Raw genomic sequence first — 72089 nt, forward strand, 5'->3', positions numbered from 1 at the left:
TAAAATTTGATATATGTGGTTCCTGGGTTTACTGGCGTTACTTAGTCCTCGTTTCAATTCCTGAGTGGACGATCCCAGTGTCCCCCACGTAGCATATTCCTGGGCCAATGCCAGACACTTCAGTAGAAGATGCCTTACAAATGAGAGGGCTGCGATCCCAATACTGTGCAGTCAAGAACTTTGAAATATAGAGGTTAAGTCAACTACTGTATAAGAAAGCATATGATCAGTAATAAACTTGAGGTTAGAAATAAAGAACTGTGTGCTCGAGTTCTGTTTCTCGCCATTGTGAGGTCATGCTTTGATATTCATATTCATTTCCCAATAATTTTCAACCCTGACTGAGCATTAGAGTCCCTTGGAGTGCTTTCAATCTAGGCCAAAGGCAGAACCCTATCCCCAATAGGCTCAACTTTAATTGGCATATTTTAAAAGCTCACCAATCTATTGAGAGATGCAGCCAGAGTCAAAACTCACTGCCTTCTATTACCAAGCATCAGTACTGCCTGCCATATGTATTCTGATAATTGAGCCTGGTGAAAACCAAGAAACCACAGCAGCCTCTCCATTGGTTTTCCAGTTTTCCCTTCTTATTATGGCTTCAAAATAAATCTTAAATATTTACTGTGAGAAACCATAAACCAATGGGCTCTCTACAGATAGCAGAGAGCATAGGAATTTAAGTAACAGAACTAACTTATAAAGCTCTTCACTCAAGTGTCAATTCTTTATAAAGCAAGTATGTCGTTATGCTATCATTTTAAGATGTCAAAACCATTTTCATAGTCAGGAAAGCAAGGAAATTACAAAGCCACACTTTTAGAATACAAACAGCATGCAATTTATTTTGATTCTTTTTTTATGCAATTACTTATCCCAGCTTCAATATGTTCTCTAGGTATTTTAATGACTGCATGACAGCAGCAGAGCCAGAACCATCTTTATATCTCAAAGCCTAGAAGGAAAAAATTGCTCTCTACTCTGGGTTGTCAAGGGCCAAGTGTAGATTAGGAGCAAATCTGGTTTTCAAGGTGCTTATAATCTAGCAGACTCATTGTAGTTCAATTTTCAGGATCAGGACACCAGGATGGACGTCCCTGAAGACCCCTGAGAGCTGGTTTACAACCTCAGACAGCTTTATTAACCCATCTGTTCACGCCTATGAATGTATTCATTCCTCTCAAAGCTACAAATGACTATCACCTCAAGTGACAGCTCTGCAAATGAGATGTTCAACTTGAAAGAATATTTGCTTGCCCCTTGGGAAGTTACTGCGAGGATAAACAGAACCAAGAGCAAACTGAAAAAAGAATACTGCCCTCTGTTTTCCAAATAAAAGCTGCAGTGGATTTATGACAGGAAAGAGAAGCAAGTGATCTCAAGTTGATTGAAAAATGCCTATAGAAGCCAAAATTTATTACTTTCTCCACCTGACCAAAAGAACCCAAATATCCATGCTTAGCACCATAGCCCTTCGGTTTAAATAGTGGCATCTCCCTATAGAATGCAGATACATCCGTTTACCTTCTAGTTCCTATGTCACGGTTAAAAAAAAAAACATTGTCACTAACAAGTACATCTAATAGAATTGTTGTGATCACTCAGAAGCACTTGATTCAGAGCAAGATAATGCAGGCAGCATGAAAAATGCCACTGGGAAAAAAATTATGACTTTGTAATATGATCTAGGACTTACCCACTATGCTCTTACCACAGTCTTCTGCTAACTTTACTTCATTCTCCTCCAGCCAGCCTCCAGTTTGCTCTCTGGTGGAAATCCCTATTTGAACACCATCTTGGAGAAGCAAGTAGTGAAAATAATTTGGAAACCCAATCAAAAAGTTCTTACTCTTGAGATCATGGAAAGGGAACCACCAATAGAATTCAAAAAATGATCTAAGCCTCCTAAGTAGCTAGGACTACAGACGTGAGCCACTGGTGCCCACCTGGGTTATACATTTTTGTACTGTAAAGTACATGATTTTTCTCAAAAAACTTACAGATTTTTCAATTCCTACCAGCAAGATAGAGAAGCAATAAAATATTCTGTACTTTAAGTGGCCCTCTGTGCTTCATGGTCAAGTTTAAAAATAAAATCGAAGCTGGGTGCTTGTGGTTCATGCTTATTATCCTAGCTACTCAGGAGGCTGAGATGTGAGGATTGTGATTTGAAGCTAGCACAGGCAAGAAAGTCCTTGAGACTCTTATTTCCACTAAAGTACCCAAAGTAAGCCAGAAAAAGAGCTGTGGCACAAGTTCTAGCCACACAAAATAAAGATTGCTAGCCTTGCACAAAATAAGTTCAGTGACAGTGCCTAGGCCCTGAAGTGCCCAGGCCCTGAGTTCAAGCCTCAAGATCAGCACAAAAGACAAAGCAAATAAGATATCCCATATACCTGATTCCAAATAACTCATTAAAAATTGTTTTCTGCAGATGATAAAACTTCAATGGCACTTAATTCTTTCAGTTAATACATCTTAAAAAAGAGATTAAGTGATCGGGTATCCATTCCTAATAGTTATTCTATCTCTGTAGCTATGGTAGCCATTAGAGGACTCTGTAGCCATTAGAGGACTATTGCCATTAACTTAACCTTTTGGAACTTCTTTTTCCCTGTATTTACAAAGCGTTAAACTATGGATCATTAAACTGCGGAACTACATCTAAAGGTTCTCTAGCCACCAAATAATGCTACTGCTCAGAATATATTTTGAGATTTCCAAACAATGAGTGTTATATAATAAAAAATCAACATTGTACCAAAAAAATCTGGGAAAATAGTGAACCCTGAGTGCTGTCCATGGTATATAGGGTGAGCTTCAAACTACGGTCATAACCACCACAATCTTTTTTTTTTTTTTTTTTGCAGGGCGGGGTGGGGCAGGGAAAGGGTCAGATGTGGGGTTTGAACTCTAGGCCTAGGCACTGTCCCTGAGCTCTTCAGCTCAATGCTAATGCTCTAGCCCTTGAGCCACAGGGCCACTTCCGGTTTTCTGGTAGTTAATTGGAAATACGTCTCATGCACTTTCATGCTAGGGCTGGGTTTGAACAGCAACCCTCAGATCCCAGCCTCCTGAGTAGCTAGGATTACAGGCATGAGCCACCAGCGCCCAGCTCTTAATAATCAATTCTGTTGACTTCTGCCCTGTCACTGGGTTCTTGGACACAATCGTGTTGATTGCTACCAAGAGGCACAGTGGCTTTCTCATGAGCTAATTCCTCACCAAAAGAAGTAAAGAAGGAAGAATCAAAAAAATGGGATGTGATATTGCTATTTTCCTCTGGGGAATAGACTGAAAGGAAGGCCTATTTCCGACTGATACAGGCCTACTGACCTAAGTCCCCAACAGACTCTTCTTCAGGGACAGGCCAGCAACACCCTAGTGCTGACAGATTAGCTCAAGATAACCCTGCAACTTTCCATGGGGAAAAGGGGTGACCTGGCACCTTAATGTGAAGGAAGAGTGGCCACCTCCATCATTGGCCTTTTAGAATACCAAGAAGAGCCAAACAAATCCACAGATGGTGAATGCATGCTTTTACAACCCCCACAATTCAAAATTTCCAACGGTTTAAATCATTCCTACAGGAACTCAGCACAGTCAGTAATTGCATCTTCCAAAGAAACAAAACAAAAACAAAACACTCTCTTATAACCAATTAAACTCATTCAAGTCAATTATTCAAACAATTCTTGCCAATATACAATGCAAACCTTCACTTCAAAAGAATTTGTTTACAAACCTAGTAATCGCCTCCAGAAATTAGTATGCCAGAAGCATCACAGTGTCTCATTCTGGAGTGCCACCGAATTGTCCAGCTTTGCCCCCAGTGCATTCTGAATTGGAATCCAGAGACCATGGGATTTCACAATGCTTCTCTGAGACAAAGGGCTTAAGAGGCAGAGAGAGAACTGAACTCCCAAGCCTGGATTCTGTGGGGTATTTTCTTCTCTCATATATAAAGGCATAAACTGAACTCAAGAATTGCATAGGTTGACCAACAAGTTCATGTGTCTATATGAATTTAGTAGCCAGATGTTTGTGTTAATTTATTGGTACAAAATAACCCTGAAAAACCCACTTTTCTCTTCCTTCCTTCCTTCCTTCCTTCCTTCCATTCTTCCTTTCCTTCTTCCTTTCTCCCTCCCTTCTTCCCTTTCTTCCTTCCTTCCTTCCTCCCTCCCTCCCTTTCTCCCTTCCTTTCTTCCTTCTTTCCTTCCTCCTTCCCTCCCTCCCTCCCTCCTTTCCCCCTCTCTTTTTCTTCCTTTCTCTCTTTCTTTCTTTCATTATTTTCTCAGCCTTGAGGTTTTAACTCAGGGCTTGTGCACTGTCCCTGAGCTTTGAACTCAAGGCTAGCACTCTTTATCTTTAAACCACAGGTGAACTTCTGGTTCTTAGGTAGTCAATTGGAGATAAGAGTCTCAGGGACTTTCCTGCCTGTGCTGGCTTTGAACAGCAATCTTCAGATCTCAGCCTCCTGAGTAGCTAGGATTACAGTCTTGAGCCACCAGTGCCAATTCTGCTTTCTATTTTCTATGATATCCAGCTTAAAAAAATTATAGTGGCTAGGAATGTGGAATAGTGGTAGAGTGTTCAATTCCTCAGTACCACATAAGCAGAAAAGGCCACAGTGGTGCTGTGGCTCAAGTGGTAGAGTACTAGCCTTGAGCAAATGGAGTTCCGGGACAGTACCCAGGCCAGCCCCAGGAATGGAAAAAACAAAACAAAACATTATAGCCGTGGCTCACCACAGAGGAAGGAGAGTACATCCTTTATTACTATTTTAGTATGTTCCATCACCAAAGACTAGAGCAATTATTACTTTTCTCTCTCTCCCCACCTCCATCCTCAAGAATTCTGGAAGCCTCTTTCTATAAATGTGACACACTGAACATCACAACTGAGATGGGAATTCAAGTGTCACTGGAGATGTCTAGAGACCAACAAGCATCATTTAACATTTTTCAGTTCTGCAATTAAATTACTATTGTAAAATCACTCAGGATGTAATCCTCCTTTTGTTCATCAAAGGCATATGCATGTGTTCAATGTTAAATTATTTTATACAAGGAATTCTAAAGTTGATCTACTGAGATTACATAGATAAATGCAGATAAAGTTACTAATTTGTGCAAGAAAGAAAAGAAGGGATTATACACCATTATACTGTATGCCAGATAATTTTTTTTTGTCAGTCCTGAGGCTTGGACTCAGAGCCTGAGCACTGTCCCTATTTTCTTTTTGCTCAAGGCTAGCACTTCACCACTTGAGCCACAGTGCCACTTCTGGCATTTTCTGTGTATTTGATGCTGAGGAATCAGACCTAGGGCTTCATGCATGCTAGTTGAGCACTCTACTGCTAAGCCACATTCCCAGCCTGAGCCAGATAAATCTGTAGGCAATTATTTATATATATGCATATGTATATGTATGTATATGTGTGTATACATATATATGATTTCTGTAAGCACTTGTATACCTCCAGAATCTTCCAGAATATTAATATTAGCAGCAAAGATCTAAGGCTTCTTAAATGGTATTATGGGTAGCTGCAGATAATGCTAATAACCGATGGATCATTCTATAACTGAAGTAAGACTATACAGACGAGATTGGGCACATTCAGGGTGGTATGGCCGTAGACTGAAGTGAGACTATACAGAAAGTAAATGTCTCTTCTTTTCTCTTGGTTCCTTCCTTCCTCATTACCTTCTTCTTTCTGTTTCTTTCACTCTACTTTTGGCAGCACTAGGGTTTGAACTCAAGGCACCAAAGTGGCTTGGCTGCTACCCTAACGTTAAAGCCAGGCCTCCAGCTCTTCTTTCATGATAGCATTTGTTGTTGTTATTGATGGAGGCTCATGGACTTTTCTATATAGACTTTGATTCTCTGAATTTCAGGCTAAATTATAGATGTGAACCACCAAGGCTCTGCCTCTTTCTTTCATTCTTATGGTAGCATGGACAAAATTATGAACAGTCAAATTCTTTCTGACCAGTTTGCAACTCCTTGTTTTCGAAATTTAAGCTTAAATTCCCATATTTTGCTTACCTAGCATTTTTCTATTTGCTCCACCAAGGAAAAGAAGTGGCCCATCAACATACACATAAAACTGAAGTGATCTTTTGATAAATATGCAGGGAAACAGTTCTCCAAACGTGTAGAAGTCAGAACATGTATTAACATCTTTCCACCTATCTTGCACACAACATGATACTTGCTCTGTACTCCAGAATGTCCAGGGTGAAAATAGTTCCAAATAAAGCCAGCAATAGTTGACTATCTATCAAGTCAAAATGATCCTAGGTTAAAAGAGTAGACGTTGAGATATAGAGAAGAAGGCATCTTTCACATTAAACTCTTAGACATATATCCTTCAGTACTAAAAGATTAAGTTTGAGATTTCATTCTTGCCTACCTAGGAGATACATGCCTGTATCCAAGCCCTTAGGAGACAGAGGTGAACACTAGTCCTAGCCAACCTGGGCTACAGAGTCTCTCTCTCTCTCTCTCTCTCTCTCTCTCTCTCTCTCTCTCTCTCCATACACACACAAGACATAAGGTTTTCTATCACTGAAAAATGTGTACTGTAGCTACATCAAATAATTTTTCAAATATTATTCTTTTTATTAAGCTTCTCAGTGAACTAAATCAATCACATCTCTAATTTTCCAAGACTTGTATAAAAGTAAGGACTACCAGGATATTAATGACAAATATGGGTAGAAAATGTTCACTAATCCTAATTAGGAAAAAATTTCCACTTTTTTCCCTCTAGTATATAAAAACAATTATCCTTTTTACTTTTTTCTGGCTGTGAGATGTAGCTATAAATTTAAAAATCGAAGAAAAAGAGGAGCGGGAAAGGAAAGATAAACATAGCTGTAAATATAAGTTTCTAACCCATGAATCCCAAAGAAAAACATTACTTTCCCAAGAGAAATCTTTCAGTTATTATCCAAAAGATGGGTGGAATTTGTACAGTTGCTGATAAATCCATTGGTTTATTCCTTCTCACAATATGTCCTTAATCTCTGAAGGCAGTAGTACCTATACACACAAAACAATCACTATCACAGCAGGCACAGAGAAAGCAGAGAGAGGACAGGCAGCATGTTAATAAGGAGACAGTTGAAAAACCCCAATCTGTCAAGCCCGGGAAAAAGAAATGTGGTCATGAGGAAATGCAGCCGACAATGTGACAAAGCTTTTATTTTACAGTGTGGATTTGAATAATAATCATGAACCCAAGTGTGTGTTATCCTTTCTCTCATTTGAAAGAGAAAAGAATGTTTTAGCTTCAACTATGGCATTGGCGATGTAATAATGTCGTGCGTTCACATCTGGCTCTTCTCCGTGCCAGTGGAGGTGTGTTCATTCCTCTGTCACAAAGGAGAAAGTTATACCCCAGATCTGAAAAGTATGATTCCATTTCACTTTTCTTTCTCTTTTTCTCTTTCTTGTCTTCTAACCTTGGAGCTTAGCCAATTTGTGCAGCTAGAAAAGAATAATGCAAGCAAGCCATTGAAAAAGGTTATAGAGCAAATCAGATATTTAATAAGGAAAGGAAAAGGCCATTTCGATGCAGATTCAATTAGTCTCAAGTCCATAAGTTTCCCTCAGGTCCTCAGCCAGACCTGTGAGTTGTACTGATTGAGATGAAGATGCCCTTTTTTCTTTCTTTCTTTTTTCTTTTTTTTTTAAGAACTAGGACACCTCCCTATGGTACATGACACGGGCAGGAAAACTGATTTAGTGGCCTAATTCCATTCTCAAAATTTGAAACTCAAGTATTGCATTGGTGCCTTCTGGGCATTTTCCTGACATTTCACTGATGTTAAACTGCACTCTGTTTCACTTTCTACAAATGGATACATATGGCTCAGAGCACAAACGTGTGTAAAAGTAAATTTACTATCCAAACACTTGAATGAGAAAAGCCAAACTGCAGGGAAAAGAATTTGTAAATGAGATAAAATAGATTTAGCTTTATACCAAAGAACACTCCCCCAAATAAAATTAAACATAAAGTCAAAAAGTCATTCAAAGAATACCAGTGTCATGGGATGAACTATAATTTCCATCACATACATTCCTATAATGTCCATTAACCATCATCTCCCCTCATTCCTCTATATTCATAGCTGATATCTTTCATGTTAATAGTGTTTTGCAAATACAGGTTTAGCAACCCAAGGGTAGCTCCCAGAGCCACCCCATTCATAAATTATGCAATCTAGATCAATCACCTGGAATGAAGTAAATCAAATTGAATTCTACCAGTGGTTGTTGACAACCACTCTCTTCTGCCATTTGACCTCAGCCATTTAGATATTGAATAAGGGTATTTCCCTCTGTTGTTTTAGGTCTAGACAGAATGAATGGTAGATGGATCCTGGTAGAATTTTTGAGTTAGATTTCATTTCCCAAAAGGTAACTATGGACAAGGAAAGATGAGCTTGTATACTTTTATGTTTTCCTATGTGTGAAGGTGAGAATTACATGCGATATGGGGACTTAATGCAAACAAAAAGAACTACAAATCTAGTTTTCAGTTTGGTTCCTGAAAATGGACTCAAGGTAGAGACTTGCATGGTAGAGGTTATGGTGAAACATTATCTACAGTGAGGCTGAGGAGAGGCAGATGGTGAGAGACATAACAGGTAGAGTGAGAAGCTGATGATCCACTAGAGATAAAGTCAGGAATGGGTCTATTTCAAGACAAGGCATCTTACTCAAAGTCCAAAGTTACTAAGGAGTTGCTTACACAATGACTTATCACCAAGTTAATGCAACTAGAATGTCCCTAGACAAACAGGATAGGCATTAGAATGGGGACCAAACATCAAGGGGATAGGTAAACCACAATGCAGTAAAAGTATAAGTAAAAAACTGCCTGTGCCAGAAAAGCCTTCCTGTCACAAGGGAGCAAACGACAGTAGAGACCACTGAGGCCCACTCCAAAAATTCACCCTAAATTCAGAATTCAAAATTTAGAAATTCAATTCTAAATTCAGATTCCTAAATTTAGAATTGAATTTCTAAAATTCTTGGGATTCCAAGAAGTACATTAAAATTACCATCAATAGCGGCTGGGAATATGGCCTAGTGTAGAGTGTTTACCTTGTAATCATGAAGCCCTGGGTTTGATTCCTCAGCAACACATATATAGAAAAAGCCAAAAGTGGGGCTGTGGCTCAAGTGATGGAGTGTTAGTCTTGAGCAAAAAAAAGGTAGGGACAGTGCTCAGGCTCTGAGTTCAAGCCCCAGGACTGATCAAAAAAAAATTACCACCAATAGAAAATAATGAAATTTCAGAGATGTCCAGAAAGATTGTACCCATAGTATTCAGTCAGTGAGGAAATGTAGGGGGGGAGTGTACAGCACAGAAATGAACATTAGGGAATAAATTACTTGCTGTGAACTCTTTAGGTATGCCTGCCTGCCCAATCCTGTGACACCATCATGTAAGTCTCATTTCAGCTGCACTTCTGAAATCTCCAAATCCATTTATTGGGCTTGGATGGGTGAATGTGTTTCTCCCACCCACAATACATTGCAAGAGAGTTTTGATATCCTTCAAAAGACAGTAGTTCTTGATCTAACATGTTTCTTCATGTTTCATGAGGTAAAACTATTGAACACTTAGCCTCTATATAGAAACTGTCATTCCATGTTTTTCCAAAGATATTGGTTGAAATGAAAATATGAGCATAGGAAAAACACAAATCATATATCTGATAATAAACTGTCTTCACAATATATGAAGCAATATTAAGGAAACAACTTATTTCAAAAAGTGGAGGGGAAATACAAATTATTTGAAGAATCACATCACCCCAAAAGATAAATGGTTAGAAAATAAGCATAAGGGTAGCCATCCAAACACTCATGAATGTTAGTAGAAGAGAAGACATTTTATTTACAATATCCAGGGACTAGAAAATAACACACATGTCCATTAACAAATGATTGAATAAGTGAATTGTGGTATATCTGTACAATGAAAAACAGTCACCAGAAGTAACCCTAAAAAAGGAAGGCTCTCTTTTTTACAGGAGATTTTTCTTTTTTGGTCAGTCTTGAGGCTTGAACTCTGAGCCTGGGCTCTGTCTCTGAGCTCTTCAGCTCAGGGCGAGCACTCTACCACTTGAGTCACAGCGCCACTTCCCTTACAGGAGATTCTAAACTCCAGGCCCAAACTTGGATTCCATGGGTCAGGTATGGCCATTTGTCTCAACATGACAAGCCATGGTGAAGGGCAGAGAAAGGAAGTTTATTACAAGACACAGGCAACCATGGGAAGAGAGCATTTCAGCCCTTCTTTCATGAAAAGATTCTTAGTCTTAGCCTTAAGTAGTAGAGAAAATTGGGAACAGGGGTTGAGAAGTAAATATACACAGTACAATCTCGGGTTCCCATGGTTGTTAGAGGTAGTAGGTGCTAGTCACAAGTGATCTGACAGTTCCTTGTCTCTAGGTTCGCCAGATAGGTCCTTATTACTGTTAAGAGTCATTGACACTTAACAAATGGTTGAGTTCTTTCCTGAATTCCAAGATGGCAGAAAAGTGACTACAGGAAAGAATGGTTCAAGGCAACGAACATGATTACAAAGAGGTCGCTGGTTTTTATCCTGTTTTTAGTTAATTTGTGAGCAAGTAAAGAGTCAGTGCTCCTCATCAAAAGCAGCTATTATGCAATTGTTTTATGTTTATTTCTTTGCTCTTGAAGTGAGCAGTTTGTTCCACCACTCCTGCTTTGATGTAATGCTTGTCAGAAACCTGAAATGAATGGAATCACTAGATCATGGACTGAAACCTCTGTAAAACAGAATAAACCATTTTACTTTATAACTTCACTGTTTCACGTATTTCACCACAGTTATGGAAAACTGAAATGTAGAAAATTGGTACCCAGGAGAGGTGCAATCTTCATCATTACTATATACCTGAAGATGTAGAAGAATCGTTGGAATGAGGGTTTCGAAGGGATTTGGACAAATTTAAAGTAATAAGTTAAGAAATGATTAGGATATTGTAAACATAAATTAATTGGAGATTCAGGTAAGGATTCAAAAGCCTATAATACTTATTGAAACATGGACAGTAAAGGTCAAGCATATGGAAAACTGGTCTAGAGAACACCTAAGTTAAGTTCTTTAGGGTTTTCTTTTTGTCCAGTCCTTGGGCTTGAACTCAGGGCCTGGGCTCTGTCCCTGAGCATCGCTGTGCCGAAGGCTAGCTCTCTACCACTTGAGCCACAGTATCACATCCAGATTTTTCTATTTATGTGGTATTGAGGAATCAAACCTTCATGCATGCTAGGCAAGCACTCTGCCACTAAGCCACATTCCCAGCCCAGGTTCTTTAGTTTAAATAAAGAACTAGGGAGTGAGAGTGAAAAGTAAGTACAGTTAAGCAGTCTGGGTCCCAGGTGTGTCCATTATCTCAGTTGCCTTTAGAAGGAGTTCTAAGAAGGTGTTAGTTCTGGCTCCTGGGGAAGATCTGATGTTCCCTTTCTTTAGGACAGTTTCCTCCTTCTCTCTTTGTAAACATATTGTCAATAAGTCCTATATCCTTCCTTCCTGGATATCAAGGTGACCATAAGGTGAATGGCAAACACAAAGATAGATATGAAGTGGAAGCAGGAAAGCCTAAATATTTTTTTCTGCTTTTATTTAACTTATGGACCCAAGTAAGGAGTTGGTGCTATCCAGCAACAACTTTTATGTACCTATTTTAGTATGGTTTGGGTTAGTATCTATGTTCTGTAATTATACTATTAAAAGGTCTTGTACCCTTTAGGAGATAAGCCTAGTGAGAAGTTCTTAGGTCACTAAGATTGTGGCCTCAGAGGGCACTGTAGCAATCTATACTTTTCTTCCTCTCTTTTCTTCCTGCTTCATAAAGTAACCCATTTCCTCTGTCAAAGGTTAAACTATTAAATATGTAACTTAAACAGACAAAGACTGAACTGGAGCCTAAGCCCACTACTATTGTGTAAACTGATTACTATTAGGTAAACTCACTACTATTGCCTAAGCACCACAAAGCTTTACCAAAACAAACGGAAAACAAGTCCAAAGCTCAGAAGAAATGCAGGAAGTGTGGCTTGGGAAGCTTCAACCCAGGAGAAAGTGAAAAATCACATCCATAGATATGCTTACTAGAGATAGTGAGGAGTGAAAAGAAGGCAAAAAACGGACAGAGTAGAGGACAATCTTGCCTGCCGTATCAGGAGTAGATTAAAGAAGGATCAGTGAATGAAAAACAAGACAAGAACAAGAAGACAAATATGATAAAAGATGAAAAAGGATAAAGAAGCCAATGGAAATGACAGCTAGTATTTTTCTGAAAGTGCTGTGATTTTTGCCTAAGTCCATTTTTGTGCAAATTCTTCTACCCAAGATGATTACTTCCCACTCACATTTACTTGGCTTGGTGCTAAACTTCCTTTTCAAAAAAAAAAAAAAAAAAAGACAGCTCCCTGGGCTGACCAGGTGGGCTGAGGTTCCCTTCTTGAGTTCCTATAGTTCTATTTATGTACCTTGCAATCATTTATTTACATGTTCATCTTTTTTACTAGACTGGGAGTTATTTTATATCCATAGCCACATTTGTAGAAAAAAATTGTAATCTCACAACCTAGAGCAAAACAGGTGTTATTTGAAACACTAATTTACAGAATGAATAGAGAAATGAATGAGAGTATCAATCAAAGAACATAATGTGGAAGGATTTTAGAGGTGTCCACTTTGCATATTCAGGCAGGACTATGCTTATGTATATATGCAAGACATAGGGCAAGAGAAGTAATGTGATTTTTGCAGAAAAATATAAGGGGTTTGTCTATTACCATATACAATTCTACTAGTTTCATTTGAATTTTCTACTCTGATATTTGGAACGAAAGAAGTAAAGACTTAGAAAAGAGGGTCTGTGTAGCCAGTGGGGGGAAAAGGAGAAGGAAGTATTGAGGATTGGGGATACTGTGGTGGATGTAGGTGGGTAAAGTTTGGTTCACTGGGGCCTGGGGTCACTTCATGCTTGATAGTAACTTTGGGAAATGAATTCACTTACATAATTATATAAGGACCAGTTTCTTAGGAGTAGTGAAACAACTACTCGTGAGAAGTAAAATGAAAGAAATAGGTTAAGTGAAGATTCCATAAATAATGCTTATTATAGGAAGTGGCTGTGGACCAATCTCCCTTGCTGGCCATCTTTGTGTAACACCAGCTGCATTCAATGCTCTGGAAGGTTTATGAACTTACATCCACTGAGGGGTAGCAGACCCTCCAGTACTCTCACCACTAGTCTGCTGAGCCTTTGGGACAGAGCATTATTGAATAACTTAGGCCTCATGATGAAAGGATATACAATGAGATTAATCTACCTTAAGATCAAGTCCAAGTTTGTTTTTTATTTTATTTATTTATTTATTTATTTATTTATTTATTTATTGCCAGTCCTGGAGTTTGAACTCAGGGCCTGAACACTGTCCCTGGCTTCTTTTTGCTCAAGGCTAACACTCTACCACTTGAGCCACAGGTCCACTTCTGGCTTTTTCTAAATATGTGCTGAGGAATCAAACCCCGGTCTTCATGTATGTGAGGCAAGCATTCTACCACTAGGCCACATTCCCAGCCCTCAAGTCCAAGTTTTAAACCTTATAGATTTGTTCTGAGTAGGTCTTCATCACCCTGCTCAAAATTTGTTTAAAGCTTATGATTTAGAGATATATAAGCTAGATCTACAAAAGAAACCCTGGGAAAATTAGAATATAAAACTATCCTAGTTGGCTGCCAAGAGAAATTATGAATATTCCTCCTCTGAAAGTATCTTTATAAAAAAATGCACCAATGGGAAGTCTTAATTCACCATATTTTTATTTCTTGCCATTTAGAGTTTTACATTCAAGATGCTCATTTACTTTCTGGGAAGTCTTAATTCACCACATTTTTATTTCTTGCCATTTAGAGTTTTACATTCAGGATGCTCATTTACTTTCTTTTTTGGTTTTCTTAATTTTCTGGTCATGGGGCTTGAACTCGGGGACTGCCCACTGTCCCTGAGCTTCTTTTACCCAAGGCTAGTTCACATATTTCACCACAGTTACGGAAAACTGAACTGTAGAACCACTTAAGCCACAGTGCCACTTCTGGCCTTTTCTGAGTAGTTTATTGGAGATAAGAGTCTCATGGACTTACCTGTCCAGGCTGGCTTTGAACTGCTACCCTTAGAACTCAGCCTTTTCAGTAGCTAGGATTCCAGGCATGAGCCACCAGCCCCTAGCTTTACTTTTTTCTCTCTCTAGAATGTAAATATATCAAACTCAGTTTATAAGATATGAAGATATTTTTGATTTATTTATTTTATTATAAAGGTGGTATACAGAGGGATTACAGTTATGTAGGGAAGAAAATGAGTACAGTTCTTGTTTATTTATTTGTTTTGTTTTTTTGGCTTGAACTCTGGGCCTGGGCACTGTTCTTGAACTCTTCAGTTTAAGACTACTGCTCTACCACTTTGAGTCACAGTGCCACTTCCAGTTTTTTAGTACTTAAGGTACTTAGGTAAGAATCTCCCAGACTTTCTTGCCAGGGCTGGCTTTGAACCATCAGATCTCAGCCTCCTGAATAGTTAGAGTTATAGACATGAGCCACCAGCACCCAGCTATATTTCTGGGTTTTTTTGTTTTTGTTTTTGTTTTTTGGCCTTAAACTCAGGGCCTGAGCACTGTCCCTGGCTTATTTTTGCTCAAGGCTAGCACTCTGCCACTTGAGCCACAGCGCCACTTCTGGCCATTTTCTATATAAGTGGTGCTAAGGAATCGAACCCAGGGCTTCATGTATACGAGGCAAGCACTCTAGCCACTAGGCCATATTCCCAGCCCAGTTACATTTCTTTTTGAACAGTATTACCCCCTTCCTCATTTTCTCCCAGTTTTTCCATTCCAGTCCACCTCACTCAAGTTCTAAAGTTCATGTCCAACAGTGTCTATTGAGTATCACTGCTGAATCAGTTCACCCTTTGTTCCATGTTGGTTTTTTTTTCAAATTTTTATTATCAAACTGATGTACAGAGAGGTTACAATTTCATACGTTAGGCATTGGATACATTTCTTGTACTGTTTGTTACCTTGTCCCTCTTCCTTTGTTCCATGTTTCTGTGCTTCCCCTTCCCCTCCTCAAATCCAATAAACTTATATTCAAAACAAAAGAGAGTGCAGATTTGACCCAGCCCTCCTAACTCAGAATATCAAGCAGTGAATCAGGCTTAGGCAACTCTTGCTTTATACCTTTTTGTTGAGAAGAAAAGGAAATATGATACTTTCTATAATATGAAATACAAAACTCAGGAATAAAGTAAAATATTAAGTAAATGAAAGGCATTTGACGTGTGTGTGTGTGTGTGTGTGTGTGTGTGTGTGTGTGTGTGTGTTTGAACGAAGGAGAACTTTCTGGAAAAAAATAAGTATATGGAATCTCATGATTTATCTTCTACCATAACACAATGATGCAGATGCTAAGAAAAAAAAAGTTGGAGGGAATATATTATAGGAAAAGAAAAAGAATACTTACTATGAAGTCCAAGGCAAAGTGAAGACTGAGAAACTTAAATATGTTTCCCTTTTGTTATCAGACAGGTAGTGTCAGTCACTAGATCTTCTATTCTATGTTGGAGACAACTAATGTTATGCCAAGTCTCAAAACCACCACCAAGAAGACCACCGAGACTCAGACATTCCGAAATGCAAAAGCAAGGCAAGGCTTTATTTAAGCAAGCTGCAACTCGGGCCTCGTCCTACCCACCGACACAGCGGAGGTTAGGAGGGAGCCCCGAGCTGTGATTACACAGGGCTTATAAAGGCAAAGAAAAAGGTTACAACAATCAGGTGTTCAAGAAAGCAAGATTAGGACACAGGTACAAATCTGATTGGCTCAGGGTTCGATTCTAAAATGGGGTTCACGTGGTAAAATGGGGCCTGACTTCAAAGTCTGGCACTTCATTTCCCCCTTTTTCTTTTTGGTACCTTGGGAGCCAATCATGGCTCCATTCTGTCCATTTCAATGGCTTGCATGTCTAGGGGATGATATAGAGGTAAGGCATGGGCCAGTAGGGCCAATGTAGTAACCAAAGGGCCTGTCACCATTTCTTACAAGTATAGTCTCTGTACCTCTGTTTTGCATGCCTCTAGTTTATCCTGCCTCATCTTCCCAAAAACAACTCTGGTCCCTCGGTTTTAAAGGGGGGCTGATGGGTGAAGATCATCCATCTTCTGTAACTTCTTCAAGCTGACTCAGGGGCGTTGACCTTACCTAGCCAGGAACCTATAACCTTAGTCTCCTTTACCAAGGGACTGCAGGATTACTGCAAACTGAAAATTAACTTTAAACTTAAACTTAGTTTTGCATCATACTGCAGTCTTGAACATGTTCACACTGACACATGCACACACACATACATTTTCAAAAGATCTTAAAGCGCGCAGAATTAGCATCGGCCGTACATTTTAAGACAAAAACATTTAACAAATGATTTTAGCATTCTCCAGCCTCATTTTCCAGGGCTTGATAGTTTTAGTAAAACATTTTTAGTCTTAGTAAAACATTTTAGCACACCAAACAGTTTTCTGCTTAAGAAGGCTGGGTGTGGGTCCCCCTAGAGTTCTTTTTTGCGGACATTCTGATTGACTGATTGTGGGCTGTCACCTGTACATCTTTCCAGTGAGCTAAAGTCAAGTCCAGGGGAGTGGAAGGAACGTTCCCCATCATCCGTTTGTCAGTCAGGCACAGCTCAAGAAAGAAACACACAAAAATAATAATCACAGGCACAAAGACCAGACAACACTTACAGACAGACTTAGGGAGCTGCAGCTTACAGGTTTGACTGTGTCTCTCCTGCCCCTGTGAGGGGGCAGACCACACAGTTTTGAGGCTCTCTCTCTCCCGTTCCTGTGTAGGAGCGGACCAGACAACCCCAAATATAGAATGGACTGGATGGGCACCCATTAGAAGGGCCTCCCAGTCCAGTCCTTCAGGTTCAGGGTGGTAGTGGGAAGCCTGAGCCCCCTGTGGAGGGCATGAGGTGTCCCCCAAGTCCTCCAGGACTGCCCATATGAGCGTGTCCACTCCGGCTGGTCCTTCACTACCTACAGGTTCAGATTCAGGTGGCTGGCCAAAACAGAAAACAAAACTACAAATCACACAGACACAGGCACACAGAATGAACAGTGCTATTTTCTTACCTTCGGAGTCTGGGGTCTCTGGGGCCATCCCGGACGAGCCCCCAAATGTTATGCCAAGTCGCAAAACCACCACCAAGAAGACCACTGAGACTCAGACATTCCGAAATGCAAAAGCAAGGCAAGGCTTTATTTAAGCAAGCTGCAACTCGGGCCTCGTCCTACCCACCGTCACAGCGGAGGTTAGGAGGGAGCCCCGAGCTGAGATTACACAGGGCTCATAAAGGCAAAGAAAAAGGTTACAACAATCAGGTGTTCAAGCAAGCAAGATTAGGACACAAGCACAAATCTGATTGGCTCAGGGTTCGATTCTAAAATGGGGTTCACATGGTAAAATGGGGTTCACATGGTAAAATGGGGCCTGACTTCAAAGTCTGGCACTTCACTAACTGTCCACCAGAGTCAGGGCTCTCCTTTCTTCATTATAGTTGGATGCACTGCTGCTCAGAAGACCTCATTCACAGATCCCCATGTGGCTAGACATGGCCAGGTGACTTCATTCTCACCAGGGAAACAACCAGGCAAGTGATGAATCCCACTTCCTGCCCCATCCATTCCTGTGGACATGCCGGGAACAGCATGACCCTTACAGGCAAGGATGACACAGTGAGGAAGAAAATGACAAGGAACAAGGAGGGATCTCTAATCCTGAAGAGTCTCGGGAGTCAGAGCTACCTTGAACTAAAGAAAATGCACCTCTATTTCAGCAAGTGTGCTTGCTTGGCTTTCAGCCTAATAGGTTACATTTTGAAATTGAGATCTTATAAGAGAAATAAGAACCCTCTGATGATATTTATTTCCTCTGTTTAATATAAACTTTCCCAGAATTTCTAGACATTTTTTTTGTTTTGAAGGCAATAATATATTTCCTAAGAGTTCACACAGCATAACTTGTGAAGAGAAATCATATAAATTTATATACTAATATATTATATGTATATTCTAATATATATAGATATATGTGTGTGTATATATAGTCTGTTTTTCTTTGTTAGTTGTGGGACTTGAACTCAGCGCATGGGCACTGTCCCTGAGTTTTATCGCTCAAGTCTAGCATTCTACAACTTTGAGCCACAGCACTACTGCCCATTTTCTGGTGGCTAATTAGAGATAAGAGTCTCTTGGACTTTCCCACTTGGACTGGCTTTGAACTGTGATCACCAAATCTCAGCCTCCTGAGTAATTAGGATTACAGACATGAGCCACCAGTGTCCAGCTTGAGAAAATTTATACAATGTCTTATGACACTTCAGTTGGCTTCTGTGTATGCACCTCGGAGGGATGCCCACATCCAGGCCTATAATAAGAAAGCAGGTACTTTGACATTCCTAGCTGTATTCTTTTTGGAATGCTAGAAACAATATCCATCAGTAGGAGAAGTATTAGTAAAATTAGCAACAGAGGCTGCTGTGGTTTGGATTCAGTTTAAGTGTGTCCCCAAAGCTTCATGTGTTAACATTCAATCTTCATTATGTGTTATACTTGAGCTGAGTGCTAGTGGCCCACACCTATAATGCTAGCTACTCAGGAAGCTGAGAACTGAGGATGGCAGTTCAAAGGCAGTTCATGAGACTCTTACCTCCAGTTAACCACCAGTAAACCTGAAGTGGCACTGTGGCTTAAAGTGGTACAGAGAGAAAAAGCTCAAGCACAGTGCTCAGGTCCCAAGTTCAAATCCAAGACCACCACCACAAACAAAAGAATTCAATGTATAGCCTACAAAATTAAGAAGAGTGAAGGAAAGGTGGGTTGGGGAGGGATGGGTGAGAATGTTGAACAGGGTAACATTGATCAAGATTCATTATGCTCACAAACTGCTCTGCTAAATGGCAACTCTTTTGTGTAACTACTCAAAGATCATTTTTACTTTCTCTTTTTATTTTTCTTGTGCAAGTCTCTTCTTTTTTATTTTATTGTTGTTTTAGAGGTGATATACAGCAAGGTTACCTTTACATATGTCAGGTAATAACTACATTTCTTTTCATACAGTGTCATCTGTTCCCTCATTCTCAACCATTCCCTCCCTTCCATCTCCACCCACGAGCTAAAGATAATTTCTAAAGACATGAAAAAGAGGTATTAAGAGGGTAGGAACTTGTTATGATTATGGTGTATTAAAGGTGGAGCTTTGAGGGAGGGAGTAGAGTGAGGAGAATCAGATAAATTAAAAATCAGAATGTTGGCGGCTTTATTAAAAGGAGAGAAAGACTCTAACACATACACACTATGCACACTCAGTACACACACATACTCTCTCTCACACACACACAGACATATACAAATGCTGTGAATCCCTTGACAAGTTATATTTTGTGCCACCTCAGTTCTCTACCCAAAAGGCCACTGTAAGGTGCAGCCTTTGGACTTTGCACATTCCAGAATCCTAAACTGAAGTAAACCTCTTCTTTATAACATATCTAGCCTGTGGTATTGTGTTATTAGCTGCTGTGTTATTAGCAACACAACGCAGAGGAATACTACTATAATACCCAGCAAGCTGCATGTTGAATAGCACGGAGACATGTAAAACACAGGTGGGATTGCAGGGTACATTGCATCATTCCACCACACAGGACATATTTTCTAAAGTATATCTAAATTAAACATTGTGGTAGTTACCTTCTGAAGGAGGAAACATGGGTAAGACACAAAAATTACAGTGACAAAAAAATTACAGGGATAATGTGTACACAGACAATGCTCTAATGAAACCCAGGGGGTTATAATTAGTTCAATATTGCACCTGAAGGTTGAACACACATGAACATACACACACACACACACACTCCAAACATTATTCTAGAAAGACATATCTGCTAGGAAGATAGCTGAATTAAAATTGTCTAATCATTTCTTTTTGCAATTCAATCTAACAGTTTAATACAATGCATCTTGATTATGGTCATCTCTTTAAAAAATTGTCAAATCATTATAAAAATTTTTGGTTACACTACCTCAGTGGATCAATTCCCTACACACACACACACACACACACACACACACACACACACACACACACACACGCTGCCCCTTTTTACCATTTCCCAGGGAACAAACTATCCCCATTTGGATGGATGGATGGTATCACTGGGGTACCAGGATGGTGTTGAATCCATCCAGAACAGAGAAGCGCCAATTCCAAAATGTCAATATTGCCATGACTCAGAAGCCCTGTGCTATGTTGTTATATAATACACATACACATAGACACACACTTATGTATTATGTTGTTGTTGTTTGTTTTGTTTTGTTTTTCCAGTCCTGGGGCTTGGACTCAGGGCCTGAGAACTTTCCCTGGCTTCTTTTTTGCTCAAGGCTAGCGCTCCACCACTTGAACCACAGCGCCACTTCCAGCTTTTACTGTTTATGTGGTACTGGGGAAATGAACCCAGGGCTTACACATTCCCAGCCCTGACATATTATATTTTTAAATAAATTTTGTGTATTTATTTTTTCTTTATGTGGTACCTAGGAATTGAACGTAGGGCCTTGTGCACACTAGGCACACCTTCTACAACTAAGCCACATTGCCAGCCCTTTTGTTACATATTACAATCCAAACAGGCCATGATTCCATGTACTTTGGGCAGACACCCTCCAAGCCAACCAAAAGTTCTTTTCTTTTCTCTCCTTATTTCTTTACAGTCTCTCATCTTCACATAATCTACCTAGGTTAGATGTTATGATGATTCACTCCAATGACAAGTCGTTAGTGTACTTAAAACTCTCGTGGATTTTACTTGTTCAGATAAAATTGTGAGGGATACTAAGCTGCTAATGATCATGGATAAAATAAGTGATAAAATGCCTCTTACACTTTTTCATTTCCTAAGAGTTTACTCCTTGAAACACTTATATTTTACGATATGAAGGATGTCTAGTTTAAGATTTACCACAGGCCTCTTCTAAATCTTTAAGAATTTGGTAAGGGAAAGAATCTTCTAAGTTTCCTGGGAGAGTAACAGTTGGAAACAACCAACCAACTGGGAGCAGGGATAGAAGAAATTAGAAGTAGAGTTTGGAATGGCAACCACAAAGGGACAAACATAGTCCATGGTGAGTGAAGCAGGGACTGGGCCTCCATAAATGGACATCTGAAGCTAAAGATTATTCACTGATCAAGAGGGAAAGCAAAGGAGAGACTGACATTGTTTTAACTGGACTCCAATGGGCCTAATATGTGCCAGGTGAGGGGGAAAAATGAGGGGGAAATTTTTAGGTAATGAAGACTGCTAAATATGGATATTGTATGTCATATATCTCCTTAGCTTTTTGGCCTTGATTACTTTCAAACAAAGGGGGAGAAGGACTCAATATCCTGCATTATAGTTAGTCCAATGTATTTGCTAAGGAGCAGCTAAAATTTAGTAAGAGCTGTGATTTGTGCTTTTGTATGCTGTCCCCTGCTGTTTTAACAGTTGTCACTTGACACTATGCCTTAGGCCCTCACATCCTCATTTCTGCTGTCTTTACAATTTCCCCCCTCCCTCCCCAAACGATATTCTTCTCCTCAAAGAAAAAGGTCGCAGCGTCTAGAACGATATTATTACCTCCAGTTTTACTGAGTTGGAGCAGTAGTAATACTACAGTATTCGGATCTCAAAGCAGTAGTTTTTCTTCCCCGCCCCGCCCCCTCCTGCAGATAAAAGCATTTCTCATCCTAATTAACCTGAACGTTAACTTTCCTTCTTTAATAATTTTTACAAATAAGGGTGGGAAACACTGGGCACATCTGCACGTCTTTGTAAGGTAGATCCTCATCGTTGATACCCAATAATTAAATTGCCCAATTATCACATCCCTTAGTAATCACACTGCTGTCTCTTTAACAAACCGAAAGGGAGGAGGCGGGCCTCGCTGCGGCGAAGGCTCTGATTGGCTCCCCCTTCCGGAAGTGGGCGGTGAAAACACCGCTCCAGTGTTTGGTCCAGGGCTGGTGGAGGGTTTCGGGCTGCAGCATCCGCCCGGGCTTTAGTTCGGGGGTCTTGGGGCCTTGGGGTGCAAAACGGCTCCCCTTCGTTCCGGTGGGTTCCGAGCCCTGGCAGGCTTGTCGCGGAGGTGCCGGGTCTCGGCGAGTGGGCTGCTGCCGGGGGCCCGGGGTCCCCTTGGGCCGCGGATCCCGACCAGGGGCCGAGGAGCTGGGGGTCCAGGGTTGCCCGCGCGACGCGGCCGCGATCCCGGAGTCGATCTGAGGTCTCTCTTTCCCCTGTTCTGCAGGCTCGCTTCCGGCGTCATGGCTCAAAGGGCCTTCCCGAATCCTTATGCCGATTATAACAAATCTCTGGCCGAAGGCTACTTTGATGCTGCTGGGAGGGTGAGTCCGGGAGTCACCTGTCCGAGTCCCTCCCTGCCCACCTTCCTACCCCCACATCCCACCCCCACCCCGCAGCCCGGGAGGGATCGGCACCCTCCCCTACACCGCTTCTTCCAAGTCTGTGACGAAGAGAAATATGGGAAATATGTTTAAATGTGTAGAAGAGATGTTTGGAAAAACAGGTTGAGCTCACAGAAGAAGTAAATTGGGCCATGGAGAACATACGTAGTAACGCCTGGCCGACACGCAGTTGGCTATATAATTGCAATTCCAGGTTGCTTTACGGAGCTAGGAGGAGTCCTGGTTCTAGTCCGTTGGTGTCGGGTAATGCCTTCCTGATTTCACACCAGTAGGGACCGGATGAGCATGAGCACAGGGGATGCTGTGGGGGCGTCTTTGAACTGACAGTACCAAGAAGAATGGGGGAGATGGGCCTGGAAGCCTTTGTTACACTGTCACTCCTTCCTAAAGCGGGAGGTGGTAGGATGGGGCAGGGGGAGGTAGCAAGTTCTGCTGGTTACTGCACTTGGGGAGAAAACCTGGACCTAATACTAGGATCCAGTTTTCTCATGCTTGTTTGGGAATGTAACTGTTAAGACAGAGGACGCTTTTTATAAACGAATTAGTTTGGAGAAGCCTTTATTTCAGTTGGAAGAATGCATGCACATTTTTTTTTTTAAGATTGTATCTTTCAAACTTGTCATACAGAAAGCATTTCAGCCTGGCACCAGTGGCTCATACTTGTAAACCTAGCTACTCCGGAGGCTGAAATCTAAAAACTGGAGTTCTAAGCCAGCCTGGCAGAAAAGTCTATGATACTCTTATCTCCAATTAACTAGCAAAAGCCAAAAGTGGAGGTGTGGCTCAAGTGGTAGAGCACACAGGTTAAGCAAGAAAGCTTATGGACAGCACCCATGCCCTGCGTTCAAACCCCATAGGGTATAAAAATAAAAAATAAGAATACATTTCACATGCAGTATAATACAGTTAACTTTATATGTTCTTATGCCATCCATCCTTTAAATGCTTGCCATTTTAGATTAAATTAGGTCAGTAATTCGGGTAGAAAGAAATGGAGAAAAGGTGTATGAAATTAGGGTTCCCATTTGGTGATGGAGATTATCTGATAGCACTGGAATTTGAACTCAGGACCTTGTGCTTCCTAGGTAGGTTTCCACCAGTTCAACCACATCCTCAGTCCTCATCTGATATATATGTACACATATATATGTATATATATATTTTTTTATTTGTTTGGCCAGTCCTGGAGCTTGAACTCAGGGCCTGGGCACTGTCCCTGGCTACTTTTTGCTCAGGGCTAGCACTCTACCACTTGAGCCACTTCCAGCCTTTTCTGTTTATGTGGTGCTGAGGAATCAAACCCAGGGCTTCATGCATGCAAGGCAAGCATTTTACCGCTAAGCCGTATTCCTAGCCCCCCTCTGATATTTAAAGACCAATGTTGAGCTGCCCAAACAAAGTTTTTTGTTTTGCTTTTTTAATTGGCCATTTTGGGCTTGCATTGGGCCTACCTCTGCAGATCCCAGAGCTGAGGTAGCTGTCTGGTCTTGTTGGAGCAGGAGATGCTGTTTCATGCTAGCTTGGCCCAGAAAACACTTGAGGGTGTGTCCTGCTGATAGCACCCTTCAACACAATGTAGCTCACTCTTTAGGTTACCAATAAATTAATAGATGTTACAAATCTAATTCAACAGGGAAAAAGTCATAAATCTAAATCTGACCCCCAAAATACAAATGTGTAATATAGTTTAGGAACAGGTCCTACCAGCAATCTGTCATATCAGTTCACACGGTGGAGATCTATCTGTCCACGTTAATAAGTTAGCACAGAGATCTCAATTAGTAACTGAATTGTTTTCTAGCACCCATCAGGAAAAGGGGGCTTTTAGAGACTCTTCACATTATTGCTAGTGTTTGAGTGATTCAGGGGTCTACTGCAAGTAATCAGTATTCTCAGGTAAGTCACCTTTATTAAGTATATTATATGTCAGTAGAAGGGAACTTGCCTGAGGCTGAGATGCTGTCATTATTCTTGGCCTTTTGAAGTCAGTCAAGGCAAGCTGATAAATTATACATAAGGGATGTGTGGAAAGACGTCGTTGTTCTCATGTGGATCCATAGCCTCTGTCTACCTGAGATTCACAGACGTTTTATATGAAGATTGAAGTACATTTTATCTTACTACACAGATCTTCAGGACTTGTTGAAGTCTTAACCCTTAGGCAGAAATTGTCAAATGATGAGAAAGTGTGTGTCAAATGGTAGGGCTCCTTCCTCACACTGTGCCTCAGAATAAACCCAGATATATGGTGAAAAGTCTGGCTTACCTTCTTAGGGATGCTCCAGAGTAAATCTTATTCTTTTCAAATTATTACTATCGTTAATTCCAATATTGATTTTTTTGTTTTTCAAATGTTAGGTTACTCCTTTTAAAAACTAAATGTGCTCTGTGCACTGGTGGCTTACGCCTGTAATCCTAGTTATTCAGGAGGCTGAGATCTGAGGATCGTGGTTCAAAGCCAGCCTGGGCAGGAAAGCCCATAAGACTCTTATCTCCAATTAGCTGCCAGAAAACTACAAATGGTGCTGTGGCTCAAGTGTTAGAGCCTTGAGCTCAAACGCTCCAGGACAGTAAAAAAAATAAATAAATAAAAACATGAGATCTGATGATAACATTTATTTGAGAATCACAGTGAGTTCCTAAAATAATGGATACATTAAAGTGACTTTTTTAGACACTTGATGACTCATTTTCACACAGAACTTAATTTTTTTTTTTTTCAGATAACTTTAGGGAGTAAATGCCTGTAGGAACACAGGGATTTTATGAGCCTCACCGTTTGCGTAGTATCCCTAGGCATTCACAGGGAAGAGCACAGCTTAGTGTCCTCTCAGTCCATTGCCAACTTCTTAGTTGTCATGGACTTTTAGGCTGCTAAAGATTAGTAAAATTGTCAACATTTACATCACTGAATGAGAAAGATCTGCAGCACAATCTCATTTAATCCTCAAAACACCTTTTGAATTGGTAGGGAAGATGTTGTTATTCTGGCTTTGTAAGGGTCATTGAAGCATGAAGAAGTTAGAAGTGGAGCAGAATCACCAGGCTAATAACAGATAACTTGTAGCCAGGCTTGCCAATTGGACAGTATCAAGCAGTTCTTCCTTTTGACAGGCTTTGTGCTGGGTACGGATTTTTGGTTCTAGATTTGATATTCTTCCTACTCTGCTTGAGGTTCCTGATGTTTATAAATTTATTTTACTTCTTTTTATTTTATTTATTTTTTGTTGGTCATGGGGCTTGAACTCAGGGCCAGGGTACTGTCCCCTTTTTCATTCAAGTCTAGCACTCTACCATTTTGATCCACAGCACATTTCCCGGGCTGGGGATATGGCCTAGTGGCAAGAGTGCTTGCCTCACAGCACATTTCCCTACTTCTTTTTTAAATGCTACTTCAATTTTTTGTTTCTAAAGTTTGTCTAGTTTTGAAAATTACCATACCAATTACAGTGTTGCTTTAGAGGATTAATATTACTGCTTGAATCAATGAATTGAAAACATCAAATATGTTTTATGCTTCATTTAATAAGATACATTTTTCTTTTTTAGGCAGGTTCTCTCCATGTAGCCCAGGATAGCCTTGAATTTGTGATTCTCCTGTCTCTGCCTCCTGAGAGTCAGGAGTACAGATGTTGCAGAGGCTCAGATCATTTTATAATTTTTAAAAATGAGTTTTATATATACACTTTCAGTGGAAAACTTTATGTAAAGCATTTGAATTACAATACTATGTGTTGCTTTAGGTGGAATTTTTGTAAAAAAATCATAATAGTTTTTTTTCCTTTTTCTTTTTTTTTCTTTTTTGCCAGTCCTGGGGCTTGGGACTCAGGGCCTGAGCACTGTCCCTGGCTTCTTTTTGCTCAAGGCTAGCACTCTATCACTTGAGCCACAGCACCACTTCTGGCTTCTTCTGTGTATGTGGTGCTGAGGAATTGAACCCAGGGCTTCACTCATGCAAGGCAAGTACTCTACCACTAAGCCATATTCCCAGCCCCATAATAGTGATTTTAAGCGTTATTCACTGTACTATCACTACTTGTCCAGTTAGTCCAGGCAGAAATGTGCTATACATGAAGATGACATACAGTGGCCTATCTTTTTTCCTTTTTTCTCATTTGTTTTCCCTTCGTGTTTACAGCTGACCCCTGAGTTCTCACAGCGCTTGACCTGTAAGATTCGAGAACTCCTTCAACAAATGGAGAGAGGCCTCAAGTCAGCAGACCCTCGGGACGGCACTGGTTACACGGCTGGGCAGGTAAGCCATGGGTGCTGACAGTGAGCTAGGGTGAGCATTACACATAAGAGCCAACAGCAGAGCCTTTCAGGGCTGTGCACTGCATGTAGCAACGTGTGCTGTGAGGCTTCCTGCATCTGCATGTGAGTCACTGCCCCCACCCAGCCATCCACCTTCTTGGTTGTTCACAGGGCCCTAAACATAGGGCAGGGTAAGCATACTGTGATATTTGTGCCTGACTGTGCCCATAAGAGGCAAATGATTTTCACCGTTACGTAATTCATAGGTATTTCAGTGGGAAGAGTTAGAAAGGGTTCTAAACAGCTAGTGCCTAAAGCTAGTAAGGAGGACTTAGCATCAGGAAGTAACACTGAAAATGTTATTTTTTACCAGTTGCCCCATAACACTGATTAGTAGAGGAGCACAGGCTAAAGGAATCAGTGCTGTGAACTACTCCTTCCCTGGTTGCTTTGCTGTTACCAGTCCAAGCCACTCAGTGCTTGGGACAAGTTTGGGAAGAAATGTTCTTTTGGTTTCCAAAAGAGGAAAACTGAAGAACTAGGATTAGCCTACCTACTGTAAAGACAAAAGAAATCGGCCTTATAAGCTTTTTTTGGCCAGTCCTAGAGCTTAAGCTCGGGGACAGCTCCTAGAGTGGGCTGTCCCTGAGCTTTTGTGCTCAAGGCTAGCACTCTACCACTTGAGTCACTGCTCCAGTTCCAGCATTTTCCATGCTTAATTGTAGATCCTTATGGATTTTCCTGCCCAGGCTGACTTCAAGCCATGATCCTCAGATCTTGGCTTCCTGGGTAGCTATGATTACAAGCATGAGCTTCCGGTGCCTAGCAGCCGTATAATCTTGAAGAAAGCCATTCAGAGGCTCAGTGTTTCCTACTTTACTTACTTTGGCAAATGGGAAAGAGGAACAAATTAATAGTTCAAGATCTTTAAATTGGATCTGAAGCCATGATGCCAACCATTAAAATGCAGGTTCCTGGATCTCACAGCAGAGCTTTTGACTCAGATCATGAATTGAACTTGGAAATCTTTTCTTATTTTCTTTTCTTTTTTGTTGCTTGTAGGGCTTGAACTCAGGGCCTGTGCACTCTCCCTAAGCTTCTTTTGCTCAAGACGAGCACACTACCACTTGAGCCACAGCTCCACTTCTGGCTTTTTCTGTGTATGTGGTGCTGAGGAATTGAACCCAGGGCTTCATGCATGCTAATCAAGCACTCTTACCACGAAGCCATGTTACCAGCCCTTGTAACTTGTGCTTTATGTATGTATGTGTGTATGTATGTATGTCGTCCTGAAGTTTGAACTCTGGGCCTAGGCACTGTCCCTGAGCTCTTCAGCTCAAGGCTAGGGTTCTACCATTTGAGCCACAGTGCCACTTTCAGTTTTCTGGTGGTTAATTGGAGATAAGAGCCTCATAGACTTTCCTACCTGGGCTGGTTTTGAACCTCGATCCTCAGATCTTATCCTCCTGAGTAGCTAGGATTACAGGTATGAGCCACTTGTGCCTGGCCGTGACTCATACTGTAAACACAAGAAATGTTAAGATGAGAGTAAAATGGAAATATTTTATTTCAAGAAGGGAGTTATAATATCTATTATCTTCTGTATTATGGATATAATGTAAGTGGTAGATTAATCCCATCAGTGAACTGTTCTTTATTTTATAATTGTCACAACTTGAACAAAATGGGAAAAGTGCACAATTGTCTTTAGCTCATTGCTGCATTATGTATAATTCATAAGGCCCAGATTTAAAGATTTTTTTTCCTAATATATTTGGAGTTTCTAGCATATTATCTTTGGTTAAATACAGACACAAAGAGGAAGAGGAGGAGAAAGAGACTCAAAGAAGCTTAAAACAGATGCCTAAATTTAATTCCAGAACAAAAAAGGAGTGATTTATACCTCTAAGCCATCCATTTAGATGAGCATAGATGATTACTTATTATAAGATACTCTGGTTTAGGGATAAAGAAATAGAGACTGATCTCAAATTAGAATTTGTAGTTTGGCATTGTCAGACTCTTATGCTAGTTGAAAAGTTGACAGTCAAATTTTCCTTAGAAAAACTAAATACTTTTTTCTCCAAAGTAAAATACTGTGTGTTTGAACTTTTTGGCTGTATGACTTTTTGGCATCATCTCCTCTGACTGCCCATACCTCTTCTCCTTAGCTGTCTGTAACACTCATTGCTGGCTCTGAGAACAGCTTATGCCTAAGAGTCTGAGGCAAACCAGCATGCTAAGCAGTTTAGGATGCCTTCAATTGCTGTTTGTTTTATACTGTAACATAAACTCTTCTAGATAAATTTGCTAATGGCTTTCAAGGCAAGGTTCCTAATAGCCCTTAATCGAATACTGCTAAAAAGCCATTATTCCCTCGTAAACTAAAATGTCTCCTCCGTATTTTGATATGCAAAGTTATGCCATGTGCCAGTTTTCAGACAGCCTCACTGACTCACATACAGCTCTGAGTTTCATAAGAAACTAACAAGATTTAGCCACAGGAAATCATAGTGCTAATACCTTATCCTTGTAGGTTATAGCTTACTACTGTCTATTCATCATTGCAATTTTATTGCCAAATACAAACAATTTTATTACCAAATAAAAATACTTGGGGTTATATATCAAAGAAGTATTTATATAGTGATGAGAGTACTTTGTTGCAATGTGTGCATGCCACATTGTCTTCTGATTTCTTTTTTGAAATGATTTTACTTGTGTGTGTGTTTGCATGCACGCATGCACATGCGCACCAACACTGGGGCTTAAACCTCAGCCTGTGTGCTGTTCCTTGGCTTTTTTACTCAAAGCTAATACTCTTGAACTACAGCTCCATTTCTTGTGTTTTGGTGGTTAATTAGACATAACTGTCTCACAGTCTTTCCTGCCCAGGCTAGCTTCAAACTATAATCCTCAGATCTCAGCCTCCTCAGGTGCCTGGATTATAGGTGTGAGCCACTGGCTTACACTGATTATTATACTAACTAGAACTTTACTATCTTACTTGTTATGTCTCACTCTCAGTAGTAGCATAGTCTGGCATCTAATTCCGGTTCAGAGAATGACAATTTGGAATAGGATTGTTCCCAATAATCCATATGTACAAATGCTTTTTGGGGGGAAGGATGGTAGGTTCAGGTTTAAACAAAGTTTAAAAGAAGCAAATAGGGGCTGGGAATGTGGCTTAGTGCTTAGCTAAGCACCATGCATGAAGCACTGGGTTCGATTTCCCAGCACCACATAAACAGAAAAAGCAGGTAGAGTAGTACTAGCCTTGAGCAAAAAGAAGCCAGGGACAGTGCTCAGGCCCTGAGTCCAAGCCCCAGGACTGGCCAGAAGAAAAAAAAAGCAAATAATTGTGCTAGAAAGTACTTTCTTCTCACTTTTCAAACTATTTTTACCACTGAAACTATCTTAGCTTTTATTGTAAAATAGAAGCAGAGGCTGTGGTATAGTGACAAAAGGATTTAATGTAGAATTTGATTCAAATTGAGATATATATCATTCTACACTATGAGTTGTAATTCTGTAACATTAAAACTCATATCTCTGTTTAGAGCAGAAAAGCAATGGAGAGTTGAGGGGAGACAAAGTGGCAGAAAAGGGAGAGTATAACAGTGTTTCACAAAAACTATACTCATTTCCTTATGTAACTATCACCCCTCTGTACATCACCTTTACAATACTACTACTAATTACTACTACTACTAAAAGAACAGAGAAGCAAAATGCCCTGTCCCTGGAGAGAAAGAAGGAAGGTTTTTTTTAAAGCCCAAAGCTATCTCATATTGTCATATGAGACGATTATTGCCATAAATCCCACTGGTCTCAGTTATGTAGGAATAAGTTGTTGTGATTCCTCAAATTTTTGAGCACTAGTTGAGATTTAACCAGTTAATTGTCTACCAATGTTCAGGAAAAGAATTCAGCAATTTAATAACAAATATGTTAAATGAATTTGGGGTTCCAGAGGAATGATGACCCATCAGTTTGCTTGTCCAGAGGGTGAGTGTGGAAGAGCAGGGGTTACAGAGGAAGTGCACGTCCAGTTATTCCTCCTGTAGCATGGGAGTGACAGGAGGAGCAATGGGTGTGCATGTAGAGCAATAACCACTGTTGTATGCAGGCCCCATCCTCAGAGCTTTGCAGTACTGCACTGTTGTAAACCTTGAAAACTCTGTGGCCTAGATAGGAGTCATGTCTCCTTTTATAGGGAAGTAAAAGGAAGCAAAGCAAACCTGAAGACCTCATTTAAGACTGTGCAGCTAGTGAGTGACAAAGCTAGACCTCAACCCCAGTTATCCTGGCTTTGGCTCTCAACTTCTATACTTGGAACGGTTCTGTACATTGTTGTTGGGGTTTTGTTTTGTTTTGTTTTGTTTGGGGGCGGAGGGTTTGGTCAGTCATAGGGCTTGAACTCATGGTCTGGTCTCTCTCCCTGAGCTCAAGGCTAGCACTCTACCACTCTGAGCCACAGCTCTACTTAGAGTTTTTGAGTGGTGAATTGGAGATAATTGTCTCTCGGGGACTTTTCTACTTGGCATGGCTTCAAACTACAATCCTCAGATCTCAGCCTCTTAAGTAGCTAAGATTACAGGTCTGAGACACCAGCACCAAGTTATAAGTCGGAATAGTTTGGTCACTGACAAACTAAAACTCATCCGGTACACACATTTTAGGAAAGTCAAATTTAAGGTTTTGTTGTTGTTGTTTTGGGGGTACTCAGGCTTGAACTCAGGGCCTGGCTGCTGACCCTAGTCTCCTTTTTCTCTAGGCTAGGGAGCTACTTGAGCCACAGTGCCTCTATAGCTTTTTTTTTTTTTTTTTGGTATTTAATTGGAGATAAGAGTCTTAGAGACTTTACTGGGCCTGCTGATGTGAGCCATCAGCATTTGGACCTGAGTATGTTTTTGTGTTTTTTAAAAAAAACAAAAACAACAGAACCAGGTGCCAGTGGCTCATGCTTATAATCCTAGCTACTCAGGAGGCTAAGATTTGAGGATCGAGGTTCAAAACCAGCCCAGGCAGGAAAGTCCATGAGACTCTCATCTCCAATGAACCACCAGAAAAACAGGTGGTTCTGTGTCTCAAGTGTTCCAGTGCTAGCCTTGAGCTGAAGAGCTCAGGGACAGCACGCAGGCCCAGAGTTCAAGCCCTTCCACCACCACCACCAACAACAACAACAACAAAATGAATTTGAAAAGAAAAGAGGTAACTAGGTTTATGAGTTAGACAAGAGTAATTATTTTATGTCTGTGAGAAGTTATTTAGGCTTGGACATAGGAGTAAACCCCAGGAAACTTATGGCTATTTGCAGCCAGATAAATGAACTCTCCACTATTGTTTTGTAGAAGATCTTTTCCCATTTCCTAACCCTGCACTAATACATTTAATGTAGTTTCAGTATAGGAAATTAATTGGTCCAAAACAGATTTTTCCCTGTAATTGCTTGTATTTGAAAAGGCTTGTTGAGCTGCTCAAATGAATTATCATCCATAGTCTGAAATCAATTGGTAGCTCTTGCAGCTGTTCATAAGTGATATCTTAAATGAACCGCCTCACTTATTTTCACCAAAATACTCCTTTACAAAATTTAGTATGTTGCAGCCAACATAATCCATCACTGATATTGATGTATGGCATGCCAGCAGGAAGCAATGAGTTGTGTGTTTAGCCTTAATCCCTTCCCCTGCTGATCTGCTTACACAGTGCGCTCACAGCGTGAGGAGCAGGGGAAGCATTGTGATTATTTAGTTGTGGTGTTCCATCAGGAACTTTTCGGTGTGACTGTAGGCGTAGCAGCCATTGGTGCCCCTAAGAATAACATCCCACACTCCGCTCATGGGTGGGTCTCAGTGGGCTCTGTGGAAACCTCACGAGATAACAACACACGTGTCCTTATGCTGCGCTGGGTTTGGTTCCCGGTAAAACTGTAGGTTCTACAACAAGAAAGGAGATTTTTAAATTCTCTCACAGTGGAAAGCCCAAAAACATTGTTAGGGAATTATTGCAAGGAGTTATAAGCTGATAACACATTCTTGTGTTAGAAATACATGTTTAGTAGAAAAGATTGCTTCTCTTCCAGATAACATAGTAGAAAAGTCAAGTAAGCCCAAGGGATGGCTGATCTTGCGAGTGGATTTTAAGGAAAAAAAAGTGAGGGGAAATGCTAGCTCTCATTTAATTGCATTTTTTCCTCACTCTCAACTATGATGATTCCTCAGAAAAATGATCATCACCTCACTCTTTAAAGATGAAACAAACTCACACAGGACCCCAGGGGCTTCAGTTCTGAAAGACAGGACCCAAGATCTCATAACCTGCTCACAAAGTTAATGAGGCTAAGATAGGCATGCATTTCCTCTTTTCAAGTATTAGATCACATTTTAAATAAGAGAGAATGCAGTGTAATCTCCAGGGTAATATTAATTTGCACTCTAAATGTAAGCCATTATAGTGTTCCAGGATGCCCCTCTGATCTGCCAGATGTGTAGTCTGTGAGCTGCTGCCCTAGCATGTGGGTCTTAGTTCTTGCTGACACCAGATTTATTTGAAAGGCGTCATTCTGGCCAGGTGTCCTGTCTTTGCAATTTAATCTGTCCTGGTAAGTAGCAGTACACCAGAGCCATCATTGCAGTGAGTAATTTGAGCCCTGACCCAGTGTCCTTCACTTCCATGAGAAGCACCTGTCCCTTACAGTGTCCCTGTAAGGGCAATGGAAGGCATGAGGTACCTGGGTCCTGATCCAGTTTACTAGAGCCCTTCACAGTGACCACTAGGTAGATGACTGTGCCTAGTGCATGGCCTGCTGCCTCTTAGAGTACACTTTATACAGTCACCGTACCTTAAACTACTAAGACATGGGCTTGAAACAAGTGTGGGGATTAGACGTCGCCAGTGTGAAAGGAGCAGATGAAAGTATTTGCAGACAGATCCGAGGAAATGGCAGAAGAGAAAGAATACACGTCTAAACAATGTGACCTTTATAGACAACAGCAAGAAGGCTGCAGCTGTGTCTGTCATTTTCATTCCAGTCTCTTCAGCACTTGGCACAATGCCACGTCCATAGCTGTGTTTAATGAGTGTTTGGTGAGTGAGTGAGCGAGCAAGTGAAGATAAAGTGTTCCACCCTTATTACTATTAGCCACCACCTAGGCAAGCTAAAATCAATTACTTAAAACTAGGTGGAATAGGGCAAGGGTGGGAATTCAACTCTTATTTCATACCTGTTCATATGTAAGTCAGTACATCATATCTGTCCAGTCTCTGATCCAATGAGAGTGAACACAGAAACTAGGAACATTTTGTAACATTGGCTTTCTAACTGGTAAAACTGGATAAGGTATACACTGTTTAGACCTAAGCCTACAGTACAGTTCCTCTTTCTCCTCCCCCACCCTTCAACCTGAACTTCCCTCTCCAGAAGCAAGCAGAGTGTCTGGACTGCCACATGTGCTAGCTCTGTGGGAAACAGGGAAGAAATGAAGACATGGAGCCTGGGGGCAATGCAGGCTTTCAGAAAGCTGATTGGCATGTGTGGGGGATGCTTTCCTGACCTCAGACATCAGAGAAGTCAGAGAGAGAGAGAGAGAGAGACAAGCATGTAGAAAGGAGATTACGGTTTCTTCTCTCTCTACTCTGTTCCTTTATGTCAGGGACCAGGGACAGGCGAAGTGCTTCACACTAGTGAAGTTTTCAGTATAATGGGGCTGGCACTTACTAAGTTGTTGCTGCACTCCAGGGACTATTCAGTGTGATTCACAACACGATTTTAGGTAGCAGTGTTACTTCTGACTGATAGATGATAATGCTCAGGCACTTCAAGGTGTAGTGAATGGGCTAGGCTCACACACTGGTGAGTGGAGAAGGCAGGCTCCAGTTCCAGTGCAGAGAGCCAATGTGCTGACTGCTGCTGTGTTAAAGCATTTGTCCTCAGTACCTAGAACCTGAGTGATACTCTAGTACTTCTCTCTTTAGCATAGAGCAGGAGGCTGCAGGGCACTGAGGGAATGAGGGGGAAAGTAGAATATCTCTTCCTTAAATCCATTTTCCTATTACACATCTGGAAATTGGTAACAAGAAAAAGGCACATCTTCAGAATGCTGCTTTCCCCCTTTTCTTTTCCATTCCTTTGTTTGGAATAGTAGTATCAAATTGAAGGTGCAGAGTCGTGACTGGATTACTTCCCAAATCTCCTGTCTTAAAAGTCCAGGCAGGGCTGGGAATGTGGCTTAGTGGTAGAGTGCTTGCCTAGCATGCATGAAGCCCTGAGTTCGATTCCTCAGTACCACATAAATAGAAAATGCCAGAAGTGGCACTGTGGCTGAAGTGATAATAGAGTGCTAGCCTTGCACAAAAGAAACTCAAGAACAATGCCCAGGTCCTGAGTTCAAGCCTCAGGACTGGGGGAGAGAAAAAAAACAAACCAGGTGAATTGGAAAGCCAGCAGCTCATGGTACTCAACTTCAGTCTGATAGCTGAGCACATGCCCTAGTCAGGCTTGGAGGGGAGTACTGTGCACAGCACCACTGTGACTGGGAAGAGGGAGACCACTCTCATGACAAAATAGAAATGCATGCATCCAAACATTCACACACAAAATGGGGAAACTGTACTGCTTTGTTTTGCCGGTACTGGGGTTTGAACTCAAAGCCTCAAGCCTCCTCGGTTTGCCCAGTGACTGATGCTCCACCACTTGAGCCATGGTGACTTTCTGATGGTTAATTGGAGATAGAGTCTCATGGATATTCTACCTAGTCGGGCTTCAAACTACAATCCTTCAGACCTGTTTCTGTGGTAGCCAGGATTACAGGTGTGAGCCATTTGGTACCTGTCTAGAAGCAGTAGTGGCGGGAAAAAAAAAAAAACACAAAATGACAAACAGGCAGCAGATTTGTTTTTTGTTTGTTTCTTTGTTTTGTGCTGGTACTGGGGCTTGAACTCAGGGCCAGGATGCTGTTACCCTCAGCCCTTTCCACTCAAGGCTGGCATACCACATACCATATGAGCCATGGCTCCACTTTTTTTTTTTTCCTGCCTGGGCTGACTTTGAACTGCAATCCTCAGATCTCTGCCTCCTGAGTAGTTAGGATAACAGATGTGAACCACCAATTCCCAGCCTTGGCAACAGTGCTCTCAATGGCACAGTGGATGGTACCAACATAATACAGAAAGACAGGTCATCACACCATACAGGGTTAATTAGAAAAAAATACTCACTGGAGAGATTAGAGATAACTAATGAGCTTTTAAAGTTTCAGTGAAGGAACAGTTCATTTAAATTGAGATTGAAACACCCCATCACCCTCCTTTAAGAAGAGCCTGACTTTCAAAACTACTGATACTAGTTGAACACCTCCAATGGCTCCAGCAGGTCTAAAATTCTAGCATGATTTCTTCCTCCTCGACTTCTTCAAAGGAACCTTCCAAACCCCCACTGCACAGCACCACCTCACAGAGCTGAAGAATTGTGACAGACGTTTATATTGCTGCCAATTAGTCGTAAAGTAAATGAAAACTGTGAAGGAGTAATCTTTACAATGTAGAGTTAGAGAAGTGTTTTGTGAGGTTCATATATCTGCAGAGGTTTTATCATCTCTGTATTCATTTGAGACACAGCTAGGTCTTGATTGGTCAAAATGAATAGGACTAATGATCCCCCAGAAATTCAAAGCCTCAGTATTAATTACTTCCCAACAGCTGGCTGTATTTAGAGTACTGCTGGGGATAAGTAGCTGAGTAAGGAAATTTCAGATTTAGAAATGTCCCTGAACAATCTCCCCTCCCTACCGAGAATAGTAGCTATAGGAGGAAAAAGAATAGAACAATCTGGTTGGGTGCTTTCGTGCTGGAAGTTAGCCGAATGTCTCTTCTGGCAGAATTTTGTTGTGCTCACAGCATATCGTTTTCCTTTCAAATGGATTAGTTATCGACATTTCAGAACCCAATATTGCAAGGAGAAAGTGTGAGAGTTCCAGCCTTACAAAATGTCTTACACAGGACAAAATTTCTCCCTGGTCTTTAGAGCAGTACTGTTTTAGAACATTCTGCAGTAATGGGCAGTAATGGCTATCTACTGCAGTAGCCACTAGCCACGTGTGGTTGCTGAGCAGTTCAAATATGGTTATTGTGACCAAGAAATTAAATTAAGTTTACCTGCTTTTGTCTTATGCCCTTATCAGAACTTGAACTCAAGGCTTTGAGCCCTTTCTGCCCAACAAGGCTTCAATCCAAGATCCTCCGACTTCCTGTATAGTTAGGATTATACATGTGAGCCACTGGTGTGAATTTAATGTGCTTTCAGTTTTCTGCAGATGGTGATAAAGAGTCAAAGGGTATGATACAGTATGTTTCAGGGCTTCTGGCTAGTCAAGGTACCAAGGAAGTGACTAGTAGGTTCTTTTTGTTTTGTGTTACTGAAAAGCAGCTCTCAGGGGGTAGACAAATAAAAAGTAGAAAGGGGGAGAAAGCAGTCATAAGATTCAGTGCGTATCCTATAAAATTAAGAAAAGGAATGGAAAAGAGTGGTAGGGGAAGAAAGAGTAAGAATGTTAAAAGGAGTGATGTTAATTAAGATGCCTTTGTATTACTAAAGTGCTTTGTTGAGTAGAAACTCCTTTGCACATCTACCTAAAGATAATAATAGTAATAATATAATAAAAACCCAGGGACTAGAGGGACACACACACACACACACACACACACACACACACACACACACACACGAAAAGCAGCTCACACTCACACATACATCGCCTTTTAGTCCAGTTGCTCCTGAAACACATTGAGAATGGTTGACCGTCTCAGGTAACAAAGAAACAGATAGCATTCCAAATATTTTACTTATCACCTTTATTGACTTTAGGACTTGTAGAAAAATAATGTCTAATCAGATTTCACTGTAGTCATTTCTAAGCCTGTCTCTATTTTAGTACCTGTCCTGGGGCTTGACTCAGGGACTGGGCACTATCCCTGAGCTCATTTTGCTCAAGGCTAGGACTTTACCACCTGAGCCACAGTGCCACTTCTGGCCTTTTCTGTTTACATAGTACTGAGGAATCGAACCCAGGGCTTCAGGCATACAAGGCAAGCACTCTACCACTAAGCCACATTGTAAGATATGTCATTTTGACTAAGTCACACATGAGAGCAAGTCTATGAAACAGAACCATTCAGAGTAGGAACTTGGCTTTCATAACTTGATCATAATCACCATGGAACAGACCAAATTAGAAAATAAACAATAGTTAACTTAAAAATCTCTATTAGGGAAAAAGTTAACATTTATCTAGATTCAGAAAAAGGAGGCTTTTATTTTACAATTATAAAATCTAAAACAATTTGGAACTTTTTTGTTGGTTGTGGGGCTTGAACTCAGTGCCTGGGTGTTATTTCAGAGCCTCTTCGTGCTCAAGGCTAGCACTGTACAGCTTGAGCCACAGCTCCATTTCTGATTTTTGAGTGGTTAATTGGAGATAAGAGCCTCACAAAGGACTTTTCTGCCTGGGCTGGCTTCCAACTGCAATCCTCAGATCTCAGCCTCCTGAGTATCTAGGATCATAGGTGTGAGCCACCAGTGCCCAACTGGAGCATTTTTTTTTAGTAATTAAATCTAATCAAAATTTAAACCTTTTCTGTTCTGGAAGAAGAGGTAAAAATAGAAGAAAGAAGTACATCTCTGTTACTCTAGGTTTTTGCTTAGCAAATACTGTATAAGGAAATGTTATCACCTTAGCCAAAAAATACATCTTAAAATGATGTTTGTCACCTTTTAAAGAAATAGCATTTTCTATAGCAAAAAGAAGCGTAAGGTTCACCAGAAAGGAAACCCACCATGTGGTTCAGGCAGAAAGGAGTTTATTGGGGGGAAAGCAAACTGCCAGCCCACACAAGATGGAGGCATGGGGAGACAGAGGGGAAGGAAGAAGAGAAAAAGAGAGAAAGAGAGAAAAGGAAAGATAGCAGGGACTGTGTTGAGTTGGATTATATAGGAAAAGGTGGGAGATCTGGCCAGGTGGATTGGATTTGACCTCAAAGAAGCAGGAGGTAACTGCCTCCAGGTATGCCACTTACCTAAGTAACTCAGGTACTGGGCGCAGACTTAAACAAGTAGAGGCATCTTCATGGAGCCCTCCCCAAGGAGAACCTTACAAGGAGAAAATTACATGGTTCTGCGTCAGCCCTCCTGTACTGGCTGTATCCTAGACATGAGTTTTCTTATCTTATGAAGGGTCCTTCAGAGACTAGAATTGCATGTGGAGGTGAGTTCCCCCAGCTCACTTACTGTACCTCTATTAAGCACCTCCTCCTGTGCCCTCCACTGCTGTCTGCTCCTAACTGCCCTCCTACACCTGCCCCTCATAAATTCATTCTGCTCTTCCCACAGTTCAAGTACTGCATTTGAAATAGAACCAAAATCGTTACCTGTCTGGTAGGACTCTATATGATATAGCTTCTTCTACTTTTCTAGTTTTGAAAAGACTTCAGTTCTTTAGGATTAGTCTTAACCAGTGTGAAACAGTACAACTGAAATAGCAGAGCCTTTAACCCAACAGAAGTTTATTCTCTCGTGTAAATAGGTAAAATCTGGACTAGAGTGGTACATTCTTGTTGATGCTTTGCCATCATGATCACTTCCAGCTCATGGTCTGAAAGGGCAGCTGTAGGAGGAAACTAGAAAGAGGAAGAAAAAAGCAAGTCCCTTCCCTTCAAGGACACTTTAAAGTTGTCCTCGTTGTTACTCTGTGTACATCCCATTGGTAAGAGCTTAACTATGGGCTACAATGCAGATTCTGCTGCCTTGTGCTCAGCCAAAATCCCTGGCATTGTTGCTGGGGGAAAACCTAGGTGCATCTGGGACCTAGCTGGAAGTCCCTATCATGGGAGCCAAGTCTTCATATGCCAGAGTAGAATATGAATCAGACATGTCTGAAACAGAAGTCAGAGAACAACACATGAGCATTTCTCTAGAAGCTTAGAGGCAATTGAGGGGAAGTGGGTGAGGTCATGGAACCTAACTGCCTAGAAGAGACAGGGATGGATGAGGGAGGGACGGGTGTGGAATGTGCTGTAGGTCATACTGTGCTTTATGCTGTTTTGTTAGAGCATGGTTGATACAGATTGCAGATCAGGGCATTTTAGTGCCCGTTGGAGGCTGCTAACCTATGAGCTTGGGTCTTGGTTCCTCCTTAACTGCTATCTTTAAGCCTTTCCTACTTAGGCAAAGGTGATGTTTTAGGCATGAAGACTGTCTAGAGTTAGGTGACCTTTGGATTGAGGTAAAGACATTTGGCCACAGGCAGTGTCCCATATTTTTCTAGTATTGAGTTAGTGTTGATAAGGCATGAAAATTTTACTGTGCTTACCTGGTCTGCGTTATGTGTATGTCTGAGCATGGGTCTCCTCACCCACCATGCTGTGACAGGAAGGTGAACCTGGTGAGCTACAATCTGCAGAAGGTCCTTTAGATAGAATATAATCAACCTCAAGCTCAGAATACAAGGACCCGGAGAAATAGAACCTATTAATCTGAAATCCTGGAAATTTTTCTGCTGTCAAAAAGAAAAAAGAAAAAACACACAGTGAAATACTGTGAGACTTCAGAATGATTATATTTTTTCATAGGAAATATATCAAATCTTCACACTGTTAGTCTTGATAAGTTTTGTTATTAAATATTTACCCCAAGAAGAAAGTTCTTTTTATCTTGAGCAACAAAAGTCTAAGGAGGAAAACAGTGGGTTTGTATCTAATCACTTTTTATTTTCTCAGATCTCGATCATGTCATTATCTTGGTGCTTACATAACTTAATGAGGGGAGTTCAAGCAATACTGGGAATAGGAGGGCAAAATGAAAGGGTAACAATTTAAATGGATAGCCAGCAGATGCGTGATACGGATGGAGATGAAGCCTATTAAGGACCCAATTCTGAAAGAAGCTCTTGACATTGATCATTTGTGAAAAGGAGATTTTTTTTTTTTTCTCCTTTGCCACATATGTGGTTCTGTACACTTGTCTGGAAACCTTAAGCATCATGTACATCTGATCCTCAGCTTATGGAATTACTAACACTCAGCCACTTTGAAAAAGCAGACAAGGTTATTAACTTTGGCAGGAAATGAAAATTTGGCTTTAATATACACGTGAAATTGAATTGTCTGTAGCACAAAGCTTTGGAGATTACCATGCAAAATGAGAAAACTATCTAAATTTAAAATTGTCCTCAGTACAGTGAAAAGTAATTTTTGCAGACTGCATTTTTACTGCATTGAAATCCATGAAGAGATTGGCTCTATTAATTTAGATTTAAACAGAGGCTCTGTGTCTTCTAAAAATGGTAAATGAGATGGAAAATGTACTTGAAGAGGAAAAAAGGGTTTTGGAAATGCTGTAGGCAGCAGACTTCCTTCCCACATCCTTGAAGCTGGGACAGTCGTTGGCTTGGGAAGGAAGGTTCTCCACCATGGCAGGTGTTTGCAGCGAGGACAGATGATACCTCAGTCACACAGGCAGGCTTCAGGAGGATAGAAGCAAGTCCGGTGAGAAGCACGGCAGAAGTTCATTGACAACTTTTCCATTACAAGTACCCAAGTAATTGGGTCTTTGACAGAGAAGACAAAGTAAAGAGGACTCAAATGTATTTTCTCAGATGTCAAATAACGTCATTATAATCCTGGCCTGGAAAGATACTAGGGTATGGAATTTGGTCACACAAACCACCTCCTCACACATACAAAAAAATATTATCTTTTGTGTAAAGACAGATGTGTTTCTCATTCCCTAATCTGCATTTAAATCACAAAGACAAATGATTTCTTATTTATAATGAAATAGATGTTTCATTAAAAGGGTGACTGTTTATTTGGAACCTGATACCTTAACAAATAACCACCAAGAAGAATACCTTGGACCCAGGATGAGACTCAGTAATAAAGTACTTGCCTAGGAGGCGCTAACCCTGGGTTAAATCTCCAGCATCAAAAAACAAACAAAATTGCACTAAGTTGTTAACAGTAGTAGTAGTTGATGCATGTAATCTTAGCCACTCAGGAGGCTGAAATCTAAGTGCTGGCAAAATGTCTTTGAGACTCTAGTCTCTAATTAGCTACCAAGAAGATGGAAGAGAAGCCATAGCAAATGGTAAAGCCTCAGCCTTGAACAGAAAAAGCATGGTACAGAATCTAGGCCTTGAGTTCAAGCACCAGTACCAGCACCAAGATAAAAATAAATTACATTGACACAATAGCCAAAATGGGAGAAATAATTAATAATGGGCTACATGTCTATTTATAATTGGACAAAGTCTGATTCCTTATTATGTACATAGAGTTACAGTTATGAGGAAACTGAGGACAAGTAAGTGATTACCTATGCCTTGTTTTTAGAGCTGCTTAGCAACAACTGAGCCTAGAGCTAGACACTGGAACTTACAAATAATTTATGCATTTGCTAGGTCTTCTGAAAAATCCACACTGCTGAGGAGACAACATACCAAAGTAATAAATGCAACTACCCTTCCTTTATTTTACATTGCTTTCCTTTTGCTTTCTAGGTATTGCGTTGCTTTACTTACATCTCTATGAGGTGTTTGGGGACCCTGCCTATCTGCAGATGGCTCATGGCCACGTCAAGCAAAGCCTAAACTGCCTGAGCAAGCGCTCCATCACCTTCCTGTGTGGGGATGCAGGCCCCCTGGCCGTGGCCGCCGTGCTCTATCACAAGATGAACAGCGAGAAGCAGGCCGAGGACTGCATCACGAGGTATCCTTGTTTCTCTGTCAGGGTTATTACCTCAGTATCATTCTGCATTCTGCATATATTAGCAAAAGAACATTCTAGTGAGTTTACTTTCCTCTCAGCCGACAAATCTCCTGCATTTGATCAATTCTCATTACTGTGTTATAGTTAAGGAACAACCATCCTAATCCTTATTTTATTACAAGATATAAGATTCTGTTCCAGGTTAAACATTAGTTCAGTAACAAGTGAGATCAAATGCCTAATCACATGGTTACTAATCCGTAGGGCTCCTAGATCAGAATCACAAAGAATGCAGTTCCCTTCCCATAGAGCAGCTAGAAGAGGCCTCAACAAACTGAGAGGGACAGCAAACTGATTTAACACTACCTTTCTCGGCAATGGCATACACACCTGAATTTCATTTTTAATATAAACTGTCCACTAGACCCTCGTAAATTAATGAATGACTAAACATTTGTGCACATAAGCCACATATATGTGTTTTCTAATTTGTCACTCCCTCTCACTAATTGTACCTAGAAGTGTAGTTGCTATGCAGCTCTGCAGACCGATACATGCCCCGCTTCACCCCCACCAATCACTTAACTCTGTCAGGTAGAGGGGCAACTCCAGAACATCCCAGTGGTAACTGTCTCTGAGTGGACATGGTTTTTTGTTTTTTTGTTTTTGCTACTCCTGGGTCTTGAACTCAGGGCTTAAGCTCTGTCCCTGGCTTCTTTTGGCTCAAAGTTAGCACTCTACCTCTTCTCAAGCGCCACTTCCGGTTTCTTCTGTTTATGGGGTGCTGAGGGCTTCATGTATGTGAGGCAAGCACTCTACCATATTCCTAGCCCTGGACATGCTTTTCATGCTCGTTGTCTTCCTTGTAATTCACTGCTAGAAGAGTACTTCATTAAGATGTGATATGTTGAGGATGCCTTGGTTAATCTTATCTAGCTTGCCTTCTCTATTTATGAGTTCTGGGTTTTGTTTTTGTTTTTTTGTTTGTTTGTTTGTTTGTTTTGGCTAGTCCTGGGCCTTGGACTCCGGGCCTGAGCACTGTCCCTGGCTTCTTTTTGCTCAAGGCTAGCACTCTGCCACTTGAGCCACAGCACCACCTCTGGCTGTTTTTTGTATATGTGGTGCTGGGGAATTGAACCCAGGGCCTCATGTATATGAGGCAAGCACTCTACCACTAGGCCATATCCCCAGCCCCATCTATTTATGAGTTCTATCCACAGATTTAGCCAAACATGGATCCAATGTTAGAAAAACCCTGTCTTGGTACTGGAACATGTACAGACTTTAATGTTATTTCCTAAACAATGAAACTGTTTGCAAAACACCTACATGTATTAAGTTTTGTAAATGATCTAGAGAGGAATAAAGGATATGGGGACATTTTCATAAGGTATGTGCTAGTAGGCCATTCTATATGGGGGGCTTGATTGTCTACTGGAGTCCTGGATCCAATTTCTCTGGATCCTAAAAGCTGGCTGCTCTGTGTGGAAGTGTATATTTTGCCACACTTTTTAAGTTATGATTGTTATACCTGAAAAAACGAATCACCGCATGGTTATAGTTTAACCCCAGTTGCATGTAATTTGCATAATCACACATAGGCAAATTATCCTTCCTCTCCCAATTTTTTTCCCATACCGTGGTAATCTTATAAGTTTTTTATTTTTATTTTTTGCCTATCCTGGGGCTTGAACTCAGGGCCTTGGCACTGTCCCTGAGCTGCGTTTGCTCAAGACTAGCATTCTACCACTTGAGCCACAGGGCCACTTCCTGCTTTTTCTGTTTATGTGGTACTAACGAAGCAAACCCAGGGCTTCATGCATGCTAGGCAAGCACTGTACCACATTCCCAGCTGTCTTCTTATAACCTTTTTTCTACTGGCAGTTGTTGCAAGAGAAGGAAGTAGATGATAGACTAAGGAGTCTTTTGCTCTACCTATAGTGACTTATAAATCATTCCCTGGGTTGATATTTATATAAGTACATTTAAATAAATATTTGTCTGTGTATTTGTGTGTGCTACATCTATCAGAGCCTAGAAATTATATAGCACAACTTCAAATGTTAAAACCTCATTACTTTGTATGTATTCAAGAAAAGACTGCGACCATTCCGCAGGTCTGACTTCTCAGGCTTTTGGATCTTTTGTCAGAAGAGAAGGATACAAAACGTTCTTTGTGAATGACAGTGCTTCCAACATCTTTCCCATCTGCTCCCTTTTAATTAAAAGAATGTATAATTTTCTCAATGAAATTGCTGTAAGTCCAAAATTATTTGGTGTCATTGTGTGTTTAGTAAGTTTACTTGTTTGGTTGACTTTGCTTATTGCTGAACCTTCCTCATCTCATACCCCTTCTGGGATGTTAGACACCTGCCTTCTGTGTAGTGTCTGCTGTGATCCATTGCCAGCACGGTAGTCCCACTTACCAGTAGTCCAGCTTACATGTTCTCAATGTAATGAGGTTTTTGGGTTTTTTTTTTTTTACAACCATAATTTTGAATTTGAGAACGCAAGGGGGCCTTTGAGATCATCAAAAGTCCAATCCTTAGCCTGGCACCAGTGTCTCATGCCTAGCTACTCAGGAGTCTAAGATCAGAGGATTACAGTTCAAAGCCAGCCCAGGCAGAAAAGTCTGTGAGACTCATCTGCAGTAAAGTACTAAAAATAAATCCAGAAGTTTAGCTGTGACTCAAGTGGTAGAGCACTAGACTTGAGCAAAACAAAATTCAGAGAATTCAATTCCCAGGAGCAGCACACACAAAAGTAAAAGTCCAATCCTTAGACACACTGAAATCAAAAGATGGGTGTTTCCTTTGGAAGAGATTTGTAACCATGAGCCTCTGAGAATCTTGACTTCCATGCTAGATAACACCCACAAATGATTTCCAATGTGGAAAGAGCATTTCTGCTTTCCTTGGAGAGGTCTTTAACACTTTGACTCCCCTGAAGATGTATAAGATGTATGTAGGATGTGTGTGTGTGTGTGTGTGTGTGTGTGTGTGTGTGTGTGTGTGTGTGTGTTCATTTGTACCTGCAGATGGCCAGGGCAGATAACAAGCTCTTAGATAGTTCTGATGCCTGGTAATACATCATGTCCCATATCCCTGTTTGCTCTTTCTACGCAAAGATACTTGTACCACAACACAGATAGAGCATTGCCTGTTTTGTACTCAATTAGGGAACGACCATAACCTATTCAGTACACACAGTGACAAGAGAGGTTAAACATTTCTGTTCTGTTTAACGTCTCTCTTTTTAGTACAGGGTCAGAAAAGCACTTCTTTCTCTTTGGTTTTCCAGTATTGAAAACCTTTTGATAGAACACAAAACAAAACCCTCTCCCAGTCACAAGCACTCTGGGAAAATAGTGCTAAGAATGGGAAAGAACTCTTCATTTGCAATGTCTCTATTCTTCCTCTAGTAATATTCCAGTGCCTTGCTTAACTCTTCTAAAGATTGGTTGCTATTAATATTAACCAATCAAAACAAATAAATGGAGCTGCAGTGATATACTTGTGGATTTGAGAACTTCTGAAAACACATAAAACAACCATTAGAATGTGTTAATGCTACCATTTATTTTGAGAATATAGCTTGGAAAAGATGCCATCATAAGGCTTTCATTTAGTAATCATCAGCTCAATGAATTTTAGCACTAGTTCATTAAAATCCAGGGGAAGATGGCCTCTCATTAACCTAAATGATATTGTAGCAAGATCATCACTGTGACCAATACTTTATTATTACTACATGTTTTTAACAGTGTGTGCTACCTGCTTTGAGCAATCCCAGGCAGTTTGGTGGCAAAATAATTGGAATGCTAATTTTGTATTGCCACCTAGTGGTATTGTAGCTGATAACACTGACAAATAAAGGAGCCACATTTTCTGATAGTGTGGTTCAGACATTTTAGTTTGTAATGATCATCTTGAAGTTAGTACAATAATTGTTCTGAATAATATTTTATAGTTCTTTTTCAAATCAGTTGTTCACTCTCCATTGCAAAAGAAAGTCAAACTTTTTGTTTTAATATTTAAATCCTATACAAGTTGATATATTTGGTTCTTATCTGAACTCTCTGATCTTGGTTACCCTGCTCTGCCAAGTACTCCCCATCAGTGAGCCTGCCCTGGGTCAGATGGTGGAGAGGACAGAGAGGTGAAACAGGAGGTCTCACCTCCCCCTTGCTCCTCAGACCTGTGAGGAAGTGTTCCTCCCTCAGCAGTCCTGTGGGCTACCATGGCCTCCCCTTCTGCCTGCACGCACTGTAAGATGGCCCGTGGCATGGGCATAGAGAACAGAGGAGAGGAAAGGAGGCTTACCACCTCCTCCGAGAGTAGGAGTTCCCCTTCCTGTTCATCCTGTTGGGTCCTTCTTTTTTGTTGCCCCCTGGTACCTACTGCTAGGTTTTGGGCTGTATTAAATTAAGGTTAAGGGAGTACCAGAGAAGAAAATGTGGCCTTCCACCCATTCTGCGTGCTACTGTTTCTTTTCAGAGTCCTCAAATAGCTGATTGGGGTATCATATCTAGGACTTGGAATGAGAGTTAGTGGGAAAGGCAGAGTGAAGTGTGCTTACTGTATCTTACTTGAAACCAAAACTAAATATAACCTTGAGATGCTGGGTTAAGTCAATGATAAGACATCCACTTAACAGAATATTACCCTGTAACTTACAAAGAGTGAGGGTATGCCGCATGTGCAGACACCGAATGGCTGTAAAGAAGTGCTTGTTTGTTTATTTATTTATTTATTTATTTTTATTATTCTTTTTTTTTTTTTTTTTTTTTTTTTTGGCCAGTCCTAGGCCTTGGACTCAGGGCCTGAGCACTGTCCCTGGCTTCCTTTTGCTCAAGGCTAGCACTCTGCCACTTGAGCCACAGCGCCACTTCTGGCCATTTTCTGTATATGTGGTGCTGGGGAATCAACCCAGGGCCTCATGTATACGAGGCAAGCTCTCTTGCCACTAGGCCATATCCCCAGCCTAAAGAAGTACTTGTTAAATAGCACACTACAGAACATTTAGTGGGCATACATTCGTATTTGTATGTTTACTCTTGCTTAGATGTGTATAAAGTTAGGAATATACAAAAAAAATAGTAATCAGCTTTGTTTTTGAAGGTAAGAACTAGAAGGCTGAGAGACTAGAAGACTGTAGTTAATCAGGCACTTATATAGCTACTTCTGCAGGCCTGTTTGCTTAAGGAGTAAACTAAGGAAGAAGAAATGCAACAGGCATTTAATTTTATGGGAGCAGATGGTGCTTTGAGTGTTGACTTAGTACTTTCCCTAGCTAAATGTCACCCCAGCCTGCAGCTCTACTTAAGTGTTCCTAATAAGGCAAGCCTGCATGAGGAAGTAGGGAGGGGTTCAATGAGGGTCAACGACATTCTCATATTCTTAGGTTCCTGTCTGCCCATTGTAAACTAACGAGATTTAATTGTAGACTAATGTCTGTCTATGTGTCAGTGTAGGTATATTTTTTTAATCTACCATTTTATTTTATTTATTTTGGTGCTGGTCCTGGGGTTTGAACTCAGGGCCTGGGCGCTGTCCCTGAGCTTTTTGCCAAAGGCTAGCACTCTACAACTTGAGCCACAGCTCTACTTACAGCTTTTTGTTTAACTGCAGTTCTCAGATCGTAGCCTCCTGAGTAGCTAGGATTATAGACATGAGCCACCAGGGTTCAGCTAATCTACCGTTTTTAAATATGCACCAATATGTGGTCCTTTTCAGGTTAATTCACCTAAATAAGATTGACCCCCATGTTCCGAATGAAATGCTCTATGGACGCACTGGCTACATCTATGCTCTTCTTTTCATCAATAAGAACTTTGGTGAGGAGAAGATTCCTCAAAGTCATATTCAGCAGGTAACACATTTTTGTGCTTTTGTCAAGTCTTCTAGGAATCTCACTTGTTTACTCTGCCTAAATTGGCTCTGTCTCAACACTTAGCACATCCCAAGCAGGATGTACAATCAGAACACCAATGGCTTCACACCAAGTGTTGCTCGAAGCCTGTGGGGAGGGCTGTGGAGTGAGAGGCCTGAGGTGGAGAGTACAGGGCTCCTCTCAGAGGGAGGCAGAGCCTGAGTTCCTCACAGATGCAGACATCTCATTTTGGGTCTACAGGAGTGGGGGCTTTCCCTGGACCTGTGAATTCCTTTTTCTAAAATTGTTATTATAAAGGTTATTCACAGAGGGGCTACAGTTACATAAGTCAGCTAAAGCATATAGTTCTTTTGGACAATGTCACCTCTTCCCTCACACTCTCCCAGCCCATGAATTCTTGATTATCCAGTGAAATGACTCCAGGATTCTCCTTACCCTTCCTCATTTAAGCCAAGTACAGTCACACTCATTTCTCTGAAACAGAAGTAGTGCATGCCCTTCCCTGGCCAGAAGATGCTGTCTAATTTGCTACCAGCCCTTTGAAAGCTCTTAGAAAAATCCCTGTCTCTGCCAGGACGGTTTTTAATTATCTTGTTATTCTGGTTACCTTGCTCCCTATAGATTTGTGAAACGATTTTGACCTCCGGGGAGAGTCTTGCTCGAAAGAGAAACTTCACAGCAAAGTCTCCCCTGATGTATGAATGGTACCAGGAATATTATGTGGGGGCAGCACATGGCCTGGCAGGAATTTATTACTACCTGATGCAGGTAAGGAGTGAGTGTGGTGTAGCTTACCATGTGCTTCCTGACACAAGTAAGCTTTTGCATGGGAGGTGAATCTTGAGCCATCTCCTTTCTTTGTCAACCACTGTGCCATGATGCTTGTGATCACTTGATCTACCCAAACCAGAGTGCAGTTTACTCGTGTGTGTGTGTGTGTGTGTGTGTGTGTGTGTGTGTGTGTGCAGTTCATGGGGCTTGAACTTAGAGCTTGGATGCCATCCTGAGCTGTTTTGCTTAAGGCTAGTACACTACCTTTTGAGACACAACTCCATTTCTGGCTTTTTGGTAGCTAATTGGAAATAAGTCTCATGGACTTTCCTGCTGAAGCTGGCTTTGAACCTTGATCCAAAGATCTCAGCCTCTGAAGTAGCTAGGATTATAGCCATGAGCCATTGGTATCCAGCTGCCAGGCCCTTTGTAACAGAAAAGTCACTGTATTTGAAATGAAACTTGATCTGTAGATAAACATTCTTGCCACCTGTGCAGACTCAAGTATTTGGGCCTATAATTCTGTGGGAAGTGCCTTTTTGCTCTTCTTTTCAGCAAATGCCTTGAATTAATAAGAATTAATAATATTATTCTAGGGTTGGGAATGTGGCTTAATGATGGAGTGCTTGCCTAGCATCCATGAAATCTTGGGTTCAGTTCCTCAGTACTACATATACAGAAAGATCCAGAAGTGGCACTGTGGCTCATGTGGTAGAGTGCTAGCCTTGAGCAAATGCAGCTCAGGGAAAGTGCCCAGGCCCTGAGTTCAAGCCCCAAGAATGGCAAAAAAAAGAAAAAAAGAAAAAAAAACTAGTATTATTCTATATTATAAGGGTACAAATCATTGCAGGAAGCTGTACGGAATCAATAAGTACCCAATGAGCAGTGCCTAAGGCTAACTTACAGCAAAGACCAGGATATATATTATATCCTACCTGTAAAATAGCCTAATGTGCTATACCCAATAATTCTTAGGTTCTGATAGTGTTGGAACACATCAACCAAAGTAAAATAGACTGAAAACTGATAGAATTCACTGTAGGAAACAAGAGAGATCATCAGAAGAGAACTTCTCTTAGAATGCCATTTTCAGGAACTTAATAAGCTCTCCTTAAGGAGAATTTTTCTCTTAAGAGTTAGAATTTATGTCAAAGAAAAATTGAATCTTCATACCTGCTGGTCCTAATGTTACCCATCCCACCTTCTTAGAGCAAAACGTGGCATGAAGAAGTGCTTCATTAATATGTTCAATATGAGTGCTTGCTTGCTGGATAGCTGGCTATGATATGTGCATCTGTGTCAGACCTGTCCTCTGCCAGAACAGAGCCTAAAATCTCAAGGTTATTATTGCTCTCGAATACAGAGCCACACTTAGAGTGGTAATGGCCATCAGAGGCCAGCTGTTTTGTTATATTTTTCCTGTATTTCTCAATTAGAACATTCCTGACAATAATTAGGGCTTCTGACTATTTAAATTTATATTCCTTTTTCTGGTCCCTTCTCTTGTGGCTCTTTGTTTCTGGATGTATATGTAAATTCTCAAGCGTTTTAGAAAAGGAGAATCTTCTAAAATTCAAAATGAGCTCCAACTATATATGTCAGTGACTGAGTGTCCTTGTTGACCTTTTATTAAAGCAGAGATGTCTTCTGTTCTGCCTCTTTCTGTTAGCTGAAATAAGAAATCTGTAAAACTTAAGGTCAATTTTTTAACTGAAAAACTTAAGGTCAGTTTTTTAATTCGTAAGATAGGCATGGTGATACAACCCGAATCCCAGCACTTGGGAGTCTGAAACAAGCGAATTTCAGGTTTAAAAGCCAGCCTGTGCTTCATAACAAGTCCCTGTCTAAAAGCAAACTTAAGATGAAAATAAAATAAATCATTTTTAGATCATGTTGGATAATTCCTTCAAGTTTATTCATTAAAAGTGAGTGTGGGGGCTGGGAGTATGGCCTAGTGGCAAGAGTGCTTGCCTCCTACACATGAAGCTCTCAGCACCACATATATGGAAAACGGCCAGAGTGGGCAGAGTGCTAGCCTTGAGCAAGAAGAGGCCAGGGACAGTGCTCAGGCCCTGAGTCCAAGGCCCAGGACTGGCCAAAAAAAAGTGAGGGTGGACACTGTCCTTTGTGTATAGTAGAGTCAATCTTTGTGTCCTCTCAAGGACACGGTGCCCTTTCAGAGTCTTGTGAGAGCCAGGCTCCATCCCTTTCATCCCTTACCGCTTTCTCCCTGTGTTTCCTCCACTGCCTTTCCTGTACCTCCACAGCTCCATGCTCTGCTTAACAGAACATCACTGCCCTCCCCACTCCTTCACAGCCCTACCTGGCAGAACACCGCTGCCCTCTCCCCCTTCCCACAGTCACACACCCTGCCCAGAAGAACAGCACTTTGGATGTGTTGTTTAAAGAGTTAGCAGTGCGTTGAGTTAAGGACAACAGGACTGCAAAAGAGAAACTACAAACTGTATGAAGGTGGGTGGCTCATATGACCTGTGTCAGCATATCCTGTGAGTCTGTTCACCATTGTATGAGGATAATCCATGCACAGCTCTGTGTTGAATCCTCTACAGAGCTGATGTCATTGGGCATCAGAATCAGAAGTCTGTGAGTCTCCCTTTCTATGGAGAACATGCCCTGCTACTTCTCTGAATGCTATGCTTGGTTGTCTGATGCATCTTTGTGTTGGCAATGCTGGTTTTTAATGGGGTGCACACACACCATTCTGGGGATTAAACTCAGGGCCTGGGCACTGTTCCTGGGTTCTTTTGATCAAGGCTACTGCTGTACCCCTTTGAACCATAGCAACCCTTCCTGTTTTCTGGTAATTAGTTGGAGAAAAGAATCTCACAGACATTTCTGCCCAGGCTGGCTTCTAACTGTGATCCTCAGATCTAAGCCTCCTGAGTAGCTAGGATTACAGGTGTGAGCCACTGGTGCCCAGCCCTGTGCTTTTTTTTTTTTTTTACTCTAGGCTGTCACTCTACCATGTGAGCCACAGTTTCACTTCTGGCTTTTTTTTTTTTTTTTGGTAGTTTTTATTGGAAAGAAGAGTTTCACAGACTTTCCTTCCCGAGTGGGGTTCAAATTGTGACCCACAGATCTTGGCCTCCGAGTAGCTGGGATTACAGGTCTGAACCACCAGCACCCTGGCTCTTTGTAGTTTTTAAAGCATGCTTCAGATTCTGAGAGTTTAAGAAACTCCTCATAGATTCATACACTCAAGTTTTGACATGGGAAAGTCATTTATGTGTCTATCAGTGACAACAAATATCGAGAAGCAATGCATACAGTAATAGTTAACTAGCAGCCCAATTTGACTTACTTTAAAAACTTGAAATCACAGAGAAGTAAATAAAACAAAATGTCCCTTTGGTGAAAAGATTTGATAAAATCCAAAGCCTTTTAATGGCTCCTAATCTTTTGGTGTGATTTGTTTCTGTTTATTTGCTTGTTTGTTTCTAGTTTAAAACTTAGTCCTGGGAGGTCTTGTTTGCTTTAGCCAAAATTCTGCATGTCCTTCTTAGCCCAGCCTTCAAGTTAACCATGGGAAGTTATATAATCTGGTCAAGCCCAGCGTGGACTTCGTTTGCCAGCTGAAATTCCCTTCGGGCAACTACCCTCCGTGTGTGGATGATAACCGGGACCTGCTGGTGCACTGGTGCCACGGAGCCCCCGGCGTCATCTACATGCTTATCGAGGCCTACAAGGTACTGCGGGTTTCTTCAGCATTTCACAATGGAAAATTAGTCTTGTATTCCTTCAGGGGGGTGAACATATGTATCACTGATCCCAAGATAACTTGCTAGGTGGGTGAGAATTTGTTCTCACAGTACCCACTGGTTCATAGAACAAGAGACTGCTTCGTTGGGGGAGAATCAAGATGATTGCAGCAAGGTAAAACCAAGGTAAATATCCTACAGCTCCGTTAAAAATAGAGAGAACGCTCATGCATTGCTGATGGAAATGTGACATGGTAAAGCTGCCATGCAGAATAATTTTGTGGGTTCTCAAAAACTATAAGCATTTAATCAACATGTAATCCAGCAATTCAACTCAAAGGTATTTATCCCAAAAAACCTAAAGCAAAACTTCAACGGGGTGAGGTGCAATGGCTCATACCTGCAGTTCTAGCTACTTGGAAGGCAGAGATAGGATAGTGTTTTAAGACTAGCCTAGACAAAGAATTATTGAGACTATCTCACAAAGAACAAATTGAGCATCGTACATACCTGTAATCCCAACTGTGTGAGAGGCAGAAGTAGGATTGTAGTCTAAGACCATCCAAGGCAAAAGCACAAGATCCTATCTGAAAATAACTAAAGCAAAAAAGGCTAGGGGCATGGGGCCACATGTTGAGACCCTGATTTCATACTCTAATACCACCAAAAAAAATATTCAAAGATGCATGCACATCAGTGTTCATAACAGCTTTTCAACAAGCCCAAAATAGAACTTATCTATTCATCAATAGATGAATGGATAACAAACGTATGGTATATACATGCAGAGGAAAATTATTTAGTGATAAAAAGAATTGAATTCCAATATGTACTGCAATATCCATGAGTCTTGAAAGCATGCTAAGTAAAATAAACCAGACACAGAAGGAGAGGATATATTTCTGCTTATATGAAGCTATATCTAATAGAGGTGGTCTAGAATAGGAAGATGGGATTGGGGATGGGGTTTCTATTTGGAGTGACAAGCTTTTCAAACCAATAGCAGAACTGTTTCACAGTATTGTGAGTGTAATTAAGACCAATAAATTATATGCTTAAAATGGTTCAAATTGTAATTTCTATAATGTATATTTTACCACAATAAAAAATACAAATAGCACTCTTAAATTGTTTGCTATAGCAAACCTTCAGTCAAGGAAGGAAAGATTTTTAATTGAAAAAAAATAGGCGTAAACCAAGATATTTATGATCTTTGATACTTACAAATATACAGACTATAAACAGGCAATGGTATCACATAACTAAGTGTGCTTTTAATGCTTCAAATTCCATGTTTCAGAAAGTTAGAATGGGAAAAAATTGTGGTGGCAATGCTGGTTTTTAAACTCTTGTGCTTGCTAGGCAAGTGTTCTGCCATTCAAGCCATGACCATGGCTCTTTGCCTTTGGTTATTGTTCATACGATTGTCACTCTTTGCCCAAGCCACCTGGACCTCATTCCTCTTGTTTATGCTTCCTGCATAGTTGAGATGGTAGATACCATCCACCCTCAGCTTTTTATTGGAATCTCAAGAACTTTTTACCCAGACTGTCTTCCATGATCCTCTCTATCTTAGCCTCCCAAGTAGCTAGGATTATAGGCATAATCCACCACACTTGGCTTAATAGAAATAATAATAACTTTTAGTCTATCTTTATTCAGTTTGCAATGAGATATTAAGAGCTACTCAGAACTCAGGCACTGGTAGCTCATGCCATAATCTTACCTACTGAGGAGGTTGAAATTATGGTTGCATGGGTTGATAAATCTAAGAGAACTCTTTATCTCCAATTAAACAGCAAATAGCAAGAAGTAAATGTGTGGCTCATCTGGTAGAACAGCAGCCTTGAGAGAAAAGCCTAAAGGAGAGCTCAAGACATTGAGTTCAACCCCCAGTATGAGGTCCAAAAAAGAAAACTATCTACTCAAAATATTTCTTTTTTTTTCCTCTTCCTTTTTTTTTCTTCTTTACTGTCAAAGTGAAGTACAAAGGGGTTACAGTTTCATATGTAAGGCGTCAAAATATTTCTTGAGCCTTTGAGTAAGATATAAGATTTTGTTAGTTGAATAGTGATACTCCTTCAATAAAACACATGTGCACAAACACACACATGCAAATCTTAGATATACTGCAGGTCTTGCTTGATTATGACAGCAATGCTAGTCAGTTTAGCCATTTGTCTCTAGCAGTATAATACAGCTGTCTGCCATAAATGCTTTACCTTCTTTTGCCAAACTCTGCTTCCTTTCCTCCCTCTCTCCCCCTTCTACAAGACCAGGAAGTGGTGTCAATAGAACTTTCTTATGTACCCTGAATACTGAAGGTCATGTTCCTTGAGTCTGCAGGTGTTCAAAGAGGAGCAGTACCTCTCTTATGCCTACCAGTGTGCTGACGTGATCTGGCAATACGGGCTGCTGAAGAAGGGATATGGGCTTTGCCATGGAGCTGCCGGGAATGCCTATGCCTTCCTGGCACTGTACAACCTTACACAGGATATGAAGTACCTATACCGGGCCTGCAAGGTAGGCATCAAGTTGCCCCCAGAAAAGCACTTCTTCCAGGACAGTGAGCAAGGGCTCTAGTTCATACAATTAACTTAGTTCAACCCCAGGAGTCTCCAGGTAAATACACACACACACACACACACACACACACACACACACACACACACACTTTACTGGTCCTGGGGCTTGAATTCTGGGCTTGGATGCTGTTCCTGAGTTCCTTTGTTTGCTGAAGCCTACTGCTCTACCACCTGAGCCACAGTGCTGCTTCCAACTTTTTCTATGATTAGTTGGATATAAGAGTCTCAGAGAGCTGGGAATATGGCCTAGTGGCAAGTGTGCTTGACTCGTATACATGAAGCCCTGGGTTCGATTCCCCAGCACCACATATATAAAAATGGCCACAAGTGGTGCTGCGGCTCAAGTGGCAGAGTGCTAGCCTTGAGCAAAAAGAAGCCAGGGACAGTGCTCAGGCCCTAAGTCCAAGGCCCAGGACTGGCAAAAAAAAAAGTCTCAGAGACTTTCCTGCCTGAGCTGGCTTCAAACTGAGATCCTCAGATCACAGCCTCCTGAGGATTACAGTAATGAGGCACCAGTGCCCAGCAAAACATATTATTTAAGCAAATCCTTCTTGGGCTATCCAGTTGAATTGGCATTCCTTTAAAGGGCATAATTTTACTGAACAGCATCTATAGTAGGAAAAAAAAAAAAAGGTCTTAGGAAGGTTTGTACCTTTCTTTCTTTCCTTGAGAACCTTGGACATATGTGGAGTTCAGAGAACTCCTTTGCTTCCTCCCAAGTTGTGTACTCTGTTTCCGACCATCTATTTCTCAGCACTAAATGTATTTCCTGACTCAATAGTTCTCAGAGTAACACATAAGACAATCTCTACTCCCTTCTAGGAAGAAATCACTTCAGTAATCTAACTTGCTTTCCTTTTCAGTTTGCCGAGTGGTGCTTAGATTATGGAGAGCATGGATGCAGGACCCCAGACACCCCCTTCTCTCTCTTTGAAGGTATTTTTCACATTCCTTATTTGCCTTTTAATATAAACTCTTATTTCTCTGCTTAGTAATTAGTGTTTTTTAATTGGAATTGTATCAACAATTTATTTTTATTAATTTATTTTTTTCCAGTCCTGGAGCTTGAACTTAGGGCCTGAGCACTGTCCCCGGCTTCTTTTTGCTCAGGGCTAGTACTTGCCTCTTGAGCCACAGCGCCATCTCCAGCTTTTTCTGTTTATGTGGTGCTGTGGAATCGAACCCAGGGCTTTGTGCATGCTAGTCAAGCACTGTACTGCTAAGCCACATTCCCAGCCCAACAAATTAATTTTATACTCAATCCCTGCAGCTATTTTATGTGTGACATGAGCATTATAAATCAGTTACCCCTGGTACTCCTGCAGACATAACCCTAGTGGTTGTAAGGGTGAGAACCATCTGTGGAGCCAGGAGTAACTCACATTGAGAAGCATGCAAATATCACTTCCTTATGTCCCACAGTGCCCTGGGGAGGGAACTCACCCATGGTAAATGGCAGGGCAGTGTTTGCCTCTATTCTCCATCCTGTCCTCTCCCTAGATAAAAAGGCTGATCCCAGCCAGGCTAGGAATGTGGCTTAGGGATAGAGTGCTTGTCTAGAATGCACGAAGCCCTTGGTTCAATTCTCCAGTACCACATAACATGCCAGAAGTGACTCTGTGGCTGAAGTGGTAGAATGCTAGCCCTGAGCAAAAGAAGCTCTGGGACAGTGCCCAGGCCCTGAGTTCAAGTCCCAGGACCCACAAACAAACAAACAACAACAACAAAAAAAAAAACCTCAGGCTGATCCCTTCAGTAGGAAACAGCTGTGTATGTCACTATAGTGTTCACATACAGGCAGATCCTCATTTTCTTTAAATCTGTGCCATTAATATCAAATGTTCTCCATGCTTCTCTGTAAAGTCATTTGGTGTCATAACTTCACTTCTTTTTCTTCCTTTAGGAATGGCTGGAACAATATACTTCCTGGCCGACCTGCTAGTTCCTCTGAAAGCCAAGTTCCCTGCATTTGAGCTGTAAAAGGAGAGCAGCCGCCCAGCTGGACTCATGGCCTCCTGTGTATTCACATCAGTGCTGCACACTTCTGTTGCTTTTCAAGGAAATACAGAATCCAACTGTGTACCTGAGTTAGTTGTTTTCTTCAGAATGGTCGTTGCTTTGATTCCTTTGTTCATTATATACTTTTATTTAAAAGTAAGCAAGACATTCTTTTTAGGTTTTGTCTGAAAGGATGGATAATAAGTACAATCCTCTGAGGTCATTTACATGTATTTCAGGACTTGGAGGAAATCTTACTCTTATTTAAATTTATGAACATAACTATCTATTGCTATTCTAAAAAATGTTTAAAAGAAATTACATATAGGTAAGCGGAGGTAGATATGTAGCTGTTGCTGAATATTACCTTCTACCTCTTCTGTTTCATACTTTAACCCCAACAAGGGGTAAGTTTTATTATTTGCTTTTCTTTAACTGGTTGATAATAGAAGGGGACAAAATATAAATAGTGGCTTCTAGGAGAAAAGACACAAGAGCTACAAAGGAGACTTGGAAACTAAGCACCACTTTTCAAATTCCTGATGCCTGTTTGCTCTAGAGATTAAAATAAATGCACTGTAAAATCTGCCTCTGATTTGACAAAAAAGCATCTGGGACTGCATGCCAGTGTTTATATCAAAACTTTTGCAAATGTGATTGTGTCACACATTTTAGTTGAATGTTAGTTCAAGATAAGCTATCAGTAACACTTTTAGTGTTGCTGTTGTTGTTATTTTTAAGTTCAGGGTTCTTTGGAACTATTTGCTTTGATTTATTTGTTTGCTTTTTGGTGTTGGAATAAGATCAGGTAGCACATTTCCTGTGTGCATATGCTATAGTGTAGGATTCCAGTCTGTCCTGGTCCACTGACCTTCTAACCCTTGATTTTTTTTACTTACGTGGCACTGACTATAAGTTAATACTTGCTGTCCACTATAAGCTGAGTTTCTTCCCATCAATTTCTCTCAACATTGGTGTTTCTATGCAGTAATTCAGCCTTCTTCTGCCTTACAAGCAGAGCAAAAAAAAAAAAAAAAGAAGAAGGCCAGATAGCCAATCACTAGAGAAAGAATAAACTTTGGAGAGAATTTTTACTTATTAGGAAGCATCATCCAGAAAACAATCCTTCCTATAAACAGATAGATCTGTGCATATTGCAGTCTGAACAGCTCATCAGTTTCTGAAACCACAAAACCAGGTTTTATATGGTAGATGAGGATTCCTTGATGCTTTAAATTCTGTACAAATTGGTTCCTCCTCTACCTCCTCTTCCCTTCCACCACCCCCCCCCACTGCTGCCTTTCCTAGACCACTCTTCTTGACTGATTTGAAAGATGTTGAAACTATAAAACAACAGGCTCTGAGAATTTTAAATGTGCAATTTCTTGGTCACAAAAAAAAATGCTATTTTTACTGGAACTTAGAAATTGTCTGATCCTTTAAAGTTTGCCAACAGTAGGATCTAAGAAGTAACCCACTGCTCAGTTTGGAGCCTGAAGCTTCTCTCTTAGTTTCTGCAGTACTGCTGGTGAGCTGGGGACAGCTGTGCCTTCTTCAGGAGAGTTTCTATCCATTGGTGTTGACACTTACAGCAAAGCTCATTTATTTGCCCTTGTCCAGGTGTCCACTTTGAGAGGAGAAAGCTCATTTGGCTTAACTAAATGTCATATATCGTGCCTGTACTTTTAGCTACTATAGATATCTTCACCAGGGGAAAAGAACAAAGCCACTCTCCTTCTGCAAGCCGGAGCAGCCCTGACCACAGCGCTTCGTGAGCATTTTGATGAAGAACTCAAAACAGGGAAAAGAACATTCTGAGTCATGTTCTTGTTCATGTTTGGATTGCACTTAACGCTATTGTCATCCATTAAGAAATTCATTCTCAAATACAAGTGTAAGATTCTACCTATCTTTTTCATACTTGAGCTTTTTAAAACTTATTAGGCTGGTAGGATGTTTATACCATTGTTTCCTTACACTAAAGAGCTAAGATTTTAAACAGGGTATAGAGCCAACACCAATACCTGTCACTATGGTAGTGACTAAAAGAAAGTTCCATTAGCTTTCTTAGTTTCAGAAGGAAGCAATGTCCTTATTTCAGTCACTTTTAGTACAGTTCAGTTATTTTTCTCGTTGGTTATAAACCTTCTCCCTAGTGGCCTCCCAGAAAACTCAGTAACCTTGCTTATCTCTATGCAAAGACTAGGTGGTAAAGCTCCAAATCTTGTCAAGCAGAGTTCGTTACCTTACCATGCTTTTGTGCAAGCAGTGGTGAGAAATTTCAGTGGTTCACTTTTCAGTTCCCATGGGGCTTTCGTTGCATCTTAGTTGTCATCACAAACCTCCCTGGCAGGTAGTTCCAGGTAAAAGGGAATCTAAGTATACTTTCTCCTTATTCCCATTTCCCTCAATAACAGAATTGAGAGACATCTCTGCTCCTGTGGTTCTCTAGTTAGTTTACATGCATTATTAGGATGCCTTCCCTTCTGTCAACAGATTTTGAAATAGAAATGATGGACAGTGAATGTTGACTTACACACTCCTCTGGATCCCAGAATTCACCTGTAGTTGCCAGTGACACACACTGAATCTTAATTCTGTTTCTGCCTCCCCTAAACAGAGCAGAGCACACTTCTGTATGTTCTGTCCTTCCGGGCCAGAGAACTATTTCTCCTGTAGATATGCAATGCATCTGGAATATTCAGGGAATTCACTGCAGTGTTACATTATCATTACTGGAAAGGGTTGATATCATTTGCATTTATATATTGTATAAAGGATTTGACTTACCAGTTCTCAATAAAAGTTTGTTAGGACTACCTATTGTAATGTGCTTTTGTTCGTTTCAACTTAAACCTGAAAAATATTTTTTCTTCAGTAGTAAATAATGTCTTTTTCTTTGCATTCAGACTCTTAAGTTCTTTCCTAACTTTTGTCTTTATTGTTAAGACAACCACGATTTCTACTATTTTCTAAAAATAGAGATTTATAAAAAGAAAATATTTTTCAATGGTAGAATTGTGGAATTTCAATCCTACATGGTTGCAAGCAGAGCAGTCAGTGTCTTATCCATCTCTTTGCTATGTGAATCTACCCCATAGTCAGTCACTAAAGGCCTAGTTCTGGAAATCTGGTTCTGTGACTAAGACTTACATAGAGAAGGGGATCAAATAAAACCTAACTATAAAATGTACATGCGGTATTAGGAAGGGGTCCTGCTTTGTCACCCCAATGACTTGTACATAGCTAATTAGGGTCACTTCACACAACAAAACCTTGTCAAATTACAAAGTACTCACTTTCATCTCCAAATTGCACATTATCCTCTAGCACATATGATTGTATTGCCCTTTACTTCTCTACAGGTGGAATGATTCATAATACTGAGGATAAATGCAGAGTGATTTTTATTCCTCTCTTGAGTGAAGTAGAGATGTGGTGATGTTTAATACAGACAACAGGACATGGGGTGGCCAGTGCCTTAGAGACCAGTGTCACACAGACTCACAGTGCTGCTGGAACATTCCTGCCAATGCTGCTAAAGTACATTTCCACTAGCAAGGCCAGCTCACCTTGTTCTGTTTTACTTCTTCCTATCAGAAGAAATGTAGGGCAAGCATATAACATCACGGCATCATTGTAATTGCATCAACAAAACCTAAGTGATTTGTCTCTTGTGACAAGATCTTTGCCTCCTTCCCTCTCCTCGTACTCTGTTCAGAAAAGGATAATAATTTTATGATACTTCTTTTCCTCAAGATAGCTTCCAGTGTGGATTCATTGTACTAGAATCTCCTGTATTCCTTAGTCTTCTAGCTTAGCTTTTACTTTAATTCTGAAAGCCCTGGACACTGTTTCTCGGGAAGTTTGCTTACCCATTCTGTTTTCTCTCTAAAGCTCTGGGTCAATTAGCAAAGCAGGACAACACTGGCTCTTACAATGGGGAACATAATGGCTTTGCAGCTTCCATTATGTAAACTGCCGGAATACCATTCAAGAAGCCCGGTGCTTGTGCATCCCTGGGGACTCATTTTACAATTTTGTGAGTAATGAGAGAAAGCAGCAAACACAATAAGGCAAGAAGTGAAATAATGAGGATAGAGAAATGGATCTTAGCAGAGCTGCTGCTCACAGCCAACCAGCTTAATTTCACATTTCTACATTATGTTAACTTTTCATCGACATGCAAATTACAACCGTGGTGACATTAAATCCACAGCTAATGTTCTATCACTCTACAAATAAGTGTTAGAGAAAGCATTTGTGAGGCACTTAGTCATTCTGCAGCAAAAGGCGGACCCTTAATAAATGGGTTTATAAAAGGTAGTATCACAATTGACTAATTTCTCTGGTGGAGCTGAATATTAAGAAAAGCATTTGTAACCTGAAATATACTGATGTGGCTCACTGTTGACAATGATAGTTTTCTGAGGATCTGGCATTCAAAAGTGCACATGTCCCTTGAGACAACCTCAACTATGGGCACTGTTGGATTTGTGTTGCAGTTTCGTCCTATTGATTGTGCCATGAATGATGCTTTAATGCCACTTTCCCTCAGAATTCACTAAACATGTCTCGTCTTATGTGCAAGGTATCTGGTTGGGATTCTGGGTACATTAAATAGATATACTTACTATAGACAAACAAATAATTTGATGAGCAATTATAAGAAAATGCCATCAAATATTCCTATTAACACTCCCAACTAATATTTTCTTTATTTCACAAAAATTGACATAAAGCTAGATCTCTCGTGTGCTCTGTGGTTTCTGTCTATACTTAGAAATCTTGAAGTTGGGTACTCTTACAGGGAGAAGACACTGGACAAAACCCTATTGTAATAGGGAGGTCAGATCTGGCCAGTGCCATCATTAACTGTGGAGGGACTTCAGGTTGACTCCAGCTCAGATTAGAGTAGAAGCCAACTCCATCTTCACTAAGATCTCCCCCACCCTATCCAGGGAAGCTCCCCTTTATTATGATAAGTTATGTAAATTGACCACCTGAGGCCTGGGAGCTTCAAGAGAACCTGTGCCCTCCCATGAGTAGGCGTATCCACCTGACATCAAATCCATGTGCCCTCCAGAGTGGGCGTATCCACCTGATGTCAAATCTATGTGCCAATTCTAACTAGAATGATGGGTTGGTTCAAACAGATACTATGAAACAGACTGTAACTCTATTGTCCACCTGCGTGCGGCCTAGCATGCTCTGTAAGTGCTGTATCCTCATTGGCCACCTGTGTGTGGCAAGTTTGACTGTGATGTTTGCCTTATAACTAGGAAGGCCACATGTGCGCGTGGTTACAGCTCCCAAGTCTGGGCGGCGACCCCGCACACATGGTCGGCAGTTTCAGCTCCAGAGTCTGGGCTGCAACCAAGGCCAGTTGGTTCACTTTTTGTTCAATTTTTACTTCCCCAATAAATCCATGTTTTTATCATCTTGTAGCTAGAGACTGTGTGATGGACTCTTGGGGGAACCAGGAATCCCCTCCCTTGGGGGGGACCCCGTTTCATTGTAGTGAACTCCCACTTTACTTCACCTATCATCCAGACCCATCATTAAAATATTCCATTTGGATTATTTTGGCAATACCCATGCTGAAGGGGACTCTGAAAACATACAGTCATTTACCTCCAAAACTAGATTCATACATTTGATCAACTTCTAGGAAATCTGCAGTATTGTTTTATTTTTTGCCAGTCCTGGGGCTTGAACTCAGGGCCTGCATACTGTCCCTGGCTTCTTTTTGCTCAAGGCTAGCACTCTACCTCTTGAGCCACAGCACCACTTTAGCTTTTTCTATATATATGGTGCTGAGGAATCAAACCCAGGGCTTCATGTATACGAGGCGAGCACTTTGCCACTAGGCCATATTCCCAGCCCTGGAAATCCCCAGTATTAATGAACATGAAGAACTTTCAACAATATTTTTAATTGTACTGTTAACATAAGTGGGCTAGATTTGCTAGAATTAAGAAGAAATGATATCTGCTTTGACGTGGTGACATATAAACAGCTCTGTTCAGTGTAAGTCAGAATGACACCAGACTGGCTTTACTCAAGTAATGGAATTAGAATGAGACGTGTATGAAAACAACAAAACTTGTTAATAAAATCCTGAAGTTGGGGCTTTGCTCAACCATCAACATGTATACAAATCACTGAGGGATCCTGTTAAAATGACTCTAACTTGAAAATGGGATGAGAGAGGCCTGGGATTCAACATTTCTAATAAATTCCTAGACAGTGCATATACTGGCCACACAGCCTGCTTTTTATAATGGCATTAGATAATCCATCATGGATCTCAGCTAGGTAAGGACAAGGAAATAAGGTTCACCCTTGGCTGCTATGTTGGGAGAATTGACTGATACAAATGAGGGCTAAGTGCATGTAACATGGTAGCAAGAGCATGAAAGAGCCTGAATGATTGGAATGTGGTTTCTGATGTGACAATTCTATAGTGGCCAATTTGTGGGTAGGGAGGGCTGCAGCAAGCAAAAGTAAAGAACTTGGAAAAAAAAGGAAGTGGGAGAATTGCCAGAAATTTCTTCTTCTTTTTCTTTTTTTGTATCTAAAGAATCATCCAAAGAATAGCTCTGCCAATATAAGATAGTCATACCTAAAGCTGGGCTCTGGGAGGTCAGGCCTGTAACCCTAGCTACTCAGGAGGCTAAAATCTGAGGCTTTTGGTTCAAAGCTAGCCCAGGCAGAAACGTCCATGAAACTCTTGCCTCCAATTAATCACCAAAAAGAAAAAAGAAAAAAAAAAAAAGCTGATGTAGTTGTGCCTCAAGTGGTAGAGCACTATCTTTAAGGAAAGCAAACAAACAAAAGACTCAGGGACAGCACCGAGGCCCTGAGTTCAAGCCCCACAACTAGTATAATAGATGATAGATAGGTAAGATAGTTGTTAGATGATAGGTAGATAGATAGATAGATAGATAGATAGATAGATAGATAGATAGATAGATAGATAGATAGATAGCAAAAAGGGCTGGAGACATGTGTCAAGTAGCTGAGCACTTGCCTAGCATTCATAATATGCAAGGCTGGCTACTACGGCGGCGGTTAAGATCTGAAGCCCAGGGTTCCAAGCCAGCCTAGGCAATTAAGTCCTCTAATTCCAGCCACTATGTAAATGGAGAGCCAAAGGATTATAGTCCCAAGGAAAGCTATAGCAAAAGAAACATGACCCTACCTAACAAAGCAAAAAACAATTGCAAAGCTCTGAGTTCAAACCCAGTACTTATCCAACTACCACAAGAAAAGAAAGAGGAAGAATAAGCTCAAGCAATATAACTTTATAACCTAAGGATCTAGAAAAAAAACAAACTGATCACAAAGTCGGTAGAAGGAAGGAATTATAATTAGTGCAGAAACAAAACAAGTAAATAGGAAATACAACAAAAACATTAAAATAAAACAAAAACATCTTTTAAAATGGTGATATTGAGTTGATTATTTAAACTAGCAACAAATTCAACAAGCTTTTAGGGGGATAAACTAAGGGAAGAGAAAAACACTACAATTAAGTCACAAAATAATAAAAAGATAACAGATTTCTATGAACAGTAGAATTCTAAAATATTGGATAATGAGAAGAAAAGAATAATTTTCTATAAACATGTACCCTTCAAGCCTGATAAGGACGTTGAACCAGTAACCTTAACTCTCCTGTCAAAGAAAATTTCAGATGGACAGTGCTTCACACCTGTAATCCTAGCTACTCAGGAGGCTGAGAGCCTGATGGTTGAAGTTTAAAGCCAGCCCAGGCAGATAAATCTGAGAAATTCTTATCTCCAATTAACCAACAAAAGGTTGGGGATGTGACTCAAGTGTAGAGCACCAGCCTTGAGCAAAAAAGCAAAAGTGTGAAGCTTGGAGTTCAAATCTGAAAATAAACATAAAAAGAAGTGATGGGAAGAAAAGAGAAAGGAAAGGAGGAAGAAAATAAAAGTAAAAAAAAAAGAGAAACTGGAAAAGAAAATCTCAGAAATAGTTGAACTTGTATACTTTACCAAACATTTAAGAAATAATATTAATTTTCCTCAAATTCTTCCAAATAATTAGCAGAGAGAATCCTTACAAATACATTCTGAAACTAATATCACTGGGACATCAAATATATTATGAAAACAAACCTATAGGCCAAAAGGCCCAAAGACAGACAGATGATAGAATGATGATAGATAAATAGATAGATACATAGAAGATAGATAAGTAGATACATAGATAGATTAAAAACTCTTCAATAAAATACTAGCAACCAGAAGCCAGAACAATAAGTCAGGACAAAGAAATGAAGCTCCCCCAAATCAGAATGGGAGAGGTCAAATGATCTGTTTGCAATTGACATGCACACCCACACAGCACTATTGGAGCTATAAATGCAGTAAAGTTCTATACATTGGTGTGTCTTCTGCTATAACAAAACTCCTGATACTGTGTAGTATAAAGAAAGAATGTTTATTTTCACCTGTAATTCTGGAGGCTGGAAGGTGCCAGCATCTTCTTGTTTCTAGGTGAAGGTCTCATGACACATCACAGCAAGCTAAAGAAATTGTCTCTTACGAGAGCTACTCTGTTCTCGTGAGTACCACATCGTAGTGTGAATTCACCTGTGGCTCCAATTGCACTTACAAGAAGTCATCTCTGTGCCCCTTCTCATGCTTCCTCTCCTACTCCCCATATGGGGGACATCCTTTGGCTGCATGCTCATCCAACCCTTTTTCTTGGCTTGCTGTCTCAGCACAGTTCTAGGGCCTCTAAAAGTTCATCATAAGGTTTCCACATCATCTCAAATATATCCAAATATGTATACACTTCACTTTAATTTTCTCCATGACAAGTTTTATAAATATCTTGTAATTTCTCTTTTGTCAATATCTGGCTGAAAAATAATTATTTAATGCATTGACAACTGGCTGTGATCCTCCCCCTTGAAGTTATTATATATGCAGAGGAATTCCTGAGAGGTAAGAGGCCTCGTCTAAAATTCATATACTAATTTTTTAAGTCAGTTCCCACTGTGGCTGCTTCTGCCAACAAGAAAGTAGATCTCATCACCAACACACCGAAGGCTCAATAAACTTTAGTCTAATGTCAAAAACATAAAGCCAAAAGGAAAAAAAAATAAGATTTTAAACATAGGTTTACGTTATATATTCTGTTGACATGTAATTTAAAATTCTACGATTTCAAGTTTTCCATTATTTATTTTAGAGTGTGTGCCAGTATCTATCCGCCAATAAAGAATCCTAAGTCCAACACCGTATGTGTAGCCTAAAGAACAGAGAGATCCTGCCCAATTAATTCCCCCCGACAGAAACAGAGAGATTCTGCCCAGTTCATTCCTGGACAGAAACATCCCAGGCACAGTGGGGACAGGCAAACACTTGTGACATGATCCGCTCAGATATGAGTCTTCCCAGCAGATCCTCACCCCTTTAAGAAAGGACCTACCTGTAACTGTGTGTGTTTATTCAATGACTAACACAATAGTGGGTGTCCAGAAAAGTAGATGCTAAACCCACAAACTGAAATGCAAGTTGGACAGCTAGTGAAATGGAATTAGAAACGTTTAACAAGATCTACTAATAAATATTCTTACACTGAACTTAGGTCTATTTCCTGTTTTCTTTGTTATCACTTTGTTTTGGTTCTGAATCTACTGAATAATAAGTAGTTATTAAAAACAATCACTGTACTAACACATATTTTGTCCAGCAGATGTCAGCAGAACGCAGTTTAATAATCTCTATTGTTAATGAAGTTGGAACAAAAATCAATACAGACAATAGGACAGGAAATTACTTGCTCTTGAATAGCATTTCTTTGTTGACATGTGGAGACATGGGCCAGGCATTAAAATGCACACAATTACTTGGGCATACTGGAAATTCTGCATGTACCAACTTCCTTACAAGCATGGTGTTGATGCTATATTTCTTGCATGTACAAATTCAAAATGCTTTAAATAGGATGTCAGGTTATTGCTAGCTAAGTCTCAAGTCATGACTGATGAGGAAAGTGGGAAATTGGATATAAAAATTTATTCAAATATGGGTTCGAGATTGTTTCTAAAGACCACAACTTTATTTCACTTTACCAATTATTTTTGTCTCTTTTTATTATCTTTAAGTAGCTATATATCTTTATTATTTATATTTTATTATTATTTTGTAATAGTACGTTTTTATTATCTTTTTTTTTTCCAGTCCTAAGGTTTGAACTCAGGGTTTGGGCACTGTCCCTGAGTTTGTTTTACTCAAGGCTAGCACTCTACCACTTGAGCCACAGCTCTACTTTAGGCTTAAAAAAAAATTGAGTGGTTTATTGGAGATAAGAGTCTCACAGACTTTCCTGCCCTGGCTGGCTTTGGATTGCAATTTGTGATCAATTGTCAGATCTCAGCCTCCTAAGTAGCTAGGATTACAGGCATGGGCCACTGGAGCCTGGCTTATTTTTATTATTTTTAAGAAGTTGGGCAAAGGAATTACCATTCAACAAAGCAGTTTATGAGTACAGTACATCTTGATCAATGTCACTCCTTTCAACATTCTCACCCGCCCGTCCAAGCCCACCTCTTTCCTCACTTTTCTTAAAGTTTTAGGATATATATTGAATTTTTTTTGCCATTGAACAAAGCAGCTTATATATATACAATGCATCTTGATCTGTATCATCCCTTCAACATTTCACCCCTTTAACTTGCCCTTTCCTTTGTTTATATCCTTCTTTCTTTTAGAGGAATATTAATCCATCCTGTTATACTTCTGGAAAGGCAAATGCCAACCACAGTTTTAAATTTAAATGGAGATAGGGAAAACAAATGAAACCTTTTTTTCCTCAATCGAGAAAAAAGCCACAGCAAATATTTACCAGGCACGACATTTTGTAAAGAGCCTCATGAACTATTAGAATTGTTACTCATTTCCATTTCTGAATGTCTCATCTATTCACAGCTAACAAAAATTAGATCTTTGAGTAAGTCTGGAAATGCGTGTCTTTCTATCAAGTAGGCATCCTGGAATCAGGCTTTGTATCTTTCGAACTCTGAATCTGTCTTTGGGCTACAACCACCCCTCAATGCTCTCTCTGAACTCCAAATGCACCTTTCTGAAGGCAGTCCCAAGAACTTCCATCAAGGGTAGTCAGTTGCTGCACTTCCCAGGGCTTCCATAGGGGTGAGGAAGCGATATGGATAAGGGTCAGGAGTCCTTCAGACTTCCAGCCACACTTTAACAAGGATGGTCCATTTTAACCACTTAGCTGCTGTAAGTATGACCGTTTTTATGCTTATTCCAGGATAAACCACCAGAAATTAAATACCTTTTGTTAGTCAGTCCTTCCCAACATATACATACTAAACACAGACATAGACACACACACACACACACACACACACACACACACACACACACACACACTCCAAAACTCAATCCCTGTATCCCCTTCTTCTCTCTTCCCCAGCCTCACCAGGCTTCAGATTGCCCTGAGTTTCTGATGGACCATTCACCAGCAATAGGTACTATTGTAAAAATCATCTTCCTTTGTAATAGCACATTTACTGTACTTTTAAATTACCATATCTTGATGGGGAGAAAGGAAGTTTATATTCTCAGCAGTTCTTAGAGGAAAAAGGCAAGAAGTAACTGATTTTTATTAATAACGTTGCTGGAAAGTGGCAAGGCAACATCTGGAATACTTATTACCCATTTGGCATGCTGTTCATCTCCGTGGGTAAGATTCGACATGACAAGTTCTGTCAAAAGGAAATAAGCTCCATCTAGTTAAATTAGAATGATTAGGGTCATTTAAACAGGGGAAGTTTAATTTGTATGGATCTAGAAATTTTATACAAACTGGAATACCTAAGTATTTAATCTTCCCTGAAGCTCAATTTAAAATTGAAAGAGACTATTGCATAGATTTATAATGAGATGAGACATATTAGAAATTAATTTAACTATTACTGCACTGGAAGCCATACCTCAGGAAATCAAAGAATATTTCACTTCCAATTTGTGTACAATAGCAGAAGAAAATGTTCCTCTATAACTTATTAACTGTTCTAGTATTTTATGAACTCTTAATTTTCCTGAGGATCTAAGGTGATCTTGTATTTTTTATATGTCTTTTAAAAAGTATTCTTCTACCAAACTTATTCTGCATAGTAAATGTAAACACAAATTTCACATAATTCAGTCCTAAACTCACCTTTTAAACAGGGATTCTTAATGCCTTTGGTGTTTAAGAACTTAATGAAAGCTATAAACTTTCAATATTTTAAGTGTGAAAAGTAAAATATGTAGGATTTTTGTTTTAAATACATAAAATAACATCTTAAGCATACAGAATTACAAAGGAAATTATATTCAAATACAAATATCAATTTTTTTCAACATATGATGTAGTCATATCAGTGTTTCCTAGTGAGGTTTGAACTCAGGGCCCATTCTGACTCAGCTTGTTTGCTCAGTTGGCACTCTACATTTGAGTTTAAACTCTACACTTTTACTGGTTATTTTGCAGATGGAATCTCTTCAGATTTTTCTTCTCAGCTTTGAACTGTGATTTCCCCCATATCTCAGCCTCTTGAATAGCTAGGATTACAACTTGAGCCACCAGTGCTAGCTTATATGTTTCTTTACTAGCACATTTAACAAGATCTAGTGGTGCATGTAACAACTACTGTAATTTTGAAGTAATGATAAATAGAAATGGCTGCTGTTGTAGTATAAAACATGGACAATTTCTATTCATGACAAAGTCACTAAAAATCTCACGTAGATTATCCTACTGATTGACAATGCACAAATAATACATGTGAGTGGTTTCAGAAAATAATCCATGTAAGACCTACGATCTTAAGAACAACGAGAAGAACACATTTATCAGAAACACTGGCTATGAGGCTTGACAGTGACTGGAGCGAGGCAGGGGAAATATGAATCTAGAAATCTTCTCTTATTCCAAAGTAAAAACAGGGCTTAAAAAAACTAAAATCAAATGAAAACATATTGAATGACACAAAACTGGCCAGAAAAAGCTTCCAAAGACCAATGCTGGGATCCTTTAGCAAGAAAAATGGATTAAAAGTATTGAGTGATGACCCCGGAACACAGCATCACTTCTCAGACATTTATGCCCCAAATGCCTAATTTCCATTTACGCAGCACACCCTGAGAAATGTTCTACTAACTACCTGAGCAGTGCTTCTCCAGGGTCCAGTTTATGAAGGCGAAGGGGAGAGCAAGGCTGCCACAAATAGAAAGGAACTTTGAGGACATGACAAGTAAGTGCAAAGTAAGATCCTAAGTAGATCTATGGTTTTGTTAGTAGTCACATAGGCATGGCTCATTTCTAGGTGTCAATAATTGTACATAGTAAGGTGTTGACATTAGGTAGGTCTAACTATAAACACTCTACAAAATATTTATTCAAAATTTCTGAAGTTAAATTTACTTAAAAACAAAGTTGTAAATTAAGAAATATCATCATTGGAAATGGTTTGCTGTTCCATGGGACTATTGCAGGGGGTCGGGGACAAACACCCTGACTCCCTTTCCTTAAGAGATGTTACCCACTACTCTTAACTTGGCTCCAGGGACCCCACTTTATGTGTCATTCCTAAAGGATCTTGACAGAGACAGATTTCCTTCAAAGCTTTCATGCTTCAACTTCAAGTCTGTTCCCTGGTACAGACCCAGTGAATAATGGAAGTTGCTGGTAGCTTTAGAATGTTCTGCCTAAGTAAAGGGGCAAAGCCAGACTTTGATCAGAAATATTTCTGTGTAACTGTTCTGATAAATTGTGTAAGGATAGCTTAGAAGAAGGAAACTAAAACCTCTAAGATGTGAATATACTTACTTTTATTCACATTCAAATGGTGTTCATGCAGTGAATTCACATTGCACGTAATCTTATATCTGTAAATTTTTTTAAAGGCTTCTAGAATTATCCAAGATTTGTGACCAACTCATCTGGATAAATTTTTATGCCTAGAACAGGTATTCTATAAGTATTCCAATTTCACCTAAGTCAATACTCTTAGTTACGAGAAATATCATTCCTGGCCAGGCACCAGTGGCTCACACCTGTAATCCTAGCTACTCAGAAATCTGAGATCTGGGGATCATGGTTCAAAGGCAGCCCAGGAAGGAAAGTCTGTGAGACTCTTATCACTAATTAATCAGAGAAAAAGGCAGAAGTGTTGCTGTGGCTCAAGTGGTAGAGTAGTAGCCTTGAGCAACAGGAGCTCAGGGACAGCATCTAGGCCCTGAGTTCAAGCCCCAGGACCAATAGAAAGAGGGGGAAAGGGAGAGGGAGAGGGAGGGAACCTAAGACTTTTTAACCTAATCATTTTACCAAAGTAATGCTCATTTATGGGACCACATCTTAAGTTAGGGATCTTAAAACAGTCCAAGATAACTCTGTCTTTGATCCACTACAACA

The 72089-nt window shown here is 40.4% G+C and overlaps 1 protein-coding gene across 1 annotated transcript; it reads left to right on the forward strand.

The window, feature by feature from the left end:
* Window positions 1–22165: 22165 nt before the first annotated feature.
* On the forward strand, window positions 22166–60583 carry Lancl1 (LanC like 1). The gene is made up of 9 exons (XM_048344829.1): window positions 22166–22564; window positions 26784–26892; window positions 42445–42661; window positions 48397–48532; window positions 49175–49321; window positions 52849–53031; window positions 55390–55566; window positions 56492–56564; window positions 57532–60583. The coding sequence occupies exons 1-9, from the start codon at window positions 22484–22486 to the stop codon at window positions 57606–57608; spliced, it is 1200 nt and encodes a 399-aa protein (XP_048200786.1). The 5' UTR covers window positions 22166–22483; the 3' UTR covers window positions 57609–60583.
* The last annotated feature ends 11506 nt before the right edge of the window (window positions 60584–72089 follow it).

Source organism: Perognathus longimembris, chromosome 4, assembly GCF_023159225.1.
Source record: "Perognathus longimembris pacificus isolate PPM17 chromosome 4, ASM2315922v1, whole genome shotgun sequence".
NCBI lineage: Eukaryota > Metazoa > Chordata > Mammalia > Rodentia > Heteromyidae > Perognathus > Perognathus longimembris.

Bases quoted from the DNA above. Each gene is read 5' to 3' on its own strand.
- Lancl1 (XM_048344829.1), top strand. From the start codon at position 22,484: ATGGCTCAAAGGGCCTTCCCGAATCCTTATGCCGATTATAACAAATCT. The intron at 26,893-42,444 runs CTGGGCAGGTAA...TGCTTTCCTTTT, and splicing joins GGACGGCACTGGTTACACGG to GCTTTCTAGGTATTGCGTTG. The intron at 53,032-55,389 runs GTACTGCGGGTT...TTGAGTCTGCAG, and splicing joins TGCTTATCGAGGCCTACAAG to GTGTTCAAAGAGGAGCAGTA.